This window comes from Sminthopsis crassicaudata, chromosome X (genome assembly GCF_048593235.1).
Source record: "Sminthopsis crassicaudata isolate SCR6 chromosome X, ASM4859323v1, whole genome shotgun sequence".
Lineage (NCBI taxonomy): Eukaryota > Metazoa > Chordata > Mammalia > Dasyuromorphia > Dasyuridae > Sminthopsis > Sminthopsis crassicaudata.
Genome location: NC_133623.1, coordinates 3,635,314 through 3,701,601, shown reverse-complemented (window position 1 = coordinate 3,701,601; position 66,288 = coordinate 3,635,314). Strand labels below are relative to the sequence as shown.

Sequence of the window (66,288 nt, the reverse complement as noted above, 5' to 3'; positions counted from 1 at the left end):
CTGGATGCAATCTTTTACGCCACTTCTTGCTCGAGAATCATCATTAGTAATATGCTGCAGCCTTCTTCAGAGATTGTAGTATTCCATCATTCACAGCCATATAGCATCATCACCAGAAAAATAGTGGTATTAAAAAGGCGGGGTTTTGTTTCAAGGAGAGCAAGGGATAACAGATGGACAGCCTAAGTGCTGCACTGGTACCCAGAGATTGTGCAAAGCCTTCAAGGAAGGCCTCCTGTATACTGAGTGACCCAGCTCAGCTACGGAGGGTACCATGGATTGAGGTGTGGTCGGCAGGAAGCACCTACCCTGACGAGCTCACAGGTCCATTAAAAAAAGGAACTGTTTGCTTCTTCGTGACATTCTTTATTCACTCCCTAAGGACAAAAGCCAGGTGGAGAAATGCACTGGAGTTCCTTAAGATACATGCTGCTCTATCCTCTCCTATCGGGTGGTAGCTAAGGGCAGGGTCCTTTCAAAAATGTGGGCATCTAGAGTTGGAAGGAACTTCTGAGATCATTGAATCCAACCCCTTCTTTTGACAGATGAGGAAACTGAAGCTCAGAAAAAGAAGTGCCAAAGTACAAAGGCAAAGGCAGATTAATAAGCCCAAGGCACTTGATCCCACAGCCACTCTAGCAGTTGCCTCTCACGGCATTTTGGGTATAAGAGTGGATCGATGGAAGGAAGGGCAGGTGACTGATTCCCCCCCACCAGTCCCTGACTGCAGCCCTCCGAACCCCTGCCCAACATGCTGAGAACATACCGCTGAACTCCAGTCACTCCCTGCCTTGTCACCCCTTACCTCTCAATCAGCTGCTTTCCCAAGACAATCTTGGTCCCTTCCACCTTGATAAGCTCTTCGTTATCATTAGGAATGACAGTTTTTTCCAGCTCTTCCTCCTGTTCCTCTGTCATGGCAACAGGGTTGGAAGGCGGAGCATTGGTTTGGTAATACAAAGGGCAGAATTTGTTTGTCCTCATGTGTCCGATGGCACCGCAAGCTCCACATTTTAGCTATGAAAAGAAAAGTTACACGTCACAGGGCAGCAAGTCCATGTTTGCAGGTCCTAAGTGACAGACACAAATCAAATAAGACAGATATGGCCTCAGATTCTCTGCTTTTGACCTGTGTCTATTTACCTCGTAAAAAACAGTCATGCAAAGTTGCACAGATACAACTATATCCGAATCCAAAAAGACAACCAGACAAAATATGTCCAGCTCAAGCGTGAGCTATAGAGAACTGGGAAGAAGAAATTTCAAATGAGGGCAGGAATAAACAGGGCACCAGAGTATTGATTGGTGCTGATGGCGAGCATCATTCAACAGAAGGGGTGAGAAAGGAGTGATTCCTCACTTGCACCCAAGTCTGCCCTAAATCTGCTTCACTTGCAAAATGGGGCTTGACACTGCACCTCCCTTCAGGGTACCCAATAAAATGGCATACACATATACACACACACGCTTACATGTGTATATGTATGTGTGTGGGCATACACATATAATGTACACATACACACATAGAATAGCAAATTATCCAAGGTAGAATTTGAACTCGGGTCTTTGTGACTCAAGTTCCATACACGTCCACTGTGCCATGCCACAGCCTATTGTGCCCCACATTCCTATTGTGGATGCTTGTCATTACCTTCAAGTCAGACCGTTACCTTCAAGTCAGGAGTTACCTTCAAGTCAGGCGTTACCTTCAAGTCAGGCCGTTCCTTCATCTTCTTCGGCTTTTTCTCAGGAGGACCCTTTAGCTTCTCTTTTTCCTGGTTCCGTTTCAATCGTCTCAATTGTTCCTGAATCCTCCGGCGTTCCTTCCGCATCTCTTCCCTGTGTTGCTCGTCAAATAAGGCAAATTTCCGACTGAAACAAAGATTCCCAGCAGGTTCTCTCAGCCTGTATTATCAGTGGTCCAGCAATGGGAGAATCGACCCAAGTATAATGGGAGATGGTAACATGATCTGGGGCCTGAACACAGAAAGCCTCCAGAATGCCACCATCTTCCCTTTCCTGGGAAGCCTCTTCCGTATGCTCAGAGGAGCCACTGGTACGAGGAACGAACGTTCTCTCCTTCCCCTAGGGGAAGTTTACCACATCCCCCAAGGACCAGCAAAGCAGCTGACCTTTATTTAAAAAACCAGAAACCCACAGATGAAATGAAAAATTTCACCTTCCTAAACTTATCCCCCCACAGTCAACTTTTTTTGTTGTTGTTGTTTTACTATTATTACATCTTTTTATTTACAAAACATATGCATGAGTCACTTTTCAACATTAACACTTGCAAAGCCTTCTGTTCCAAATTTTCCTCTCCTCCCCACCCCTTCTCCTAGCTGGCAGGAAGTCCACTACATGTTAAATATGTTAAAGTCTATGTTAAATGCAATATATGTATACATATTTATACATCAACTCAATCTTCTTAGGAACCTGCCAAGGAAACCTGACGTCCATCAGCTTTCCCAGGGAAATGGAGTCAACCTGAGTGAGCAGAGCTCACAGCTCCAAATGAACAGTATCTCAACACTACCACTATTGCTAAAAGTCAAGCTATGACTTCCTCTTTCTTAAGGGTCAGCCACGCTCTATAAAAAGGCTCCGAGCCCACACACTTACATGAATTCTTCATCCTTCGTGGTCCGTATGCGCACATAGGCATCGATAACAGCAGGCTTCCTCACTGTCTCACATCGGACATACTCCTTCCCATCCTCATCTCGAAAGGTACGGTAAATCTTAAGGCAGCGACCGGTGGCTGAAGAGTTAAGACTGGTCACGGAGGCCGTGTCATCATCCTTGTGAGAGCCTCCAGAGCTCACTGTTGGTGAAAGAAATGACCTTTACAAGCCTTTCCCTGTAACCACGAGGAGCTAGCATCTTCTCTGCCCTGAGTGAAGACGTGTAAGGTGACAGGACAAAACACTGGTTTGGAAGAGAAAGCGCAAGGGAACGCAAGGGAAAACAAGAAGTTCTGTTCATCACAACGTCAGTCCAACATTCTCACTGAGCTACCTTCCCTAGCCACCCTCATGTTATTGGCGCACCTAAACTAGAGAGAGCAGCTAAGTAGCTGCTCTTAAGCCATCGTCAACTATCAGAGACGGCGAGTACCCATCATTTCTGATAGGGCTCGCTCACTCCCCTCTCTCTGATTTCTCCTTCACTGAGCTTCACAGTCCAATCCGCCTTTTTACTAACCTTCTGGCTTCTCTAATCTCATCCCCCACTTTTCCTGTTGCGCCACACTCTGCCGCATATCACGTTGTGTTACGTACACAGTCCCTTTTTGTCCTTCTTCTCTTTCTTGCCCGTTTCCTTGTCATTGGCACCTTCCTCACCCAGTAGCATTCGTTGTAATTCCTTCCGCTCCTGCTCCTCCCGTTCCCTCGATAGCTGAGAACTGGTTTTCTTGTTCTGTAGCATATTCTCAATGTTCTTTCCCATTTCTTCAAAGTCGCTGTCCTCAGCTGAGCTGCTATCAGTGTCAGTTGACAAAATCTCAGTCGATGCCAAAACTCTGAAAGTGAAACCACCATGAAAACCAGCATGACAAAGGGAAAGCCCGACCCCGGCATAAACCAAAGGGCTACCATATTTTATCAGGCAAGTTAAGAAATGAACATCACTCAGGGCCACCTCCAAGGCACTAAGATGCCAGAGGGACTCAACCATAAAGACTGGAACTAGTCACAAAAAGCAAATTTGACAAAGTGCTGGAGGCCCGTGCCAGCTAGAGAAGGAAGGAAGCCAAAGGAGACCGATGGTAAATCAATCCTTCCACTAGGCTATCCCAAAGCCAAGCTAGCTCCCTTAGCACTACTCCCAGCCCCAGAGCCTGTTGCATCCAAAAGGATAAATCATCCTAGCCCATTCTGTCTCTTTGATGCCCCTTCTTGTGTCTCTCGGGACAGTGACATGACAGCCTTCCTACAGATGCCGAGTTGCTCAGCACTGGCCTCCTGCAGAACCTCAGCCTCTTGCCTATCCAGATACATTTCCGAGAGGCCCCTTCTCCCCTTTCCAACTCTGGCAGCTAACTGCATTTTAGCAACACACTTGTTCTGTAAGTCGAAGATCCGCTGACATTCTTCTTTATAACGTTCCTGATGTTCAGCCACCGAAAACCTTGACCCTCGGGCAAATTTACTCATGGGCCCCTCTCCAGAGCGAGCCTGTTCTGTTGACATGGTGCGCACAACATCGATCACTTCCCACCGAGACAGCTTCTTGATCTGTGACAACATGCACACACATATAACATGCACCTCTTTAAATCATTCTGGAAACAGGCTGAGGGATCGGAGGACCAAAGTGGCTGAAGTAGACGACTTTGGGGAAACTAAGCCTTGATACGTGTATCGTCAGCCGACCTACCTTAGGAATCCCCAGACTGCCCCTCACACCTGACTCCTGGCTTTACCCTCCACACAAAGCCCAGTCAGCCTCCTCCACACCAACCTCTTCCTCCGGCACACCAAATTTACGGAGAAGTTGCTTGGCATTTTTTAGAGAGAGGCGACGGAGATCTGCATCGGTTCCCGTGACTGTCTTCTTCACTGGCTGGGGTTCCTTATCATCCTATCTCAAAACATAAAACAGTGAGGAAACCCCAGAATATCCACTCTCACTACTAGCCTACCATTCTGAAGGTAGCCCTCTGGCCAAGCCTGCAGATAATGCCCCTCCCAGTAGTGTCACCTTGCACACGCCCTCACAGACATGGCTACAATCTCACCTTCTGTTGGGTTGGTTTGTTTGGAATCTTCACATAGGAGAAGCCTTCCCCACAACCTGTAGGATCTGCCACCCCAGTCACTTCCAGAAGACACTTGCCCTTCATGGCTGCAATAAAAGCCCTTGTAGTATTCCAGGGGGCAGTACGCACCTGGATTGGGAGGAGATTCAGAGTGCTAGTGGCACGGCCCATGGGAGAGTAGGAGAGTCTTTCAACTCCCCCCTCCCCGCAAAAAAAGAACTGCTCCTTTGAAAGGGCCCAGAACCGTTCTCCTTTCTCCTACTGTCTCAGTAGTGGGTTAACTGGCTGACCACTGAAAAGACTTGCTCTTCAACATTTAGAACTTCACCGTCGGCTTCCTCTCCTCTCCCGGTAGTCCTGGGCCACAGACTACCATCAACCTCAATAAGCAAATGAAAATGAAACGCCAAAGCATGTGTTCTTCTTGTAGTTGCTTTGACTTCCCCAAGTGAGCAGTCGGGCCAGATAGGCTGAACAGTTGTCTCTATCCCGAGACCATGGGGCCAAAGCCCACTACTTATTGACTATAAGGCTCCTCCTACTCTCTCCCCATTTACAAGACGTTTAATCACTGGCTGCTGAAATCATCTTCCTGACCACACTTGCTAGTTTAGGAGAAACTGAGGCCCAAAGAGAGAACTGCTTTGATGAAACTATGTGTCAAAGGTCCCGTGGTTAATTCCTGGTTCCAAGTTCTAGCTCAAAGACCGTTTTGTAGTTTTTCTAAATCAGCAGTTGCCTCTCTCCCCACTCCTCCCAGCCCAATTTCTCTCCTCAGTAAATGAATAGCACAGAACTACTTCCCGACCCATACCCTCGCTAACTTCCCTTTCCTGTTTCTGCTTGCAGACAACTTCCTTCTGCTCTGCGCTACAGACTGAACCAGTTTCCCAACCCTCATTTTCTTCCATGTGAGATGGCATCCCCAGGACACCAGGACACAACTGGGAAATGAGAAGGCGGATGGCAAACTGTCATGCTGGTTGCTAAGGCTGAAAACGGCAAGCAACAGTAGATGAGATGAGCTCCCAGGAATCAGCACAAAGTTTACCTCGTCATCAATTTTCATCTGAAAATCTTCTTCATTCTCTTCTTCAGGAGCAAAGAAAGATTTTTCCCCATAACCAGCATCCTGGAGAGGAAAACAAGTGTGGACAAGTCATCCAACAAGCATTCTCTGTCCTCGAGGCAGAAAGAAAGGCGGCCATGCCAGCCTAACTGTCTCAGGGGATAGAGCCAAAATGGCCTCCGTGGTTTCCCAAGCACTTATTACAGGCCAGCTAAAGTCAATAGATGCTCAAGGTCCACAGTGAAGATTGATCACTTCCTGGACATCACCATCCCAGTCTTAATTGAATTCAGTTCCTCAAAACTGAAGTCCTACTAGGCAATAAGGCAGCTCAAGACACCTGGTCCTTGCCTACTTGGGAAGGAAGAGAACTAGAAACCTATCCTGGGTTTCTTCACACTGTACCTGCAGCGCTCTGGCTTGCCTGATGGATGCTGGGAACAACCCACGAGTGACTTCACTGCTCACATAGCCGCCTTATCACCACCATCACTAAGGAGGCGCCAATCACCACCCAAATGGATAAAACAAGCCTTTTTCAGATCAAAGACACCTTCCCAATGTCTCAGAACACAGGAAGTACCTCATCCATTCAGAACCTTTTCTGGCCAAAAAAACCAGGCAGCATCCCCCATTCCAACCCTAAGTTTTCCTCAAAAGCTAAAAGAGAAGCAGAGCCCAGCGGTAGCTACAAGGAAGGAGAAGGTAGGGGAGTTACCTTCAAGCGCTGCTCTGCAGCTATCATGCTATAATAAGCACAACACTGCTCTGGAGACACCATAGCTCTGATCTCTTCTTCGGTGGGTAAACGGAAATCAGTCTTCAGCACCCACCAGTTTGAGTCCATCCCTGGAAAAAACTCAGGAGGTGAAATCTGACCTTAGATCACACATGCACAGCCTCTGGCAGGATGGCCAAGAGCCACAGAGTGCGCCTTGGACGAGGACTTCAAGGAAAGACATCACTGGCACAGATGCCGGCACCCCCCTTACCTGTGCGCTTGAAGTCGGCACAGAGTTTTAATCTCTTCCGGATGCTGCTTTCTGAGTGGGAAGGGAAAGCTTTTTTGATATCCTCCATACGGATCCGTCGGGGACGGTCTCTACTCTTCCAGAATAAGCGGTAAATGAAAACCTGCCGGTCAAAGCACAGATGAACAAACAAACCAATAAACAATCAAATGATCTTTTTGACAAATCTCCCAGGGTTCAGGAGGAAGGTGAGAAGCACCTGCCTCCTCTGGGCGCAGTCCCTTTCTGATCCATTCCCCTAAATCAGACCTGCAGAAAGTCTCGGATGTGAGTGTTGGCCCTTTTGGAGTTGGGACCAGGAACTTCAAACAAGGGGCACTGCTGGCCAACGACAAAGATATCGACCAGCTCCCGAATATAGTAACCCTGACGTGTCCGAATAATCAAGAAGTCTGTCTCTGGCATCTTATGAAGATAAATTGGAGCTCGAAAAAGGTTGTTCTCAAATGCCTATTAGAAAGAAAAAAGGAATGAGAAATGAGACCCAGAGAAGCACTAGATGAGGAGCCTGGCCAGAGAAGAAGCTAACCAAATGTCTTTGTTCTCTGGTCTCGCTGATGTCTAAACTGTCTCTAGCACCAACAAAATCCCAGAATGCCAAAAGAGAATAGAGAAGTGCACACAGTTCATGCTTAGTAGTCCATCTCAGTAAAGAAGCTCAACTATCACCTGTGTGAGAAACCTACCTCTTAGAGAGATGCACAAGGGAGCAAGCTACACTGAGATCAACTATCCCTGGAAGCCTAGGACCTTAGAAGTGGCTTTTAAGAACTACTAAAGGGGAAAGCTATTTAGCATGTCATTGTGGGGAAAAAAAGGCATGAAAGAGGAAATTAAACACAAAGCAGAAAGGGGGTGCCACAGTCCGAAAAAGGTGTTAAATGCTGGAAGTATATATACAGAGACAAAGGGAGGGATCGGCCTCGAGAGGGCGAGAAAAAGAATCAAGGACTAGCAGTGAGCCAGGAAATAGGTTGTAGTGGCAAGACAAAGTTAAGCCCACATTAGAAGGCCCAAGAAACAGAAGGAATGGCCAGTACGTTCAGGAGAGATGGTGAGACAAGGCTGGTGAGCACAGCGGGCCCCTGCAGCAGGGCGCACGAAAGGCTGCCTTAGAGAAAGCTTATACGTGCTTTGCAAAGAGCCAAAGGCAGTCCGTAGGACTGGAGAATGCAGATGGCACAGCTCAGGTGTGCTCCAAAGTGACCATGACTAACATAGCCAAGTTTCAATTTTCCACATGTAACAAATGCACAGTGGGGGAGGGGGAATGAGGATGGGGCGATTAGCCAAGACAAATTTATAACTCCAGGTTGACTTCTGTGTCACCCAGATGTTTCTGAACTCCCTCTCCTCACCTATGCTTGGGAAAAAAGAAATTCACTTTCATCTTAATTCTCAGAACATGATATTCAGGAAGAAAAATCTACAGTCTTAAAAAAAAAAAAAAAAAAAAAAAAAAAATCAAGATACTATACTCCTGATACAAACCAAAATTTGTTTCTATCATCCACTCAACTGTTGGCTACCCATGAAAATTTGAAACTTAGAGGTTCATTAGGTTGCCCTGATGACCCCATTCAGATCCTCCCATGACTGACCTTTCCTGCCCTGACTGGGAGCCATCTATTCTTTCCTTTACACAGGACTTAAAATAGAGGGGGCGGGGTGAAGAATGGGAAGGGGAGGGAATTTCTTACCTGTAAAAGCTGGCCAGGATGGAGAGAGCCCAGGAACGGAGACGTGTGGCAATAAACTGTTTCTCCATACTTACAATCAGGGGCTCCAGGATCCTTTCCAGGTTTCTAGGAAGAAAACAGACCCAGGCAGTGTGAGCAAACATAGACAGCATCCCTCCAAGTGAGCACAGAATCACACCGAGCCCCACAGGGATATGGTGAAGTATACATACACACAAAACCCACACACAGTTCTGTCCCCAAAGTAGCTCATGGGCTCAAGGAAGAGAGGAGGAACACAAATCTAGTTACCTCATCATAACATGTAAAGACAACAGGCAGATCCCCTAAACAAACTCACCCGTTTATAATAGTTTTTTATCTTGGTTGCCATGCCGACCTGCATCATTAAAGGACCATTTTCCTCACTATACTCGGCAAGAATCAGATCTCCATCTTTGCCTGTCAGGTCCTGGGGCGTGCGCATGAAAAACATCTCCCCACCACCTGAGGCCTGGCGTTCTTGTTCTCTCATCTGCCCAACACAGAGAAAACACAGGCCACATCAGAGCACAGGGCTGAGACTAGAACGCACTTCACCGCAAGCCAGAGGCACACCATCCTGGCCCCACCAATGGCTGCCTCAACCCTGCTCCTGTACACCTTCCCTCCCTCCCCCCAGAAAGGCTTTACTTTGGCTTTCTTCTTGATGTGTTTCAGCAAGGGCTGGACAGCATGGGGACCTGGCTGTGACAGGGCCCCAAAGGAGTACTTCTTCAGAGGTGGTCGGTGAAACTGCCGGAGTTTGACAGGGCCCATGTGGGTGGGAAAGAAGGGCTGCCGAAGCTCCACCGCAGGAATTGAATGCTGGAAGAGGCAACACACAGCCTCTGGCTGGAGAACTGATCCAGAGCCACGAGGCAGTCCCAAAAGACTGTCCGAGGAGCCACCTCTCCCTCCCTCCATAGAAAGTTGCTTTTACCTGGATGATGTTTCCTCCAAAGGTACCTCGAAGGCCCTGTTGCTTGGGGTAGTAAAACTCATCATTGGACAGGTTCCAAGGGTCCTTCACCTCCGGTTGGGACATATTCTGATCACACAGCAGCAAATGGCCATCACTCAGAGAGCTCCTCAAATGCCCAAAGATCCCCACGCCCAATCCCCCAAATCTCCTCACAGACCTGCTGGGGCTCTTCCTTAATAACTCCGGTTTTCCCCAAGAGAATTCGACTCTTCTTTAGAGAAGATTCTTTCTTATTCTCCTTTGAAGGGGAATTCGATGTTGTCTCTTCTTTTTCATCAGGTATTTCTGACAATCAAACAAAGATGACTCAGGAACACGGTCCAGGGAGATGGATGTAGTTCTAAGGGCCAGCCCCAGGAAAACACAGAATTCTCCCTCCCCCTCCCCCCAAACCCCACCCCACCTTCTGTTTACAGATGAGGAAACAGGTTCAGATAAGCAGAATGGCTGAATAGAAAACCACCTCTATGGTTTAAGGAAAAGCAGAAGTATTTTTCTGTGTTCCCTTACTGGGCTGATAAGCAGGCAGGGAATCCTTCCCAGATCATGGAGAGCAGCCCACTGTACGCACTGATCTTTGACTTCCCTCCAGAAAATCCCTTTCTCATTACCCTTAACCAACCAACCAGGTATTGTTCGTCCTTGTGTGTGTGTTTATGTAGACACATATTTTATGTGTGGACATATGACCTTATGTATATGTAAAAAGATTTTTCTATAACACATAAAATTATGTGAATACACATTTCACCACTACTCAAATACTTGATGTTCTCTCAAAGCTACCCTTGACAAACTAGGAACCATCAAGCAGACACAGCGGCAATTGTCGCCACTCCCCAGCTCACCTCTTTCTCTTTTTATTTTTGCGAGGCAATTGGGATTAAGTGACTTGTCCAGAGTCATACAGCTAGTAAGTGTTAAGCTGGATTTCAATTCAAGCCCCCTCCCTCCAACTCTGGGGCCAGCATTCTACCCACTGTGCCATCTAGCCATCCCTCCTCTTTCCTCCAAGTACACTCTATGGTTGCCTCGTCCAGGAAACCAGCCTGCAGCAAAGCAGGAAGGACTTCTCCCTGTACCTCTTTCTCCTCCCTTTCTCCCCTCCAGCACACCCTGGTTCTTTCCTGCCCTCAGATTCTATAAGTCAGCCACTCAGATGGGGAGAACAACACTGGTCGTGGCCACTGCCATACCCAGTATGAGATTCTCATCGTTTGGATCAAGTGTCAGGACAGGAGGCTCCAAGATCCGAGGCATGGCCAGGGCATCCCAGATTATGTTGTCCTCCCAGCGCCCATAAACCAGTTCTTCATTATCAATCGGGAAGATGGAATACCAAGGTTTGTCATCATCCAGAGTGGCAGTAAAACCTAAGATGGGAGAGGGGGGTCCTTAATAGCAGGCAAGTGAGGGATGGGCAAACGTTCATTCCAACATGACTAAGGGGAGATAGAAAAAGTCAATTGTGCCAGGAGAGTTATCTTAGCTGTCTGCCTGAGGAGAAATAAACACATCTCAGGTTGGGTGAAAACAGCATTTTTCACTTTTTATTTCCCTGCGAGCAGTTTGAAAAAAGATGAGGTGCTCATCACAAAGTGCTCAAACTCCAGACAGATTTCTCCAAGTTCAGGAACACACTTCCAGCTCAATATTTCGTGAGACAATAAAGCCTCCCCAGCACAGAAACATCCCAAGGGTCTCCAATCCCACCTTTCACTCCCCTGCCTTTGCTCCCCCCAAGCTCAGGGAGTCTGTGCCCCTCCCACCTTGCTGAGCATTGTATGCCATGGCATTCCTGGTCATGCTGGAGGGCAGCCAGCCCGCAAGGCTGGCCCGCTGAGGCTTTGTCCCCTTATGCTTGATGTCTTCCCCATCCCAGATGATGTCATCTTCCCAGTGGAGCTGGGTAACCATCAGAAAGTTCTCATCAGCCAGAAGATCCCCTGCTTCCTCCGAAGTGCCTGAATCCTGCATTAGTAGAGAAGACATCAGGACGCTGGGACCTGAGACCAATAGTGTGGACAAAGTAACCGCCCTGCCTTCAGGACCCATGCTGTGAGAGCATGCTCACAAGACACCCACGAGTTAAGGACACTCAATTTCTAAAGCTGGTTAAAAAAAAGGAAAACAGAAGTGAGCGGAGGAAGAGTGAAATTGGTAAGTGGCCAAAGATGGCCCAATGTGAGCCACATTTTCCAGCCTGTCCCTTTGCCCCCCCCTCCCCCACATCAAAGAACCTCACCTTCTCTGCCTTCTTTGGCTCTGGAGATGGCTGCTCTTCGGCATTTTTGAGTTTGAAGCCATAGTCAAACCCGCTGCCATCTTCAGGGACACCCAACATATCATACCACAAACGGGCAGGGCCATAGCGCCACTCCGCTACCTTTGGCTTGGTATCTGTAACTTTGTCTATGTCTCCAGCTGACTGAGAAAACTTAGACTCCACAGGAGCCATCATCGTGATCTACAGTAGAACAGGGAAAGAGACGGAGGCCCATCTTTTGTTGAGCTTCAAAGCACCAAGTTCTATATGGGCAATGTCTTTTATGAATTAAGACAAAGAACCCCAGACTTCTTGTTGCTGCTGAGGCAATAGTCATAATGAAATGACTTTAAAGAATCCCAAGGAGAGTTTGAGCAAAAGATATCCTTGCCTAAGGGTAAGGATGGAAGAAGCCATGGAATGATGTTGCCAAGAGCATCTCACCTACTCTTCAAGACTCATCAGACCTTGAGTCAAGGTTTGCCCTCCCCCTATCATCAGCTGGAAAAGTCCAGCTGGAGAAGTCTGTAATATCAAGCCAAGATTCTCCACTGACAACTGTCAGGAACCTTAGCCCACTGGGGATGACTGGCCTCTACTGTGCCTACCTCATCGTCTGAAAGACACTGCTCTGGAGGGGGAGGGGGAGCATATTCATAGGACCACAGTGATGATTTCCTCTCCAACTCAGAGTCCCCTGAGCATTCGCTGTCCTGGAGCTGATCATCAGGGGTTAATTCTCGATATTTTCTCTTTCTTTTCCTGCGAGCACTCCGCCAAACAGACGGTACGTTCTTCCCTGGGCCAAAGAGACGAAGGAAGCGCAACACCTAGAACAGGAGGAGGATTGCTGCCTGACTCCAGGGCCACTGTGCTACCCGCCGCACAGGCCAGTTGTCCCGACAGCAGAGTCTCAAAGTCCCAGACCGAAACAGAAGCTTGTTGGGTAGAAGATAGTACCAAGGTTTACAAAGCCATAGGGGAAGAAGTCTGGGTTACTAACTGCTAGTCTGATCTACCTACAAATGGAAGGCTAAACAATTATACCACCCACTGCTATCACTGCTTTTCACAATGAATAGCGCTTAAGTCATTTCTCCCATCAGCCTATCCAGCTTCAACCATCCAAGAAGGAATTCAAAGTGAGCCCTGCTATTCTAGAAACGCTCCCCCTCAATTCCCACAGAGCACAGGCCACATGTAGCCCAAGACACAAAAACTCTTAGATTATTGCCATTCTTGATCCAACATCACGCACAGAGCTCTGCACCAGACCACGGTTCGCCACGTACTGAGCCACCCAACAGTGTAGGACCTCCGTTCCAAAGGTTGCATTTACAACAGCTGGCTTATTTTAGTCCCTATCATCCAACGCAAATGCTACTTTCATGAAGCCTTCCTTGTTTCTCCTGGGTCAGTAACTACCCTTCCCTTTGCATTTACGCCCCACCCCCACCCCCCAGCACTGATCTATCCCCTCTCTAATGCATATACCATAGAATCTTGGGGATTCCACCTATCTATCTTTGTAGCCCTTCCAGAGCATGTGAAAGAACAGCAGTAGAGGGGTGCAGAATGAGTCTTGGGTTCGTGATCAGGAGGCCTGAGTGAGTGTGAGCGCTGGCTCCGACACTTCCTGGCTCCAACTGATTCACCAAGGTTAACCAGTTATGCTCCTTCCCACTTCAGAGCAAGGAACAATTAAAGCACCATCCAAACCGGAGCAATTATAAGTTAGGTCACGTTACATATCATGACACTTCTGATAACTTATCACAGTTTTTTTTAAATTTCCCAACACTTAAGCTTCATGGTCTACAAAGAGGTAAGCAAAGAAATGCTTGGGAGGGGATTTTTTCATTGGTTTCCATTCATTCCTTGGAAGGAAAGTACATGATCTTCTTTTCCATGGCCTATGTGCTCAACTAAGTCTGAGCTCGCCTTCCTTTCCCTTCTCTTTCCACCTTCATATCACAGGCCTCCTAAAATATAAAAACCCACCATACCTTGCCTGGTCGAAACTCAGGAAAAAGCTCCGTGACACTGGGTAATACTTTTGTGGCATCGCGCTGCATGATCCCAGCCAGAGGTAGAGTGAGTGTGCCCTCCAGCTCCGCTTGCCTCGATTCCTGCGGACCCATATCGGAATCGGAATCGGAAGAACTACTGAAGTCTATCTTCTCTGAGGTCATGGAGGAAGAGGCAATAATAGAAGGCAGAATGATGCCATCTCCATCCTCTGATATTGCTGCAACAAAACAAAGAAGCATCCTCATCATTTAAAGCAAGGTGAGGTTCAAGCCCCACTTCAGTCAAGGCACCACTCACAGACAGAATTCCCAGTACTGGGACAAATCCCCAAACTGACCTCGTACCTGGGATCCCTAAGGCTATGGCCTAGAAGAGGACAAAATCTCAGCCATATCAACACAGCCCTCTCTGTAACCCCACAGAAGCCTGGGGAAGAGGCTGGAGCGGGAGAAAAGGTCAAGCTATTGGGGGGGGGGGGTCTCACAGGCTACATTACAGCCGGTTCTGGGCACCACTACCTATAGAATGTGCAGCAAGTTGAGGATAACATTGAAAATGCCCAGAAAGCCAGGCCTACGGGGAAAGGTTAATGGAATTTAGGATCATTTAGCCAACAAACTAAAGCCAGCAAAGAGAAACCGATAGCAAGATATTTCTACCAAGAGTGGATCAAGAAGAAATGGCTGAAACTGGGGACACAAAGGGCTGAAAGTAACTGTGAACTGCAATTGTTAGTGAAGGAAGTCAGGATTCTCCCAATTGCCACAGTCAGGGAAGGGAAAACAACTTAGTGACCACAGATGGTAATTAGAATTAATAATAGTCTTCATGAAGATTAACAAAGCATTTTACTATGCTAATTTGGTACAACTCAAGAGGTAGGTGCTATGATTATCCCCATTTGGGGGAGGGAGGGAGAAGTGGGGCGGGGGAAATAAACTGAAGGATCCAACCCCTCAAGTCCAGAACTCCATCATGATGCCTCTCTTGTCAAGGGTCCTGCTGGTCTGATAAATCTCTATATAACCCTCATCCCAGGACTCCTGGCCTAGTAAACTATTTCTTTAAGACAGACAGCCATCTGCACTGTCACGTTGACTTCAGCATACTACAAAATCATATCCCAAGTGTTTGAAAAGTCAGACTCCCCATATGGTGGTTAAGCTCTGGACATTTTGTGTGAGAGCCAGCATTATGTGAATAAAGCCCAGCAGGGCAGTAAAATAGTATCTGTACGTATGTGAACGTCACCCTGGGAGTTAAGAATGACTCCGTGATCTCTGGACCATACCAAGGTGCACACAAGCTACTGCTTGTGTTCCTAACATCAGTGTGCTCCTCCCCAGCAGTTCAGTTTTGTTAACTGGTACCTTTCTGCTCCAGGCTGGGCTTCAGACCGTACTGGCCTTGTCATTTCTGGGACAATACACCAAAGGATGAATGATGGCTTTGAGGCGACACTCACCACACACAGTAAGGTCTTGGTCATCCTTTCTCATGGATCCTGATGGGGGAGGCGGGGGAGGCATCAGCTTGGAATCGATATCTTCACAATCTGCATCATAATCGTCATCGTCATCTAAGAAACAAGAGAGAGCCCAGTCAGAATATCTTCCCAGGGTTGTTCAGAGCACCCCCATCCCCATGGGGCATCCTGTAGATCCTGCAGAACATGAGAGATGCAGCCCTGGCTTTGTGGAAGAGATGGGACGTTCACACTGCCAAACAGAACACTACAAACACATGCATGTAACTTTACTGGTGAATTACTGGTCTCACACTAACCATTTTACCTTCTCCCACCGCACCCCCCCCCAATCAATTCTTAGCCTCCCCTTTCCATCCCACATCTGTGACCTTATCTTTTTCCAGCTCTGAAATGTACTTGACACACCTTGATAGTTCTTCTGACCTGGATCTCCATAGCATCATGCTCTCCTGGGTCTCTCTGCTAACTACTAGCTTTTTTTTCTCCTTTTCTCTCTTTATTAACCACAATTGTCCCTCAAAGTGTAACGCTAACCCCACTGCTCTTCTCTCTCCCTGGTCACTCCCTTCTACCTATATCAGCATGCTGTTAATTTCCAAAGCCATCTTACCAACCTTACCCGATTCTTTGCAATTATTTGGCTCCTACGATCTACCTCGCCCCCTCTACTGAGATGCCCCAACAACTAAACTTGAAGATGTGCTTATAACCTCCTCTCCCTCTCTCTATCACCTGCTATCACTGACACACTTCATGGAGCTCTTTTTTTTTAATCCCTTTTCAATTCCCTCATCATCTTCAACGGGGTCTTATTTTTGCCCTAGGTTCTCAACCTTCGCAGGCAGTCAAAAGACTTTTCTTGAGCACCCACTATGGGCCAAGTACTTAACAAACAGTATTTCATTTGACCTCTCTGGGTGCTCAAGAGCCTGCTGATAAGGTACAAGAGATTACTACCATCTTCGCTGGGCAGTTATCAAACAGCAACAGTGTATCCACAACTTAACAAAATGAAGAATTAAATGCTTCCCATCTGGTGCCATAGTGACCATCAGGCTGGCTGGAGCTAAGCTGAGGAAGGCAGACCTGTGGGCCAGGGCCCAAGGGCTATGGCGGTAACTGAGCCCAAAGGCTGGGGCAACCACTGAGCACCAAGAGTGCTGGCAGCTTCCCATGAATCACCTGTGGGACAGGATGGCTGCAAGCTGGTCATGGCTTGATGATATCTTCGGCTTTCATCTTCTGCAACCTCAGTGATATCAGAATAGTCTACAGCATCTTCAGTGCTCTTAACCCAACCTAGAGGAGGAAAAAAAAAGAGATCACTGGAAGAAGCAACCCTGATTTCCCCATCATTCCTACCACCACAGCAATCCCAAATGCCCAAGAGCTCAATTTCACCTTCTTCATCCACAAAGACACCATCCGTTCCAGGCGCTTCCTCTTCACTTGCAGTGATTTCTGTGATCAAACTGCCAAGACCCAAAGCCCCAAGACCTGCCAAATGCTTCTTAGACTCCTGAAAAATGAGACCAAGCAGAGTTACGCACCCCTAAGATACCACTCTCCTACATTTTCAGCTGCCCTTCCTACTACAGCACCAAAACATATCCATCAATCGACAAGATACTTTTGGACCTGCTAAAGGAATGAACCTCTAGGGGGGCTGGGAAATCATCTTTTAATTCTATCCTACCTTAGGCAAGCCCTCCTTAAAGGTACAGTCACCATTTCTGGCCACCATACTCTAATGAGGGGAAAAAACTGGGAAGAATTCAAAACGGAGTGAGGACCAAAATAAATACGGGGAAAGAGGTCTGCATGCTCCAAGAAAGTCTATCAGAGAAATGGGAATGATTTCTTTTAGAATGCAGCCAATGGAATGGCGCCGCAGTTTACAAATCCTGGAGGAGGCAATGGTAAGAAGTGACTTTCCCCGATAACAGAAGGTAGAGGAAAACGTTTCATTTGAGGGAGATAATTTCTCTTGGGTGTGAGAAAGGCAGGTGAGAACCCTGTTCCAGAAGCGAGCACTTTTGGGGGAGGAGGGTCTATAAAGGGTCCCAAGAGCTCTCGGCCAGGAACATTCGAGAGCGGTTTTTGTCTGGGGCAGAGGGGGGAGGTCCCGACCCAAACGCTTCCTCGGATCCCAAATGTTGGGCTAAGAGGAGGCTCGACTGCTCGCTCGGCCAGCCCAATCCCAAGCCTCATTTTGACAGCCGAGAAAAGCGAGGCCCAGAGAAGCGGAGAAGGACCGGCAGGACTGAAGCGGTGGGGGTGGGGGGCGGGGCGCGGGGGTTGGGTCTCGGCAGGTGGAGAGGCAGAGCTGCCGGCCCGCGTGCTCACCTTATCCAGTATGCTGTCCCCTTCCAGCTGCCCAGCTTCATTGATGTTGCCAAAAAGAAAGCCGGCTAAGGAAAAGGGCCCGCCGCCGCCGGCGTCCCCATTCCCGCCGTCGCCGCTGGCGCCCCCATTCCCACCGCCGTTAGAGCTGCTGCCGCCGCCGCCGCCGCCGCTACCACAGTTGCCGCCGCCGCCGCCGCCGCTGCTGCCGCCGGCAGAGTCCTCGTCACTGTCCGAGTCCGACATGATGCCTCCTCTCAGGCCGGGAAGCAGCCGGCTACCACACACGCCAGGGACACAGAGACAAGGCGCGCGCCGGTATCCCGGCGGCCCCTCCCTCCGGAAGTTCGGGAGGGCTGAGGGGCGCACCGGAAAGGCCCCAGGTAGGCCGCGGAGGGCGGAGCGAGCCTTCAGGCGGCCCGCCGCGCGATTCCAGCCTCCGCTCCACGGGCTCTCTCGGCGCCAACTGATTTGACGCGCCCGGAGTTTGGCCCCGCCCCACCCTGCCAGTTTGGCCCCGCCCAGACGCGCTTGGCGCAGCCGCTCTAGAGACCTCCAATGGGAGGGAGAAGGGGGGGGAAGGGCGTCTCCGGGTCACGTGTAGGGCGTGCCGTCACGTGGTCTCGGCTCGCCCGGCTCGGTGGGGCCGCGGCGTCCTCTGACCCCTGCGTTCCACAAGTCTCTGGGGGGGGCGTCCCGAAGCCGGGGAATAAAGGCTGGCGGAAGCGGCGGGCCTCCAGCCTCGTCGTTGCCCAGAGGAGGAGAGGGTGGAGGGTGGCTAGGAAACTGAGGCAGGAGCGGCAAGCAGCCAGCTGGCTCAGTTTTCGAGGCGGCAGCCGCAGCCGCAGCCGCAGCCACAGCCGCCCTGGCCCTCGCCCTCAGCCGGCCCGTGCCCAAGCCAAGAGTCCTTCCCCTTAGCCTGATAGGAATGGCTACATTTGTATCGAGAACCACGGGGCAGCCGGTAGCAAGCACCCTCTTCACCTCCCAGTGCCCCTGGCTGGCCCTGGCAGCCTGCCTCCCCTAAGTACCCTGAACTGGCAGGCAGGCGCCCAAGCAGCCTGGTACGGAAGCCAGAGAGCACAGCCACGGAATTAGGGGAGTGGGAGAAGCGCCGGGCTTGCGGCTTAACCGCGCAATAGCTGGGAGGAGCTTCGGAGCCCACCGTAACCGTGGCTTGGTCTAGCGTACGTAAACGTCAGTAATTGAGAGCCCTGAGCGAGCGCGTCCTTCTTGGCACAGAAGGGGGCGGATGAGCCGCGGTTTCCCGACACTGTTGAATCGAAGCGTGCCAAAGGAAATAAATGGGGTCGATTTGGATGTGGGTTCTCTGGCCCGAGTTAGCTTATAAAGCAACCACTTTTTCGTTCTGTGTAGTGGTCCCTGGGCAGTGGAAGAAAGATTGGAGGGTAAAGGGGACTCGCTAAGGTTGCCAGAGGTGAAACTGATGTCATCGATGAGCAAGAACAAAAATAGGTGTTCCCTTAAGGGAAAAGAAAGGAAAGACGTGGACAGATGAAATCCACTAGGAGGGGCTGGAAAAACTAGGGGTAGGGGGGGAACGTGCAACCAACCTGTCGATTATACTTATAGGGTATTCACAAATTGGAGGTTTGGAACTTGGGGAGCAGCAGAAATAGTAAATGCTTCCATTTCTGACCACAATGCAATGAAAATGACATTCAATAAAGGGCCAGGGGGAAAAGAGACTAAAATCCAAGTGGAAATGAAATAATCTAATTCTAAACATTGAGCCGGTCAAACAACAAATCACAGAAATAATCCATAATTTCATTGGAGAGAATGATGATGATAAGGTACCAAAACTTTAGGGGAAGTGTTATATTTTTAAATAGCTACATGAATAAAATGGAGAAAAAGGAAACTCCTAACCAGGAAGGAAGTAGGAAGAAATCTTTGCAAGGGGAGTCCTAAGGTTGAGACAATAACAAAGCAGAGGCCTGGGGAAAATCAGCAAAGCTTTACCACCATTTAATTATGAATAATTTACAAGTGACTCTAGCATATTAGTTTTCATACAAAATCCATTTAAGTATACAGATCAAGTTACCAGTGTATGTTACAGTACCACATCCCATCAGCCATGGGCACAGGTGATTCCCTGCTCTGCCAGAGATGGGCTAAATTCATTTTCAGGGGAAACCAAAGTTTGCCCAAGCAATACCCAAATTGCAAGAGTGTGAGGACAGAAAGGAAGGCACCATAGGATTAAAATCCATTCAAGAGTTGCAGTTGTCTCAGTACTCTGTTCCTATCAAATACCCCACCCCCCCCACCCCAAACAGGCCCTACCAAATAAGTCAGGACCAATCCTTTGACCTCACTGGCAAAAGAGCATTCAGCAAGTAACCTCTCAAGCCAGATATCTTCATATACAGGAGAAAGTATTTCCCTGGAAGAAAACAAACTCCTCAGGCTGAGAATGCCCCTCTGTTGGGAGAAAAAGCTGGGAAGACTTGCATGAACTCACTCGGAGACAAGTGGGCCGACCCAGTACAGTCTATAAAGTAGTCACAATGTTGTGAAGAAAATCAACTGTGAAAGGCAGGAATGCTTGGCACCACAACGACCCACAACAATTCTTGGCACTCATAATGAAACTTGCCATCCACCTCCCGACAGAGAGAGGGTAGACTCAGGAGTAGATTGAGGTATATTTTCTTTTTTCTTAGCCTTTTTTTTTTTTTTTTGGGGGGGGGGGGAGGAGAGCCTGGCTACAGTGGAAAGGTGTTTTGTATGACTAGACCTATTTGTAAGGGTTCTATTTTCCTTGCCTTCTCAATGGGGGAGTGGGGTTGTGGGGGGGGAGGAAGAGAATTTGGAACTGCAAATAAAATTGAATTGCCAACTTTTCCATTTGATGAATTTGCTGACGATCGGGCAATTTGGAGACCCTGACAAAGCCCTCAAAGGGTACCACTGAGCTTGAGCCATCAGAATAGCCATAATGCACCTCTGGGATCTCATCTGGCTGATGGTGGGCAAACATCTGAACGACTGGTACCACAGGCCCTGAAGTGGCTGGCTCTTGAGGACCACACACTCCCCTCACTAAAGCAGGGCCTTTTTTTCCCACCCCAAAGTGCTAATGTATGTTAGATAAGATCCTGCCTCTACCAAGAGAGATAGCCTTCCCCCCACCCCACAGTGGTTGACACGTGGGAAAATAGACATGGCATGAAAATGGCAGTTAAAAGCTGATACGTGGACAGCAGGATATTTTCTGGGCCTTTCTTTCCTGGGTTCAGTCCACTGGTACCAAGCTATATGGAAGCACCAGTAAGCACTTGTCTGCAGCTGGGGATAAAGCATCCAGGAAGCCTGATGAGTTTCATCTCCTGATCTTACAGCACATGATAAAGAGGAGAGAAATTAGTTTAGGGTAAAGAGGAAAGGATGGTGCAAATTCCCTACACTAAGCCCTAATATTTGTTTCTACCCAGGGTTCCTAGTCCTCTAGAAGGCTCCCTCTAAGCACACCCAGGCCAAAATCCACCATCTAGGACTGGGAATGTTGAGATCACAAAAGGCACATCTTAGTCACTGAAGGAAGAAGAAAGGAGGCACAAGAGATCCTTTTAACTCCATTTCCCAGATTCCCAACAGCCTCAATATAATTTTTAAAAATGGGGTATGTGGGGAAGTCAGTGCTACATCTGGCTGTCCCTCCCAACTCAAGGGTAGAGGGATTTTCTTTTTCCTTCTAGGGAATCACAAAATCCCATAAACTCAGATGGAGAGAATGGAGGGAACAGAATAGCTGAGTTGTTTTGGCCAATCAAATGGGGGAGTCTCTCAATCAGGGAGGGACGGGAGGGGGGAAACCGGGGGACAGACGGACACAACCCCAGCCTGGTGCTCCTAAAAAGCCCTAAGGAGGAAGCAACTGCCAAGCCTCACAGGGCAGGCATAGAGATAAGAAAAGTGTCCCAATCAAGGAGTCTCCGAGTTCAGCCCAGAAGAAGAGACAAAGAATCTGCTTAATGTTAGTGGTAAGAAGGATGCTAAAGTCTGTCTTGTGTCATGTGGTTTCCCTTTCTGGGTAGAAAAGAGCAATGAAATGCAGGGTACCACTCGGCCTGTACTGCCACCAGAGCCTATCCCCAAAGCACCATGGCCTCCAGTAATCTTTGCATTTATGAAGCATTTCCTCGGGGATATGTCACCTGAGGCCCAGGGCCAAGGAAGGCTTGGTGGGAAACCAAAGGAGATCCAAGAAACCCCGAGCTCCTTCAGCCCCACTGACCTCACCGAGAGGCTCCCCGTTTCTCACAGACCTTGCCGATGTAAGCACCTCCTCTTGGGGAGAGAGGTGGGAAGGACACAGGCAGGAGAGGGACGGGGCTAAGCGTAAGGAACATCTGGGAAACAAACAAGAAACAAACAAACTTTCCAAAATTGGTACATCCAAAGGAAGAAAAGAAAAACTTAAGGCAACAACTTCATGCAACCACACCTGCCCCACAAAGCCCAATGCTCAGCACCAAGGAGCAGGCAGTCCCGCCCAGCCCTCTTCCCCACTTCCCCATCAGGCCCAGTCCCAAGTACCCTCAGGACTGGGGGCGACAGAAGGATTCCTGGCAGAGGAGGCCCATGGCGCCTGCTGGCCACTGGTGCCCAGGCGCTGTTGCTGGAGCTACAAGAGGATGCATTTCTTTGTGTTCTTCTTGGTGACCGGGTAGAGCACGGCTCTCACAGCCTCCGCAAACACCTCACCGACTCCATCCTGCATCAGGGCCGAGCACTCGAGATACTTAACGGCGCCCACCTGCTTGGCCAGGGAGGTCCCTTGCTGAGGAGTAGTGGGCGTCAGGCTCTGCTCCTTCAGTCTCTTCAAGGTTGCGAGGTCATTTCGAAGGTCCTTTTTGGTGCCCACAAGCAGGATGGGCACATTGGGGCAGTGATGGGAGACCTCCGGATGCCACTTATGCCGCACATTGGCATAGGAGGAAGGGCTGCCAATGGAGAAGCAGATGACAAAGACATTGGTCTGAGGGTAGGACAGGGTCCGGAGCCGGTCGTACTCCTCTTGGCCAGCTGTGTCCCACAGATTCAGGCTGACCGTCCGGCCGTCCACAGACATCTGGGCACTGTAATTGTCGAAGACGGTGGGGATGTACTCCTCGGGAAAGGCGTTGGTCGTGTAGCTAATAAGAAGGCACGTCTTGCCCACAGCCCCATCCCCAACCACCACACACTTGATCGTCTGCATCCTTCCTCCTCCCTCCACGGTCCTGTGCATGAGAGAAAGGCAAGAAGGGTCAGCTGAGGCCCGGTCACCTTGGGGAGCAGGGCTTCTCCTAATACCTAGCTTTTTAAACTCTTATAACTGAACGTGGAGGTCATGAAATTATGATGTGCTATCAGTAAATGCTTTATTTTGACCAATTTTTTATACCTAATATACCCAAATCACATCAAAGTGTCTTGGGCAAAAAGGGGAGTGGAAAAATTTAAGAAACCTTCTAAGAGAGCAGCTAAGTGGCACAATGGATAGAGCACCAGCCCTGAAGTCAGGAGGACACGAGTTCAAATCTGATCTCAGACACTTAACACTTCCTAGCTGTGTGACCCTAGGCAAGTCACTTAACCCCAAAGCCTCAGCCAAAAAAAGAAAAAAAAATTGTAACGTACTCAATCATGGAAATGGGAGGAGACTGAGACTCCCTGTTCCACTGGAGTCAAGCACAGAGCAAAGCCCTATGGAGTAACAGAATGAACACTGAATGGCAACTGCCACTGTGTGACTAAGGTCACTTTGGTTCCCTGGGCCTCAGCTCCCCCCTTTAGCAAAAAACCCCTGAGGGTTCCCTCAGCTCTAAATCTTATAGTCTTTGGCTTCCTCAGGATGGAATGGAAGGAAAGACTTAACACTCACTCCGAGTCGTTTGCTACAAACTCAGCAAAAGGAACTTGCATCCCTGACAGATGACACAGAAATGTGGGGGGTCACGGAAGTCCCTCTTCCCATCCTCATCCTCACCTCCGGGCCAACTGCTATGGCACGTTTAGACAAGCTATAGAACAGACCGGCTGTTTCTTCTCCCTTCTCCCCTACCCAGAAAATCGCCAGTACACCACAGTTTAAGCCTCCCTTGCTGAGAAAGCTGATTCATGGGAAGAAGCAAGATCTCTGGCTCTCCCGTTTAGGCTCCCCCACATGTTACCCACACCTTAAGATCCATGTACTTTCCTCACATTTCTAGGATAGCGGGCCCAGATCAAGGCGCAACACACATTTAGTAAGCACCTACTCGGTGTTCAAAGCTTGGTCCCAAAACAGAGCTCAAGCAGCTTGATCCTCCAGGGAAACCCACCACCTAGGGAACAGTAAACACAAAGCTGATTGAGAAGCAGCACAGCCTGAGGCCTTTGGGAGAAGCCTCCAAGGACTAAGTTAGGACCCCTGGGGAGAATGAGCAGGGGAAAGGTGTGGCCAGACCTGGGGCAGCTGGGGGTAGGGCAGACTGGCAAAAGATGGCGACAGGCGTCTCTTCCACTAAGCTTGGCAGGAGCTCTTCAGACCGCCGGATGGGGTTGGACCTGAAATAGGGAGAAATCAGCAGTGACCAGGCTGATTGAGGCTGATTGGAGAGTTAGAGACCAAAGTGAGGCAAGGTGAGGATGTCTTGGAGATCAAGAACAGAGAGGTGCTACCCAAGAGTTTAGTGAAGGGGGAAAGAATTGTTCGGGGGGTGCTGGGCTGTGCGTGGATATGCCTGATTTGGCATGCAGGATGGAGTTCCAGAAAGTCTGGGAGAAGAGCCGGATACAGAGACTGGCAAGTTCTCCTCTTCACAGAGATGATTGGCCAAACCATGGGTGTGAACGAGATCCCCAGTCAAGAGGAGAAGGCCCAAGAGAGAACTCTGGGGGAGAGCCGATGGCTAATGAGCACTCCAGATGCTGGACCTTGGTTTCCTCATCTGTAAAATGAGGGGAGCTGGGCCTCTAGGATGATCGGAAAGTCAAGGGCTCCTGACACAGGAAAGCAGGTGGAGGAGTGGGCTGACAAGTCTATTTTTTTTTTTTTAGCAGTCTTTACTTCATCTTAGGGGGCAGATCACACTGCAGCCTTGAAAAGTTCAGGTCTATTAAACCTCATTGAAATGACAAAGCTGGTAGAGATCCCATTTACTCCCCAAAGCCAGAAGGGGACCTCCCTCTGCCCCTTTCAGATGCAACTAATGGGATAAAGTCAAACTAAAGTCATAAAGGAAATTCCCATTTGTTTCCCCTCAGAGCTTTATGGGAAAAAAACCCCGGTCCACTATGAGTCTGAATGGACAGCAGAATACTGGGGTCGGTAAACCAGATGAACGCACTAAAAAGGAGGCTCGTGTTTCAAGAGAACAGTAATTTCTCAAGTGTGTAAAGCATTCTGAAGTGGTCATAATCCCCGCTCGGCTCCCGCCTCCCTCCTCCCCTTTTCTCCAAGTGTGAGGCCAGGAAGGGGCTGGATTGGGGACTGCTGAGCCAGACAATGAGGTCCTGAGAAAGGAGGCCCCGACTGCACCAAAAGTAAGGGCAGGGAGTGAAGTGGCCAGGTGCTGAGAGGCCTTCAGTCCTGGCCTGCTAGCGGTGCCCACGTGGAGAATGCCTCTACCTCCTCTCTCAGGCTGTTCAACTTTTGCACTCCTCCTGTCCTTTCCCAGATGGCCGGTCGCTGTATTTGGAGCCTCGGGATTCTGCTCCCACCCTGCAAAGGGTTATCTTCTTTGTCCAAGAAGATAACCCAGGTGCAAAATCTAGCAACCGTACTTCTCAAGGAGAGCTCTCCACAGCAGCTCCTAGAAGTTCCATCCCAAATGCTCTCCCTATGACGGCCACCTTGGCTCACCACTACTGAAGTGCAGCAGCATAGGGGTTCATGGGCAAGGTAACCCTAAGAGTACTTAGGTCGGTGAGGGGGCACCACCTCTTGTCAAGGAGCCCTGAGTTCAAATTCAGCCTCAGATACTTCCCAGATGGGTGACCCAGGGCAAGCCACTTAACCCATCTGTGCCTTTATCTGCAACATGGGGGCCATAAAAGCACCTGCTTCCCAGGGATCAAATGAGATCACATTCATAAAATGCTTTGCAAACCCTTCAGCAATATGGCAGCGCCAGCATGGCAGCAGGCGCTTTATTCTAGAGACCCAGGACTACAGTTCACATGCACAACTAAGGCAGGCATTTCTATGAAAACATTTCTTTATTTTATAAACATATTCTTAAAATGCTTTTCAGGAGGTTTAATGGGAATCTTCTGCTCCTCTCCTGGGGGGGAGGTCCCCACAGAACACTAGCCCTGCCACTTTCCATAAATGGAGACATGTCCTTGGAATCAATCAAAGGGACTGCCTGAAGCAAAGGTCCTCAGATGAAGAGAATGGGGGGAGGGGGAAGAGGGGAGCTCTGCCATGCTGCCGTGTCCTTCAGGAAGAGCCGACCAGAAGAGACCAGCACCAGCCAAGCTCCTCTGGGGAAAAGAAGTGGGGGGGGAGGGCACCTCAAGAGTGGAGGCAGTCATTTCCAAAATATATAGAGAACTGACTCTAATTTATAAGAAATCAAGCCATTCTCCAAGTGATAAATGGTCAAAGGATATGAACAGACAATTCTCAGATGAAGACATTGAAACTATTGCTAGCCGTATGAAAAGATGCTCCAAGTCATTATTAATCAAAGAAATGCAGACTGAGACAACGCTGAGATACCACTACACACCTGTCAGATTGGCTACAATGACAGGAACAAATAATGATGAATGTTGGAGGGGCTGTGGGAAAACTGGGACACTGATGCATTGTTGGTGGAATTATGAATACATCCAGCCATTCTGAAGAGCAATCTGGAACTGTGCTCAAAAAGTTATCAAACTGTGCATCCCCTTTGATCTAGCAGTGTTACTACTTATATCCCAAAGAGATCTTAAAGGAGGGAAAGGGACCTGTATGTGCCAAAATGTTTGTGGCAGCCCACTTTGTAGTGGCTAGAAACGATGCCCATCAATTGGAGAATGGCTGAATAAATTGTGGTATATGAATGTTATGGAATATTATTGTTGTGTAAGAAATGACCAGCAGGAGGAATACAGAGAGGCCTGGAGAGACTTAAATCAACTGATGCTGAGTGAAATGAGCAGAAACAGGAGATCATTATACACTTCAACAACAATACTGTATGAGGATGTATTCTGATGGAAGTGGCTATCTTTGGCAATGAGATGAACCAAATCAGTTCCAATAGAGCAGTAATGAACTGAACCAGCTACACCCAGGGAAAGAACTCTGGGAGACGACTATGGACCACTCCATAGAATTCCCAATCCCTCTGTTTTTATCCGCCTGCATTTTGGATTTCCTTCACAGGCTAATTGTCCACTATTTCAAAGTCCGATTCTTTTTGTACAGCAAAACAACTGTCTGGACATGTATACATATATTGTGTTTAACTTATACTTCAACATATTTAACAGGTATTGGTCACCCTGCTGTCTGGGGGAAGGGGTGGGGGGGAAGAAGGGGAAAAAGTTGGAACAGAAGATTTTGCAATTGTCAATGCTAAAAAATTACCTATGCATGTATCTTGGAAATAAAAAGCTATTTAAAAAAAAAAAAAAAAGAGTGGAGGCAGGCCAATCCAGGGGTAACAGGGTAAAGGCTAAAAACAAAGTAGGCCCGAGCTGGGGCAAAGACAGAAATCAAGGCAGACCCAAGAGTCAGCCAGAGGCCCCCCCATCAGTACCTCCCTCCCCAAGGGCTGAGGGCAGCTCTTTCCCCGCCCTCCTCTCCCTGTGCCAGGCTGTGAACAGAGCCGTAGTGTATTCAGCTTCTCTCTTTGTCCAAACAGTTATCAGGCAAGAACATTTTTGCCCAAATTAAAGCAGAGGGCTCAACCGCGGCCTCAACATGTAGAATTTGCCTAACTGGACACTGAAGAATACGGATCGTACCCGAACTTTTCATTTAACATAAAGCATTAGGGGAAGGAGCCAAGCTGACTTAAGGGGCCATTATGTTGCCCCAAGGTCAAAAAAGGAACTAACTGTTGTCCTCAGATCTGGCAAAAGGGGATGGGGAAAAGGAAGCTGGGAGAAGAGTCAGGCAGCTGCCTCTGCTTCCACAGGGACCCCCACACCCACCACACTCACACTTAGGATTCCTTCATTCATTCACTTGAGCTTCTAAGATCGAAATCATAGACTTAAAACTGGGAGAGACCTCAGAGGTCAGCTAATCCACCCCCTCATTTTACAGAAGAGGAAACTGAGGCAGCCCACAGAAGCCCTAATGTCCCACAAGTGGCCAAAGTGAAATGCAAATGCATGACTGTCCTTTGTCACAAAAGCCACCTTAAAGCACAGCTGAAGCGATGTTATCTTCCCGTGACATCCTTCAATAGAACTCTGCCAACTTTAAAGGGAAAATTTTTCCCCAGCTGCTTATCCAAGGCTCCTCTGGATCACCCTGCCCATAAATGTATTATCTTGATGAAGAGCAAGTTATTAGAAGGGATCTCTCCGAGCCTCCCATTTTAGGCCCAACTGTCCTAACTGCTTTTAAAAGGGGAACTCTGGCCGGAGTCGGAAAGGAGAGATGCTCATGGGCAAGACAGGATTCTGGAGAAGCTTCAACAGCTGCCTGAAAAGGCAGTCTCCAATCAATGTCCTCCTTTCCTTTCCAACATTCTCCAGGCTGGCCTCTGACCCAGATCATTCCATTCAAACGGCTCTCTCTAAAATCACCCATGAGCTCCGGCTCAATGGCTCACCAGATCAACCTCTTCTCATCCTGCTTGACCCAACTTCGGCCGTGGGCATTGCTGCTCACCGTCTCCTGGGGTCTGAAGGATAGTAGCTCTCTCCTGCATCTGCTCCTCTCTGGAGGACTGTCCCTTCTCACTTTCTTTGGCTAGATCCAGACAGGTTGTACCAGTTGAGACTGATGGGCCCTTTTCTCCCTTTCTTTTGCTTGGTGATGTCACCAGATTCCCATAGATTTAATTATCAACTCTATGCTGATGATTAATCCAGCCTCCACCCATATCAAATGTCCAACTGCCCAAGGGTCATTATCAAAGTGAAAGTGCTGCACTTAACTCATCCCTATTACATCCTCCCCTCCAAGTCTCTCCTCTTCCCGGTCTAAGGTGGGCTCCAGACCTCAAAAGCACTGTGGATCCCTCGCTCTTCCTCCCCCATATTCCCAAATCTGTCAAGTCCCATTACTTTTACCTACAAAACATCTCTCATACATGGTCCCAATGTCTCCTCAGCCACTGCCACCCTGCTGGGGCAGGTCTGGCTCTAGACTAATGCGAAAGCTCCCTCTCCCCTCTCCAATCCATCTTCCATTCAACCTCCACAAGCTAGATCATCACCCACTCCTCCTCTCCCCCCAATAAACTCCAATGACTCCCTACAGTCTCCAGGATCAAATACAAAACCCTGAGCTTAACATGGAAAGCCCTTTACAATCTGCCTTGCCCCCGACCTTTTCAGCCTTATTCCCTAGTCATACCAACACACACTCTTGGATTTAGGGACACTGGCTTCCTGGCAGTTCCGTGAAAAAGATACTGACTTTAAGCAGTTTCTTCGGCTGTCCCTTAAGTTCTCCCTCCTCGCCTGGCTAGTTTCAAGAGGCAGCTCCAACCGTACCTTGTGCAAGAAGCCTTTCCTGCCCTCCCTTCACGCCAAGACCTCCCATGTATGCAGCCTGCAGCTGATTTGTGGAGTTATAGTTGAGTAGCTTCAAGCCTCTTCTCACTAGACTGAGATGATTTGAGGGCAGAGCCTTAATTTACTATCTCCAGTGCTTAGTAAAGGACCTGGCCTGTGACAAGCTCTTAATCAACAGCCTGAATCTGATTTTGTGGGATGAGCTCCTCCAGAACTAAATACCAAGTTACCTGAGCTGCCCAACTAAGTCTGTTCAGAGTAGCCAATGTTTACACAACACCTAGGAAGTATTCTAAAGACTGGAGCAGAACAGACCCCCTCCAAAAAAAAAAAAAAAAAGGAATGGCCACAGCAGATAAGGAGCTCAGTCCCTTGGGAGAATTCACAACTCTACTGGGCAGATGGGTGAGAAGAGATCCTTTGAGGCAAAGTGCACCCAAGGGGAGAAATGCTTTGCGAAGGAAGTAGCTCTTGAACTTTCAAGGGACACCCCCCTCATTGATTCAGTAAGAAGGCCTCCAGGACCTATGCAAACATATGGCCGAGGGAGAGCTCATGCCAAGTTCAAAGAATATGGAGTTAGGCTCATGTGGCTGACATGCAGTGGTGTCATGATGGAGAGAGCCTCAAACAAGGTCAGCAAGGGCAACTTGAACCAAGTGGTAAAGGTTTTAAATGCCAAGCTGAGGAGGCAAGAGGGAGCCCTGGAAACTTCTTGAGCAGGGGAGTGACAGGTTCAAACCTCCACTTGAGAAACTCATTTGGCAGCTAAGTGAAAGCTGGGTTGAGGTGGGAAGAGACTGGGAACAGAGAATCTGGGAGGTTCCTGCCACAGCATTCATGGGAAAGGTCACTGGTGAGGGGCTGAGCTAGGGAGGTGTGAGCACGCTAAAGGGCATAAGAGATGTTGTGGACATAGAACCCATGAGGTTCCGAGTCTCAGACGGAACTTCAGCAAAGCACTAGGACCAACAGGAAAAGTCCAGCCTTAGCTGGGGTCATTTCTCCATTTGTTTAGCCTGTTCTGTCTGCCTGCTGTTGCTCTGGATCCAACACGGGGTGGAAAGGTATCGGCCAAGTCTGGGTGTTTTGACCTCCAGAACATCTGTCCCATTCTATCCATTTTCCCAGAGTCCCTCATCAGGGATTAATGCAATAGGCCAGTACTGCCTCCCGTCTCTCCTTCCAAGGTGTCTGCCCCTCAGCTGCCAAAGCCATCTAGCTTAGACGCGGCTTGGAGCCTGACACTGGCCCTCTCGAGAAGCCTCGGGGCCTCCCTCAGGCCTCTAAAATAAGAAACAAGCTCCCCGGCTTGGCATTAAAAGCCCGTCGACCCCTTCTGGAGCTCGAGCTCTTTTCACAGCCCTTCCCTTCCGTGCTTTTCTCCACCTCGGGGCCGCCATCTCGGTCCCCGCCCCCTCTTCTCCCCTCCTCCCTCCGGGTGCCTGGCACAGTCCCACGAGGGTTTCCAGAGTCCCTCCTCACCCTATCTCCCACGCAGAAGAATGGGGGAGGGGAAGGGCATGCGCTTTCACTTTTTGCGTCCTCCCCAAAACTTTCCTGGGATGTTATTGGGAGACCTCCCCCCCCCATTCCGGACTGGCCTTCGACTCTTCGCAGCCCCAGTCCCTTCTTCCTTCCGGGCACCCTTCGCAGCAGCTTGGCCCCCTGAGGCCCACATCGGCTAGGACGGCACTCGCGCGCGCTCTCTCTGCTCCTTCCCAAGACCCAGGATCAGGTCGGGAGGGTTCGGAAGCCTCCATTTCGTAAAGCCGAGCCAGCGGCTCCGCCCCGCCCCGCCCCGGCCGCGGGCAATCACCCTTACAGCGCCCCTCCCCCGGAAAAACAAATGTCGGGATCCGGGCATCGGCCTCGGCATCCCGCGGGCGCGGCGGGCGGCTCCCAGCCGGGGTTTCGCCCGGGGCCGCCCCAGGGGAGCCCCCGCATGGCCCGGCCCGTCGCGTCCCACCCTCCAGTGCCGTCCAGGCCGGTGCCCCACGTGCGGGGTTGCACGCCCCACCCCACCTCCCGCTCCCCGGGCCGCCTCAGTCGGCGGGCCGGCCTCTCCCGCGGCCTCTCACCGTGGCCCGTGGCCCGTGGCCCGTGGCCCGCCGGCCGCCACCGCCGCCGCCTGAATCCTCGCGGCCACTTCCCAGGCTCGGCCAGCCCGCCGCCCCAGCTGCACATCCGGGAACTCCCAGAGGCTCCTCCCCGTAGCCGCGGCCCCGTGACCTCCTGGGAAAGCTCGCGGGGAGGGGGGGGCACACCCCGCCCCTCCCAGGCTGGCCCCACCCCCGCTGGGCCCCGGGGCTCGAAAGTATCCTTCTGGAATCTGACTAGCAGGCCTGGAGCCTGACCCTTTTCAACGCCCCCCCACCTCCCGCAGGCCCGCGTTAGGGGCTCCAGCTCTCGGGACCGGCTCCTGCCAGGGAAACCAGGCGTCCGGGGCACTTAGCAGCCTAGGCCTCTAGGGGAAAGGTAGTCGAGGCGGCAGCGCCCGCTCGTTGCCCGCGCCCGTCTCCTTGGGACTCGGTGCCACCTTCCCCTCCAAATGACCTCGCACTGACTGATCCCGGCCCCAAGGTGCAGGGCCACCCGAGCGCGGGCCTGCGGCTGGAGGTATGGGCGCCGGCAACTCGCTAACGAGCTGGAAGATTCCATGCAGTGGCGGGCGGGCGGGGTTGGGAAAGGGGCGGCCCCCACCGCGCCCTCCACCCCCAAAGCTCTCCCTGCCCGAAACCTTTCATTTTCTCAGCTCCTTGCGGGCTGCCCCCAGTCCTCGGAGCCTTTCCCAAGGCGGGCTGCCCGGCCAGGCCTCCCCGCCCGAGCTAGGCCCTGGCCAAGGGGCTGTTTTCAATTTGCACAACTTTCCATTTCGTGCGATGCAGCCGGCCAACTCCTTCCCTCAAAGGATCGCCTGGGGAGGTCTGGCCGGCTGAATTGGCCGAGGGAGGGAGCCCGAGCCAAGAGATGCGGCCCAAGAAATCCCGCCCAGACTGCAAACATCTTCCCAAAGGAAGCCCAGGATCCTAAGCCTGCGGCCGCCCCCCAAAATGAGCCACTCTCGGGGGCCAGGGAGCGCCCCTCCTCTTGGAGCCGCCTGTTCTCAAGCAGATCAGCAGGCTTCTTGCGGCCACTTCCCAGGATTGGGAAGCCCAGAAACCTGGCCCTCCGGGGTTTGGTCGGCGGGACTTGGGGAGACTGGGGCCCGGGCTGCCTGCTCACTTGTCCAAGGGTCACTGGAACTAAACGGCAAGACTAAGCCCTCACCTACCCCTCCAGCCCCTCCTTCTTGACAAGCAGGGGAGCCGGCCCCAGGTCTGCATGGCTGCTGGCGGGGGCAGCGGGCCAACTCCCGGGACCCGTTCCCCTCAGCAATTGCAGGGTACCTTAAGCTCCTCTCCAAGTTGGGATTTCTTTTTCTCTAGGACCAAATGGCCAGCTAGCTAAAAGCAGACTCTTTTGAAAGGAACTGAACTATATCCTGCAGACCCATCCAATCCCAGCCTGCTCTCAGGCCCTTCTCCCCCACCCCCACCCATGCACAGAAATGAAAACAGGAAGCCAGGGCCTAAAGACACCAGCAGCCAAACAGGGATCTTTCCATTGGGCCACCCGGCCCTGCCCAGGGAACTGAGGGAGCTGGGAGGTTAGGTGATGGGCCTGCCTACAGATGTGGTGAGGCAGGTAGGAAGGTGCCTTTGGGAGCTTTAAGGGCCCAGAATTTGAAGGCAGTAGTTTTCAGGGCCAGGAATGGGGCCCGGTAGGACATGCGTTCCCCAGCTGTTAGGTGACCATAGTGCAGTCCTGCCCAAGAGCCCCTCGTTCACTCGGAACCCTTTTTGAAGAGTTCGTTGCTGCACAGGCCACCCTATCTTCTCCTTGTAAAGCTGCTGGTGTGAGCCCGATCTCTCAATATGGCCACTCTGGATTGAATCCAGACCCAAAGTGAGTGGGAAAGAGAAGGGACCATCACACCCCTCTCTATTGTACTGTAGGAGTGCCCTGAGCTATTGCCCTTCCCTACTTTTCATGACACTGGAGTGACAGCATGGAGAAGGGCCAACTGGGTAACTTTGGAAGGGCCTTGAGAGATGCAGCTCCTAAGCCAAATCAGGGCAAGAAGCAGGAACAGTACCAGTCACACACCAACCAAGCCTACCCACCACCTTGGAGAGCCTACGAGGCCTCGGCCCGTTTTGCCACACCCTAGCAGCCACCCCCACTTCACACAGCCCGAACCTGGCAGGGGCCAAGCTCAACTCTCAGATCGTCAAGGAGCCTCGCTGTGCCCACCTTCCCAGGGGCGTTGGCCAGAGTGCTGAATCTATAGCTGGGAGACTCCTCCATTAACCCTGTGGCCACAGGTATGTCGCCTCACTGATTTCAGCTTGATCCATAAAACTGGGATCAAAGCTTTAGGGTTGGTCTTCAAGGGGGCCACAGGGATTAACTGACAAGGTGGTCCACAGAGCACTTTGGAACCCTTAACCATCTATCACCGCTATTCTCTCCTCCCAGTCTATAAGCCATTTCCTTGCAGCTGGAAAACAGAGGCAGCTCTGGAAGCAAGCCCCAAGCCCAGGCGCTCGGTGAAGTGCAAAGGCTGCAGGATGAGGCCCTTCCAGCACTGGGGCCAAAGCCCGGTCCCAGCTGCAGGCAAAACCAGTCTCCCCTTGCTCTTACCACCGAAGCCTTTACAGGAACATTTGGTCGTCTCTCTATATCGTGGTTTCTCTGGAATTCCCATGCTTCAAGGAGAAAATACGGCCCCAAGAGAGCTCAGAACAGACAGCAGGCTTGGATCGAGACTCTGAGCTCTATCACTCCCAGTTCAATTTACTCCAAACCACCAAGCACCCAGTTAGAGTCAGGCAACCATGCTAGGGTAAGTTCCTGAAGTTCCTCAAGGAGTAAACATGTGCTTTCTGGAAATGTCTTGTCCCAAATACTTGGTTCCAGATATCAGGCTCCACAGCCAGATCAAGACTGTTCCACCATTTCTGCCTTCTGTTCCAGGACTGCAGAAGCAGGAGAGGCCTGGATACAGAGCCCCAAATCCTCATCTGGCATTAAATTCTCTCTTCACTCAAACTGTAGCAGCTATGTTAACCCTTGTAGCTCCCCATGTTAACCCACCGCCTTTCTGGGGAATATACACTACTGTTTTGTCTTTTGACAGGGCCCTGTCTCCTGTTTCTTTTATATTTCTGATTTCCTGCCGCCACCCAGGCCAGCAGAGGTTTGGGCACATGGCCTGTATGAAATAAATTCAAGATTTATGTCAAAGACCGCGGGATATCTATGTGGATTGGTTTGGTTTTATTTGGTGGTGGAGGGTTGTTTTTCTCTAAAAAGGTGAAGAGGCAGGGAAGACTAAGATCAGGTACTGAGGGAGGGAAACAAGCCTCCAGAACTGAGGAGAGAGCGAGAAGATGATGCTGCATGATCGGAGGACCATAAAATGTGTCTGAGCAGGAGGGCCAGCACAGGAAGGATCCTTCTTATGTTTTCTTCACCGGCCCCCAGCCTGGTTCCCAAGAACAGCATGCAACTGACCACACCCTTCAAAATCCTGGAAGATCCTCAAAGATTCTATGAAAATACCTATCTAGGGGTCACTCTCCCTCAACCTCTTCCTCCTCTTCCTCTGTCCAGCTCAAATCATCATCTGAATCCTCCAGCTCCTCTGCAATCATCCCAGGCCCAACGTCCTCCCTAACCTTCCCAACGGGCATCCCTGTTCCTGGCTGCTCCAAGTGGGCCCAGGCCCCTGGGTCAGCCTTGGTCAGGGAGATCTCAGCCCGAGATGGCATGAGGGAGACAGCACTTTGTTCCACGGTTATAACCTGGGGAAGAGAGAGAAAGAAAAACTCAGAAGATGACACAGAGAGGCGAGGAAGGCCTCCCTCAATCACAGGTATCTGCCAATGTGACCTTTCCATACCACTCCTCCAAACCCTCTCCCCCACCCACACTCACCCCACACAGCTCCATTTGTTCCTGGAAAACCCGGTTGCCCTCAAAAGCTATGTGGATGTGAAGCTGAAAGGGAATGCAAACATTAGACCGACAAGGCAGGGGAAGGGTACAGGCCTCCCCGGGTGCAGGAGGCAATCCGTGGCGAATCCAAACATATTACTTTGCTCACGCACCTTGGTCCGACTGGCCTTGACCCAGCTGAGCGCAGGCAGCGGTCGCTGGCCATACACGGTCACCACTACTACAGAGGCCGTCTGGTGCCAGTCACGGCGGCAGGAGACACGTTGCTGAGGGCGACACAAGAACCCGATGAGACCTCCAAACCCACTTGGTTATCCAGTAGGTTCTGATGCTCAGAGCACCAGGTAGAATCCCAAGGAAATATACCTGTCTCCTATGGTAAAGCATCTGGACCACTGAGGAGTAGCAGGTCACCATGACAGTGCAAGGAATGGGCAAGGAAGACCTCACTAAGTCCAGAGGTCAGGCAAGATGGAAGCCCCAGGGTCAGACTCACCTGTGTCTGCCAGACATGTCTACCAAGGCTGCATCCTGGTTGTGCCAAAAATGTGCTAAAATCCACTGTTGTTACACCACAGCAGCTCCAAGACTTCATCCTGCGGTGGGAAGGCCATCAAGCCCTTCTCGTACCTCAACCTCCCCATCTCTTTTCTTGTAAACAAATATGGCTCCATGCTATCCCCTTTCCTTACCCCTCATGGAATCGAGGCCCTCCAGGATGGAAACTGCAGGGGCTGGCATCACTCTCTGGGCCTTGGAATACCTTGGGGGGGGACGGGAAGGAAACAGAAAGGCAGGGAGGGAATAAAGGGGCACACAAAAGCACCTCACGTGATCCCCAACCACTCTCCAAATCTCGCCAGGTTTTACTTACAGCACCGCATCCTGGGTTCCGGCAGACAGAGCCAGGCTGGACCACAGAATCGCTGAGTCCTAAGCAGAGGAGATGGAGGAGGTCAACAAGAACGGTTCTCCCCACCTTGAAATTGCACCCACATCTTAGGTTGGATGTCCCGGAGACATTTTAAGCTCATCAAGTGCATGACGGGAAAGCCTTCTCTTTCCTTCAAGCCACTCTTGCTCTTCCTAACTTTGCCATGACTGCCGAGGGCCCACCCACCGCCCGGTCATCCTCACTCAGCCCCTGTATCCAATTGATTAGCCATTGACATGGCCAATTATAACAGCCTAGTCTGGCCCATTCTATCTTTGCATCTGTCTCTTCTCCCTGCTGAGGCTGCGCCTGCCCTCATCACCCTAGGCCTGGCCTATTGCAGCAGCCTGCTTTGGAGGGAGGCTCTGCCTGCCTCCAAGCTCTCCTTCTGCCAGTCCATCCTCCACTCAGCCAATAAGATGCTTTCCCTAGAACACAAGTCTGACCCATCTCTCCCTGCTCAACAAAATCCACCCCCATTCAATAACCTCCAGTGGCTCCTTAATACCGACCTCCAGGATCAAAAGGAAAATCTAGCTTTTCATGCCCTTCATTACCTAGCCATCTCCCACCTTCCAAGTCTCTCCACAACTTATTACAGGTCTTTGATCCAGGGACAGTGCCCCCTTGCCATCCTTCTATCTAGGGGCTGTGCGTTTCTATTTTCAGTTCCAAACTACCTCCCCCCCACCCAATGAGAAGGAAAAAATACCCCCCTCAACCCCCTTACAAATAGAAATAACTTCCCGTATCAGCCAGGTACACAGGAAAGAAAAAGACTGCTTCGGTCGGCATGGCGTCCATCAGCTCTTTCCAAAAGAGCTTGTGCAATTATGGCTGCTTCAACTGAGCACTTTCACTGGTCCTCTCCCGTGCTCACCTCCTGGCTCCTTTCAGGTCTCGGCAGAAAGGTCGCCTTCGCCCAGAAGCCTTTCCCGGATGCTCTCAGCTAGTCCCTTCCCTGAGCTTCTCCTCCCTCTGGCCTAATTCTCTCATACACGTCCCTATGTCCGTGTGTACCTATGGCACTGTTGGTGCTTTAACTCGACCACTAGACTGGGAGCTCCTGGAGGACAGGGCTTGGCCAGCTTTCCTTTGTAAGGGGAGCACTTAGCACAGGGCCTGGCCCACGGTAGACGTTTAACAAACACCAGAGACTTATTGACCTGCTCCAGGCTCACGGGCCTCTGGTACAAGCTCCTTCTGTTCCAGGGCACTCTCCAGGGCATGAGATACACTGAGTGGCAGGAGGCACAGGTTCAGCTCTTCCCTGTGGAGCACAGTAAGTTCAGCTACTGAGGCCCAAAGCAGCCACATCCAACAGCCCCCAATCGCCAGGAGCGATGATCCGGTACCAGGCAAACTCATCCTCACCCAGCATTTAACAAAGCATGGGCCTACTTAGTTAATTCAAGTGTTGCTCTCATCCACATTTTTACAAGGAGGAGACTGCACCTCACAGAAGTTAAAGGGCTAGTCCACAGTGGGAGGACTGCTACCTGAACCTGGATCTTCTTACTCTTTTACTCCAACACATGAGTCGATTTCTCTGTGGCTGTTTCCTTAAGTGTGAAACGGGGACAAGAATAGCACCTACCTCAAGAATTTGCTGTGAGGAACACCAAGTGCTTTGCCAACTTTAAAGTGGAATATAAATGCTATTAGGATGGGACATCATTGCCCCCCCCTTCCTAGATAGACACCCACTGGCAGACTCTTACAGGCCTCCTGGAGCCATCAACTCAGCTGCCCAGCTTTATCCCACCTTTCAAAAAGCCAGCATCCAGACCCACCTCCCTATCTCTAAGGCCCCACTGTCACTCTAGACTGCGGCCATATCTCCCTTCCTTCCCACCTTCCCCCTTTACCAAATCCCAGCCTCACAATCTCATTTACCTCAGTGGTATCCCATCAAATGAGACAAAAAATGGGTACGATCCCAGCTCCAGCTCTAGCTAGTGCTGATGCCTCCCGTGCCAGATGCCAGAGATCAAGCCCCCAAGCCCGAGACCACCACCCACATCCCGCTGTCTAGCCTCTGAAACTTGTGTAGGAGGACAAAAAGAAGAACTTCTCCCCATGCCCACCCCGATGCCATCCTTCCTCATTCCCTCCCTCACTTAGGCCTTTCCCGACGAAGCGTCTCTGCTGACTTCGGAATGGCGTCCGAACGCTTGGGCCCCTGGAGGGCACTCCTAGTACTAGAGCTCTCTGGAGGCTTCTCGGCACTGTGTGGTCCCAGAGTACAACCCTAGTAGCAATGGAGTAATGAGTATCAGGGACAGATCATGCTCTAAAGGACTGAACTGGGGATCCACTCCAGGGAGAGGATGTTAATTACCTGGATACTTAAGAACTCTGAGAAATCTGTCGTTCGTTTAGGGCAACAGGACCAACCCTAAGAAGAAAGGCTCACTTCAACCAGTTCTGTTCAGGATCCACACTTTTCTCCAGCCCCCCCCCCCAATCATGCCCTAAGCCACCCTTAGCCCGCCGGCTCACCTTAAGGGCATCATGGAATATGGGCACCCCAGGGTGATGGCGACAGCCATCTGTAGAGCAGACAAGATGGAGTATGAGCAGTGAAGGTGCTGGCCAGCCATCATCCCTACACCCTCCACTGGAAGTAACTGCATGCTGACCCTAGTTTTCAGACTTATGGGTGGAGCTGGGAGGGCAGAGGCCTACAGTTCTAAGCCCACACCACTCCCTTCAGCGCAGCGAGATCACCACCTCCCTCCCCAAAAGCACCCAAGCCCCGACTCACCTGGGAGGTTGGCATCTGGGTCGAAGTGCTGCCCACAGCCTTTATTAAAGCAGAGCATGGACATGGCAATGGAGGTAGTGGTGGCAGAAGTCTTTTCCAGGATCTGGCAGCCTAACCCGGGAGCAGCTCTTACTAAAATGGGAGGTATGGCCACCCAGAAGGCCCAATGGCTATCTTTAGCTTGCAGTGAGGCGCCTCCTAACTTGGGCAAGGATCTGCAGGTGGCCTTGTCACTCAATGGAGATAGCAGAGGGAATGCGAGGGGGAGGGCTTAAGTCTAGGAAAAGAGGCTCCTGGGAGAGTTGGATGTAGGCCAGCTTGACTCCACCCCTTAGACCTCAAATTTTTGAGAGGAAGGCATTATGGGGCAGCACCAGGCCTTCTCAATGCCTCTGACTAGGGTATCTTCTCTTCCACCAGGGATTCCGATCACAGGGTTCCATTGGGTACCCCTCAGGCAAAGGCTAGATGCTTACCTGTGGGTTACTGGGGGGGGGGGGGGGGGTTCGGCAGAAGGGATTGGTTTTCAGGGTTAGGGCAGACTTAAGGCACAAAGGGCGAGGTATACTCCCTCCCCAAACCTTTCCATACACCCGCCACTCTTTGTGCCCACACCCCTGTGCTCGTATTCCCCCCTCCCAAATCCTTGTCCATATATTCCCCCTCCCCCCCAAAAAGAGACAACACAGAAGGTGGAAAAAGGCTTAAATTCAGTTTTTAATGATGCTGCTGCTGCATTCCTATCTCATTTCTCAAATCAACTGCAGGTGTGAGGGCCAAACATCAGCTACCCCAGTGAAAGTTGTACAGCGCAGCCCCAGGAAGACAGGCAAGCCTTAAGAACTATAGGCATGGATAAGAGAGCACCAGCACCCAGCAGCCCCTGGCCCTGCCTCCAAGCTCGCGAGCGGACCGACAGAGTATTAACAGATGCCAGCACCCCCCAGAGGGAGGCGAAGCTTCTCCATTTTGGGCTGCCTCCCGCCATCCAAGAAATAGAAGTTAAAAAACTAAAACCAAAACAAAACAGATAATGGAAACCTAAAAGCGGATAACAAAACCTTCTTGGGACGTAAAAAGGAACACTGGGGTGGGAAGAGGGAAGAGGCCCTTCTACTGGTATTGTTGCTGAATTTCATGGACACACCTGAGGGCCTAACCAAAAAGGAAACGGGGTTAAGGATTGTGTCTAAGTTACTGAGGGACTAGTGAGGGGAGAAAGGTGGAATGGTCAAGGGAACCAGGGATAGAGCCGGGTCTGCTTGTGCCGTGGCCTCCCCCATCCCCTTCTTAGCCTTCACATTGAAATTTTTAGGAATGCGCCACATAGAACTGCTTTGCTAATGCCCCTCCCTAACCCCTCTCTGCCCTCAGCAAATTTCCTACCTAGAGTAGTTCAAGTGGGAGGCCTAACTAGCAGGAGGAGCGGAGCCCCAACACCCCTCTAAGGTAGAATCCTGGCTAGTCCAAAAGGGGTCCAGGGAAACTTGACACTGTGACTCTATTAGTATCTGCGACGTTTGTTTGGGCCAAAGTCCCCTCCAGGAGTTCCTCGGTTGAATGCGGGAGGGTTTCCACCCATTGCCCCAAGTCCTTCCATTGTACCACCCTGGCCAAAGCGGTCACTGGGTGGTGGGGTCTTCAATGCCAAAGGAGAAAGGGAGAGAGGTGTTAAAGCACATCCCCTAACCCCGAGCTCCCCCATTACCCAAAGTCCCTCTCCCCTGAAAGGCCAGTAAGGGCCAGCTGCACACCAGGTCTCTACCAAAAAGAGAGCCGAACCAGACGGGGCCTCTCGGCTTTAGGGTGAGCGAGGCTGACGATACCAGCATCGAGAGCTGCTGCGATCACCTCTCTGATCACTCACCCCGATTTCTCACTGCTGACAAGAATCCAGACACTGGGCAATTTACTAAACTCCGAAACTGGAGCTGTCTGGAGCGAGCCCTTCGATTTGTGTTTGCTGGATTGGCATTCGGCATTCCTCTGGCCTAGACAGCTGAACTGGACCAACGTGGGCCGGTCCTTATGGACTCGGCCTACCAGACACTGACCCAGCTGGCCCCCAAGGGAAGCAGATCACACAGAGCCAAAGTCTTTGAGCTCATTACATCAACCTCTTCCTTTTCCTCATCTTCCTCAAATATAAGGAGACCTTCCCCATCCCCCACAGGAAACAGCAGAACAATCGGTCCCTAGAACAACCAAACCTCAGCTCCTCGAGCACCAGCTCGTGGAGTCTGTCTAAACACTGTCTCATAGGGAATGAAGCCAAAGTGGAGTCCAAAGTGCCAACTCTGGCGCTTACCACCCTATGAAATCTGGGGCGAGTCATTTCTTTAACCTCCAGGACTCTGTTTCCTCCTTCTTAAAAGGAGGAGGTTGGACTAGCTGCCCTAGGAGGTCCTTTTCCGGTTCTAGTTCTAGGGCCCTATGAATGCTGGAATAGGGGGCCTATGAAAGAACACCCCACAGAAAACAAGCATCGCCTCCCCCTTTGGGCCAAGGTACCCCTAAGGCCAGCCCTGCAAATATATTACCATTCCCATGGTTCCATCTGGCATCATTGGACCAGGCCCTGGAGCACTTGGGGCACCAGCTGGTACATTAGCACCTCCCAAGGATCCTCTGTTGTTTATGCCCATAGCACCTAAAAACAGCAATGTAAGGAGCTGGGGGGGGGAGGGGGACTAAGGACAAGGACATCACCACAATTATAAACACATTCATATTCCACGCACTCCCCAAGCTAGATGTGATCCAAAAGTAACCTTGTACTAGCCTTGGAGGCTAGACAAAGGGTTGATGCTGTGGCCTCTCACGCCCTCCTCTGGTTACCAGAGCCAAGTCAAACATGGGGAGAGCATGGGATAGGAAGGAGAGCAGAAGCGACCTTCGTTGCCCACAGCCAACTCTCAAGCCAGGTGGCTGGCACAACAGAATGTCACACAGGTAGCGAGCACCTTGGCCCATAGCTAATCACAGCCACCGATTGCTTTTGCATCATGCCAGTTGTTTTTGAAAGATGTTCTTCTTGTAGTCCTAGGCCCAGGGGAGTCTCGAGCCCAACACTAAACCCCAGCCAACAATGCTACCTGAACAGAGCAGCCACTGGAATCTGGGAGAGGTGAGAGGGAAGGGGGGAACTGCTGGAGCTTCCTTACCTCCTATACCCATCTGGCCCATCCGCATCTCCTGCTCTCTCTAAAACAAACAAAATGGCACAAAAGTTCACCACGGCCTGCTCACCAAAACCTTCACCTCTGTTTCTGTTCTAAGGATCACCTGCTCTGAGTTGTCCTGAAACCCCACCCCACCCCCCCACTCCCTGGGAAACAGTTCTAAGGGAGATAATCAAATCAAGAGGCCTGCCAGAAAAGGCCCCCCCCCCAGTGTACTGCGCTGAGGCCAAGGGGAAGGAGCTGCCAAGACACGAGCTAGGGGCTCTCCCATTAGAAAGGGACGCAGGCTCCCAGACCAACAACCTGTCAGAAATACTTCGAGGGCATGAACACAGGGCATCGGTGGCGCCACAGAACTTAAATCCTAACCTAAAACCACGGGGGAAGACAGTGCCCCCGATTTTCACACCAAGTTCAAAACTAGGCTACACTGTTTCTCCCTGTTTTGGGGAGTGCACCAGGTCTGGCACTACCATTACTCTGCAGCAGGCTGTATCCCTGCTCCATGTGGTTTCTGTAAGCTCTCTAAACCCAAGCCTGACTCTTAGTGCTATTTCTCTTCCAAAAGGTTCTTTCAGTGAGCAAGGGGCAGACCCTGGTGCCCTTCGGTATCCCAGGCACCAGTTCCTAGTTGGTTTGTTATGCCATGAACGGGCAGCCCATCAGGGGTGCCTGGGTCTAAGGCACTCCGTACCGCATCAGGGAAGTTTCCTTTGAAGCCCTCCTGCTGCCGTCGCATCATTTCTTCCTGCTGCCGTCTCATCTCCTCCTCACGCCGCCTGCGTTCCTCCTCCTGCCTACAGGGAACAGAGAAGGGAACACAGAGTCAGCCGCCAAGATGCCTGGGACCCACTAGAACGAGGCAAGCTAGTCTACGTGGGAGCCTACGAACCACACCAGGCCTTCTCTTCTGCCCTATTTCTTCCTGGGAAGGTCCCTCTCCTGTCCCTCAGGTGCCTCAGAGGCCAGCACTTTCTTAACAGCTTTCCTGCCCCATAGTGTGGCCAGAAAAGGGGTCTAGGAACAGCCTAGTCTCAAGCAAGCTGATGAGGAGTCAATTGGGTTTTACCTAAAGGATTTGGAAAGAGAGGGAGATGGGACTGAGAAAGTACCTGAGCTCCATTTGCTTGCGTTTCTGCACCTCCTGGTTATGCAGCTCCTCCATCCTTCGAAGCTCTTCCTGGCGTCTCATCAAATCTAGAGGAGCAGACATCAGGCAAGTGATACCCAGGGCATTTTTCACGACAATATTCCCATCCACCCAGCCGCACCCCCTCCCATTTCATTGTCAGAGGCTCACAGATTCAAGGCTGGAAGGCACCACCTCAGAAACCAACCATCCATATTTAATCCTAATAAGGGAAGGCAACTCTATAGCTAGGCCACAGCACAGGCAGGACTGGAATCCAGGCCTTTCTGACTCCCTACACTATGCTGTCTGCCATGTCTGAGGACTTCCTCCAATGTTATTCCATGAGTCAGAAAAGAAAAAAGCAGCCCTCCAAGATGAGGCCTTGAGCCTGCGCCCAGAATGCGGGAAATTACTTTCAGGCCCCACTCACCCTGTCTCATCAACATGACCTGGTGCTCATGGCGAGCAGCCTCCATCTCCATTTCCAGTTTCTCTCTGGCTTCCTTGATATTTCGGTCGACTTGGTCCTGCTGCTGTTTCTCCATCTCAATCAGTGCTTTCCAGCGCATGGCATACTCATATTCAAAGGAGCCAGGCTGGGCAAATCGAGGTGGCTGCTCTCGCTCCCTGGTAACACAAAGACCCGGGGATCAGCTTCTACCCTAGCATTCATACCCGACAACAAAAACGACGATCTCTCGGAGGGGCAGAAGGAATACCGTATATTGATCACAATGGCTAAAAAGCCCCTAACCCATTCTGGCTCAAAGTACTCCAAATCAGAAACCTGGCCTTCCTGTCTCCCTCTCACACACATAGACTGAAGATATTCATTCTCCCCCCCCCCCCTTCTTTGTTAGAAATAAATAGGCTTATTTCCTAGGTAACATACTTGTGGAATTGTTGGTTCTTGATGACCAACTTCTCCGGTAGCCCTTCTTCATCATCTAGCTGGTCCATCGGCTCCACGGTCACTGGCCGAGGAAATCTAGGAGACAGGAAATTGTCTTCGAGTCAGTGGAGAAGGAAGCACTTAGCATTAACAAAGCAAATTAACCAGAGCAGGGGCTCAGGAAAGCAACCAAAGAGTGAATTGGAGAGGCTTTCACACCTAGTCCCAGGGAGCCCAAGCCCCTGGTGAAAGCCCTCCAGAGGATCTGGAGCTGACATTCACAAAAGGATCAGCCAGCAGTTACCTGACACAGTGTAGCTACAAAGGAGTCATTTATAATAGGGCAGAGAGAATGGCCAGTTACAGTCCAAAATAAGTATTCCAAGAACACTGCAAAGCACCTTGGGACCCCCACAGGTACAAGAAATACTCCCATAGCCAACCCCAAAGAGAAATGACAAAATACTTAAGCCCATTCTTCAAAGCAAATACTGGCTCAAAGATTCAGATGGTACATGCCATGTTTTCTACAAACCAAGCCAAGGGGTTAACAATGTACCATCTTCACCCATGTTAAGCTGGCATTGCAATACTCAACTGTACTTGGAGAAAATGGCTTGGGTGTATAATGTTCAAGAAGTGTATAATGTTCAAGAACCAGACTATTTGATATTCTCTTGCTTTCACATGCAGAGAGAGGATCAAAAAAAAAAAAGAAAAAAAAAAAAAGACCAAGATCAAGGCAACAAGTTGGGCAGTGGATAGAGCACCAGCCCTGAAGTCAGGAGGACCCGAGTTCAAATCTGGTCTCAGACATTTAACACTTTCTAGCTGTGTGACCCTGGGCAAGTCACTTAACCCCAAATGCATCAACCAAAAAATAAAAAGACTAAGCTCAAGGGAGGCCAAGTTCTGCAGCTTCCAATGAGAATACCATATCAGTATAGCTTCTTGGGCAGCTCAGCCCAGCTGCTCCAGGTAGAACTGGCCTCTCCAGCTTAATCTCTTCAGGCCTAGAAAATGAAGAATCTGGCTTCTCCGGGCTCATCCTCTAGGCTCACGCCAAAGAGGGAAAGTCAACTTTTAAGAGACACAACAAGAACACGTGAAGCCTCATGCAGTGAAAGCACAGGAACCGCTCTCCTAAATCTTCCCTTCACTTACGTGGTCAGAAGGAAGGACCCTTCACTGCATCTGTCCAGAGCTTTCCGGGCAGCTGGCTTCCCTGAGAATTCCACAATGCCTTTCCCTGAAGGTCTCCCTCGATCATCCACAATCACTACAGCCCTCTCCACCTGGCCAAAGACAGAGAAAGCCTCCTCCAACAGTTCATTGGACACGAACTGAGGCAGGTTCCTAACCGTCAGGGATGCGCTATGGCAGGCAAAGCGCACTCGCAACTGCTTTCCACGCAAGGGCATGTTGTCCAGCTCCACTTTAGCGATCTCAGCTAGGGTGCGGGTTTCCTAGATGGCGGAAGAAAGGACATCACAGCCTGATACACGGACCAACACAGAAATAAACAGATCAAGAACACAAATTTTCCACAAAAAAAAAACTGGCAACCAAGGGCAAGAAAGGCCATCAGGGCTTTATGAGGCCTTTCTGATCCCAGCAACCCTCTCCTTCTGCCTGTGAAATCCCATCCCTGGTCCCAATTTATCCCTCCCCAGCCCCCCATCAGCTCAGTTTTTTTTAGAGCCGCTCACCAGGCGGATGAAACCAAAGCCTTTGTCCTTGTGAATGAACACCTCCCCTGCCTTGCCATATTTCTCAAACAGCTTCCTCATCTCTTCTTCAGTGATGTCAGGAGGGAGATTGCCCACAAAGAGGCGGCTACGCTGGGTGAAGGTCTTCTCCCCCGGCTTCCTAAAATTCTTCAGATCAATAGTCAGGCCTTCATCTGCAGAGGAACGAGATACACAGATGGTTTCTAAATTAGAGAATAAAATCCACCAAGTTCTGGCAAAAAAAAAAAAACAAACAAAAAAAAAAAACACAACACCACACACACACACACACACACACACACACACACACACACACACACACACATTGTGAGAACAGGGACAAGCCAGTGCCAATGATAACTGTTTTCTTTCCCAAGCAAACTCCCAACTGCCTTCAGTACTTTGTACCTAAATTAAAAAATGGGAGGCCAGGTCACTTTTCATTGGATTCACCTTGCTGACAAGGAAAGGCTTAAGAAGAAAGCATGAGCCCGATCCCCAACACAAGACCATATATAAAACAGGAATTTTGTATGTGTTATTGTTGAAGGCAAAGGCCCCTCTCATAGTTTAAGTCCTCAGAAGTTACTGTCCTTTTAGCAGTAGAGAGTATCTCAGAATCTGAGGGGACTGAGGTCCAACATGATGCTATGGCTCAACCACAAAGCCAACTCAAAGCGGGCCAGAACACAAGCACACTGTGATAGTAGCCCAGGCCTAATCTTATAGGTTAAGAGGGGTTTTCCTTCTGAACCAAACTACTGTTTTTATAAAACAAGATAGTAATTCCACCACATCGCAAAGATGAAGAAAATCTTAAAGCATCTGAGAAAGCAGAATGAAAGTCCGAAAGAAACTTCTGCATCTCTTCCTGATAATTGGCCAGGGTGCCAAGCAAGATGGACCTTCCCTCTCCCCAACAGACATCGAGCAGAGGCCAAATGACCATTTGTCAGGGACCTAGCAGAGGCTTCTCATCCAAATGTGGCTTGGACTCCATAGCCTTTCACCTGGAAACCCCGAATGTGCCCACATTCTCATCAAGAGTCATGCTTCTCCAGGGCTTACAGAGAGATGGCACTGACAGGAGCCTGGCACACAGGGAACAACTTTTAGAGTAGAGCTTCTCTACCTTTTCTGGGACAAGGACTCCCCCTTTTGGCAGACTGGTGAAGTCTATGGACTTCTCCAAATAATGTCTGTTAATGCAGAAAATACTTCAGATTACAAAGGAAACCAGTAATCCTGAAATACAGTTGTCAGGATATTTCAGAAACCAGCTCAAGCACCCCAGGTTAGGAACCTCTGCTTTAGCTATAAAATCCAAAAAAGAAAACAGAGCCTACAGGAGCCCAGAAACCAGTCAAGAAAAGGGCCAGCGAAGGCTGTACCACACCTACACACCACAGCAGCATTATGCCCTTTAGGAGGTGTTCTAAGGCACCTCTGAGAAGTGGGTACTACAGGGCACCAAGCGGTGTCACCCTAGAATACGTTCATTTCTGTAGCTAAGGAGCCAGCCTGCCATCCCAAGGAGAAGTTGTTTGGGAAGAGATGAGGAAAGAAATGCAAAGACAGCCACCAGGAGGCAGAAAGGCTCATTATCCAGGTACCCAGCTAAATCAAGACATTAGTGCCAAAAGAGGGATCTATTCCCCACCCAAGTGCTAGAACACTCACTCTGGCTGTTGGCCTGCTGCCCATTTGCAGGTATTGGTGGTGGTTGCTGCTGCTGCTGCTGCTGCGGCTGCGACTGCTGCTGCTGCTGCTGCTGCTGGTGCTGATGCTGGTGTTGGTGCTGGTGCTGCTTCCTTGGAGTATGATTCTGTTTATCCAGGTTAAAACCTTTGTTGCTCTGCATTTTTGCACCCTACAAAATAAAACAGAACAGGTTGGTGTATCCTTAGACACATTCGTTAAGGCAGTCACCACCTCGATATCTTTCTCACCTTAGAAAAATGAAAGCCTCTGCTAGAACCAGGTAACAGATTCCTCCCTGGAGACATGGGATGGAAAGTATGAAGGAAACAAGCATTAAATAAGCACCTACTATGGGTGTGCATCTCACAACAGCCTGAGGAGGTAGGTGGTATTATTGTCCCCATTTTAGAGGATCCTGAGGAAATGGAAACACACAGCTAGTATTCGACGCTGGGCTGGATTTGAACTCGGGCCTTTAAGGCTCCAAAGCTCTCCATCCACTGTGCCACCTAGGTGTTTCTTAATACAATCCTAGACCAACAAGTTATGTGTGGCATAAAGGATTAAACTACACACAAAACAGCATCAGATGAGCAGAACCTCTAACAAAGGAAAAGTGACAATGGGGACTCGACTTCTGAGCCAATCCAGTTACTTTTCAAGTTCAAATCTACCCCAGTTAGGGACTCCAAAAAGTATTCTGCCTGCCTCTCAGCAGGCCCAAGATTACTGATGACCTGGCTCATCCACTGATCTTGGCTTTCAATTCAGTGTCCAGGAATGAGAGCACTAGCTCTTTCAAGCAAAACATCCATTTCTCATCAGCAAACATCAGCTGAGCTTTTTTCTTTCAGCATTAGTTCTGTATGAAATAAAACAGGCAAAGTCAACCCCATACAGAGGTCCCGAGACCACGACCATCCCTAGCCAAACCTTAGACTTAACAGTATCAGAAGAGTCCACGACAACTTTTAGGAGTGACCAGGTGCCATTAAAAACCAAAACACCCCCCAATACACCAATTTTTAACTTGATGAATACTAATTACATTACATAGAGCTTGGAGGTTGGAAAAGCACTCTGCATTCTTTTGCTCCATCTTCACAGTAGAAACCGGAAGTTAAAAATCCAAAATGAATCCTAGGACCATTTATTTCATCACAGTTAAATGAACTGACTGCCCATGAGATGCCAATCAGCTCCCGTTTGGGAAGCACTCCCGTGCTGGGGACACCAAAACATCAAATCAACAGGTACTGTTACCTAGGAACTCCCAATAGAGTCACAGACAAGGGGGGGGAAAGGGGGGAGTCATGTGTGGGCAGTCTTTGAGAGAAGGCTCAAGATTAAGGAGGCCTGGAAGAGGATTCTTGCTCAAGGTGGGGCCAGAGAAGCCAGTAAGTATAGGAGGAGGGAAAGAACTGCAGGCACAGCAGGCAAGCAGCTAAGAGTGGGAAAATGGAGAGAGAAACAGCAAGGAAGCCAGTGCCAAGGGGTCATAGATGCCCAAAGATCCCAGCCGAAATGCTTCGGTGTGCACACGCCAGGCCGCCTTGGCGGCCAGGGTCTAATTCCCATTTCTTGAAGCACCAGTCCCAGGCGTTTAAATGCCAAACCGGAAACTGAATGCAGAAGGGCTTGCTCACTGGCTTCCTATGGCAACCCCAGCACAAATTATATAAAATTTACAGATTTGACAAGTTTACACCTTGTCACGTTTTCTTTTGTAATAACGTACCTCGAGAGATCTTTACCTATGGCTAGTAATATTTGGAAATTAGCGAATGCAATCACTTGGGGGAATTTTTTTCAAAGGTCCCATCTCCAGGCCCCAGCGTCTCCTGCACAAGCTTTTCCAAGAATGCCCTTTCCCAATAGCACCTCACCCTCCCTCCCAACACACCGCTCAAGGGCAGAGCCACAATACAGGAGATAAAGCAATAGCCAACTTGGACATAACTCGGGGTTCTCAGTACACGTTTAAACACCAATTGAGGCCAGATGGTCTCTGTTACTATTGCTTGTTTAAAGCTACAGGCCTCCTCTCTTGATCAGTAACCTTTAGACTAGACTTTTTTTTTTAAGCTAGCCCACTCAATTTCTATTCAAAAGATCAGCTCTTTCCTATTTAGACAAAAAGCATGCATCTACTCCGAACTGAAATGAAATCTCCCTCACCCACAAAGCTAACACGCCCCCTGGCACCATTCTCAATACCCCTGGTTTCTCCTTACCTCTCTCTGGTCTGGAACACAGGCCCAGGCAGAGGTTTGTGCCACTAGTCCTAGAGTAACATGGCAGAGCTTCCCGGACAATATCCCCATTCAGAAATCCACAATACACATTTGCATGTTAAAGGCAACCCCAAGGACTTCAAGGCCGCACACAGAAATTTCACTTAACGTTCAATTTAAAGGAAGCCATTTCAAGACAACCCCAAGCAAACGGCTCGTCCGTCTAGGAGGAATTTGGAGATGCACAAAGAAAGAGCCAGTACTTCATTTCTAAGCTCCTCTCCAAGGAGAAGACAAAGAAAGGTATTTTGGATGGATGAAGCCTGACCACATTGAACCTGGTGATGGGATATTGTTTTCTTGCGTAGACCCCTCTCCCTACCATCTCATCAAAGGTCCCCAATCTTTAGATGATTGATGGGGGAATGAATGTCTAGAATCTCTCTCCAGTTGGGGAGGGGGGTGGGTGGAGGACTATAGGCTTAAGGGAATGGAAACAAGGAAGCAGAAATAACCTTGCTTCCTACCCACCTCCCACCTTCTTTCCAGATTCCCTTGGTGGAACAATCTGCACAGGAACAAGCAGCTATTTTAGAGAAGCAACAACAGTAACAAAAATGCCTGTAAAATTTTTTCTAACAGGTGATCGCTCTATCATGGCATCAGGACACCAAGGTAACCCAGAATCCGTGATTTATATTCTTTGGCCTTCAGTTTTATCAACTGTAAATTAAACTAGGTAGCTAAGATTAAAACACAAGGTATCTTCCACTCCCCCATCAAGAATCCTACCAGCTGCACACGAAATTTTGGCCACTAAAGGAGATCAGCTTTTTCTACCAGGAAAACTTCAAACAATGGTCTACATTCCTCCTTCGGAAAGTCTATTTTTATACAAATTAAATTAGATAGCCACTCCCTCCCCCCCAAAAAAACCACATTAAGCCTTGAAAACATAGTGCAAATGATTTTGATGTTCCCAATCCTTCACTTAGCAATAAAAGCTGGCATGTAAGTAGTCTATGAATTTTATTAAGTGCTTTAGATTGCAAAATCGACGTCCTATAAATTCGATCCTATATGCCCGGCAAACTTGTAAGATACAAAAGGTTTGATTGGCCCCATTCTTTTCAGAGTATTCGTGTGTCAATGACCACGAAGCCTCCCAAATGAAGTCTAGAATACAGGCAGTCTCACCTAGTGATCAATGCCAAAGAACAATTTCACACTGGAGAGTGAGATTTTCTAACCCCGCGGCGGGACTTTTCTGAAAACTGCAAAGCATTAGCGATGGAGGAGGCAGCTGGCAGATTTCAGAAGTCAAGATCCGTTGGTGGAAAGCGTTTTGTATGCTGGGGGGGGAAGGGGGGAGGAGGCCCGGTGATCACTTGGGACACAAAAAGGCCCTAAAGGATGAATGTCAACATCTATCCCGGCGGGGTACGGGACCGATGAGCAGGAGAAGCGCGGGATCCCAAGGGCAAAACGTGGCAGGGCCCCCGGCGGCCTCCCCCCGCCGCCGCCGCCGCCGCGCCCCCGCTCCCGCTGAGCACAAAGAGAGGCCCAGGAGAGCAGGAGGCGACGCCCCGAGCAGCCCCGGCCTGCCCTGGCTCGCTCCGCTCCGAGAGCTTGCAGCAGCACGGGCCCAGGCCGCCCTGGCGCCCGCCAACGAGCGCGCGCGCCGCACACTCGGTACGAGGGCGACCGCGGATCAGGAAAGGTGGGGAGAGAGCACAGGGGAGGGGGAAGAGAGAAGGGGGAGGAGCGCGACGAGGCCGATACCAGACCGAGGCTGAGGCCGGCGCGCGGGCGAGGGCCTGCGCCCGCCCCCCCTACTGCCTACAGTTCCCCGCCCGCCCGAGCTAGCTCGCTTACTTCAGCCTCACCACCGAGCCCCCTCGCCGTCTCGTGCCGTGCCGCGCCGCTACCGCCACCGCCCAACCTAACTCCACTCCGCCCCGCCCCGAAACACTCCTCGCTCTGCCCCGCCGGAGACTCCACGTTCCGCCTCACCGGGGCCCGCTCCTAGAAAAGCTCACCTGATGCAAAGCTGAGTCTCCCCCGAGTAGCGGCAGCGTTCCGCCGCCTCTAGCGCCTCAAGAAAAGAGCGCGAGGCCGCCGGAAACCACTCAACCTAGTTCGGCACCGCCCTGGGCTCTCAGAATTGAGACCCTTACTGGATGGCTGCCCTGTCAATCCGATATCGTACTAGGGGAGGAGCCCCTCTTTGCCAGGGGCATCCCGGCAATTGGCTCTTCTGGGCTTGGGCACCGCCCACAGACCTGGCTGCTCAGCAAGTTCGCCTGAGCTGTGCACGGGGGACAAAGAGCAGGCTTGAGAGGCTCATTACGCCTGCGCGAAGTGAGGCGCGTGAGGCCTTGGACATTCCCGCCACTGGCGCACTGCGCCTGCGCTCGGGGACCTGTAACGGTTGGAGCTCTGCTGGTGGAAGCCGCGCGCTCTGGAGGCTGTCAATTTTACTTGGGCCTCGAGTTGCAGTGCGGAATTTTCACACCTTCTTCTTCTACACGCCAGCCGATCTGAGGCTTCTCACTCCCAGCAGGCTTCAAAAGTGGTGTTGCAAAACAAAAAAGATAGTATAGTTCAGTTAAGTGGGGGAACCCAAAGCCCACCGGCTCACTGCCCCTCCTAACCTGTCCTGCTGGTGGGCCCTGGCCATCAGAACCCCGGGAGCTAGGCTGGGAAGGAAGTATCCCAGGGTTGCAATGGCCAGCTGCTGGCCCAGCTGCCCCTTCGTTGTCCTGTGTGCCTCCATTTCCCATTTCCTCTGCTCCCCTGTAAAAAAGAAGCCTCTAACCCAATGATCCTCCCTTAAATCATCGGTCCCTTGGTGATGAAGATCCTTTACAGCAAAACCTTGGGCTTCGACCCAACAATCCCTGAGGTCTCTTGGAGTTTCAGTCTATACTATGTCTATACCGGCTATGAAGCCCTTTTAAAAGCTCTTGTTTGTGTGACCCAAAAGGTACCATAGAGAGCTTGAGGTCCATAAACTGTGCTGACTTCCAGGCTCCACAACTGGTTCCTCTTAATGCTGTGTTTGAAAAGGCCTGCTTAGGATTATTCTTTAGGTGTTTTTTTGGAGCACCTTAGAGTCAGTTTAGGATCCAAGCCAGCCCAAGCCTAGGCTTAGGCAAACCTGAGGTCAAATTCCACCTCAAGACACTTCCTAACCAGATGACCTTGGGAAACCTTGGTCTGCCTCAGTTTCCTCATTTGTAAAATAGGCATATGAATGGTAAGAAATTTATTGGGAAGATCAAATGAGATGTTTGCAATGTACTTTGCAAATAGTAAATGTTTGGTTTTTTCCCCTTTATACAGAAGCTTCCAGAGTTCCTAGCTAAAGGGAAGAGCTGGCTGAGGACCCATTCAGGGATGAAGGCTAGGTAGCAATTAAGGCAATCTCCTCTTTAGCTTAGCCCCCCAAATCTAAAGAAATAGAAAATCTGGGAAGGAAGGACCCTCAGAATTTCGGGCAGGGGATGCCAATTTATAACAGTGTTTCATAATTATCTAGAAGCATAATCCATACTGTCTTCTGGGTTACTCTGTTGATACTGGGCTCCCAAAGCCAATTTCGATTAGAGCTGAGTGACTGTGTATACCCCCAGGGGAGAGGTAGAGGATTTTAATATACTAATCTAATAACCTACTACCATATATGAGGTTTGCAAGTTACATACAATTTCTCTTAACTCTTAGCTACTTAGTATCTCGTTTTTATTGCTCAGTGATACATACCTTTGCCTTAGGCCTAGGATGGAGGCAAAAGTAAGTAATATACATAAAACTAGGAAAGTAACAAAGTTTGTTACCAGGGTGAATGCACATCTCATGCAGCAGAGGGCAGCTGCTGATCTGGGTTGAAATTTACTAGGACAAGTGAGGACTGAAACAATCCATACTGTCTTCTGGGTTACTTTGTTAATACTGAGCTCCCAAATTCATATTAGAGCTGAGTGACTGTATGTACCCCCCAAGTGGACTGGCAGAGGATTTTAATACATAATTGAATGCTATACTAGCATATATAAGGTTTGTAAGTTACATACAATTTCTCATAACTCTTAGCTGCTTGGTATCTCATTTTTATTGCTCAGTGATACATACCTTTGCCTTAGGCCTAGGATGGAGGCAAAAGTAATATACACAAAACTAGGAAAGTTTGTTACCAGGGTGAATGCACATCTCATGCAGCAGAGGGCAGCTGCTGATCTGGGTTGAAATTTACTAGGACAAGGGAGGACTGAAACAATCCATACTGTCTTCTGGGTTACTTTGTTAATACTGAGCTCCCAAATTCGTATTAGAGCTGAGTGACTATGTTCCCCCAAGTAGACTGGCAGAGGATTTTAATACATAATTGAATGCTATACTGGCATATAGAAGGTTTGTAAGTTACATACAATTTCTTATAACTCTTAGCTACTTAGTATCTCATTTTTATTGCTCAGTGAAACTCCCCTTTGCGCTAGGCCTAGAATGGAGGCAAAAGAAAGTAAGTGAAACACCAAGGGAGGAAAGTTTGCTACCAGGGTGAATTCACATCTCATGCAGCAGAGGGCAGCTGCTGATCTAGGTTGGAATCTTCTGGGACTAGTGAGGACTGGAAAGGCCAAACTGTCTATATTGCCACAGCTCAATTTTATTATTCCAAAAGATCTTTTTTTCCATTCTTTTGCTTTGCACTCTTCTTCAGAAAGGGGTGAGGCAGGGAAGAAGGGGAATAAGCTTTAATATAGCACATATTATATCCCAGACACTGGACTAAGAAGTTTACAAATCTTTTATTTTATAATCACGTTACTTTGTGGTAGAGGTTGTTATTAGAGTTGAGGAGACCGAGACAAACAGAAATCATCCAGCTAGTGGGTATCTGATGATGGATTGGACTTCATCTAAGTGCCTTGGAAAAGGCCAGACCTGATTGCTTCTAAGGAAGCAGCACCTTCCCATGATCAAAAACCTGTCTTTTTTTTTTTTTTTTTTTTTAATTTTTTTTTATTTCAGGCTTGCCAGAACACAAATCACCGTAGCTTATCTGAACAGAAGTGATGTTTGCTTAAATATAACCATCAAAGTCTCCAAAGCAGACCCTACCCAAACTGCTTGCTCTGAATTCAGTTCCATAACTCATTCACCAGAGTGTTGAAGAGCTTCTTTCGTTCAGAGGCCCCATTTCCCAGTTTTTTTGCATTGCTTGACCAGCCAGTCTTTGAAAATGGTTTCTGTGTGGTTTGTTGCATCTTCTTGGATGGAAGAAAACTCTTTGGAAACGAGTCTTGGGGGTAGGAGTGGGGGAAGCGTTTTGCTTTCTGTCAAGTGGAATACTTTTCATGGACTGAGATTTTAGGAGCCACCTGGTGGTGCAGTGGGAAGTTGGGAAGAGCTGAGTTCAAATGGAGCCTCTGACAATTACTAGCGGGGTAACCCGGAGGCAGCCACTTCTCTTTGCTTCCGATTTCTTATCTATCGAATGGGAATAATAATAGCACCTACCTCCCAGGGCTTGTTGTTAGGATCAAAGGAGATAATATTTGTCAAGTGCTTACAAACCTGGCACCAAGTTATAAATAACAGTTATATACATGTTAGTTATTCACTTTTCCCATAATTTTTAATGGATTCCTCTCCATCTCCAGTGAGAAGCAGTTCTTCTGGCCTCAAAATGTCCAGTCTCCAGCGCTCACTTCCTGGAGGTGTGATCAATCAAGTTCAGCTGCTTTTCCTGGCTTTGTTTTCTACGGGGCTACTTCAGTATCCTCCAGGCATATTATGGGTCCCGGGATGGCCGGCCCAAGGCAAGGACTCTGCTGTGAATTCCTGTGCCATGTGTCTAACCAGGTGCTGAGCAAGACAAGACCCAGTCCCTCCCTTTGTGGCCTTGACACTAATTGGGGGACAAACGCAAATGTGGGTGACTCTCACAGAACATTACAAATCCAAGATATTTCAGAGCTTTAAAAGCAAGTATTCTTTGGGGGTTTCCAGGGGGAAGGACATTGCTACCCCCCAAAATGGGGACGTCTTCCTGGAAGACGTTTGGATGGGACTTTCAAGAATGTTTGCTTCTGTCTTTGTCTTCCCGGCCCTGCTTGTATATCCTAAGCACTTAATAAATGCTTGTTGAGTTGAGCTATGGGTAGAAATTGCCGAGGCAGAACTGGGTTTGATGATAAAGACAACCTCTTTGACCGAGGAGAATTGTCCAAGCGTGGAATGGACCTCCTCAAAGGTAGAGAGCCCCCTCCCAGGGGCTCTGTAAGTAGAAGCCAGGACCCCCGTCAGCTTCAGGGAGCTGCCATTTGAACACTCTATCCCCTCCAGAAGATGGGGCGTTATGTGTTCCCAGGGTCGCTTCTAATTCGGAAGGGAGGAGTGGCAGGACATTTGAGGGGCAGAGAGAATCCCCAAGTGCAAGGAGCCTGGCACGTTGCAGATGGAGAGCTTGGAGCCCACCGGGAAAGGCAGGATGCCTCCCCCACAGCCATGGCTGCCAAGGGCACCCCCTCTCACCAGGGCAACACGTTTTCCTGCCGCCTTCCGTCTAATTGGGCCTGTTCGAATCCGACGGGACAACTGCCATCCTCTGGCAGCCTCAGTTTCCTCCTCTGTAAAATGAGTCCAAAATGAATCCTCACAGAGGTAGGCTGAAACGGGCGGGTAATTTCCAAAGCCTGAGGGCCAGGGGTCGGGTTTGGATTTCCACTACAATGCAGCCTCCTGTCGGGCACACGGAGCTCGCTCGCTCTCCCCTCAGAGCAGAGGAGCTCCTCCAGTCCCTTTGTGGCCCTGAATTACCACCGAAATGTAGCCCGTTAGAGTGCTAGAGCAAGGAGAGCTAAGGCAGTGGCTTTCCTTTTCTGGGTCTCAGTTTCCTCATCTGTCAAGCCAGGCGAGGCAGCAGGGTTCCTAAGTCGGGTTCTGTGGATTTGTATTTAAAATATGATGATGATTTGCAGAGCCCCGGTTTCCTTTGTAATCTCGTGGGTTTGATGGTAATCCCATCAAAGGGCGGTTGGGGGCATGACCCCCAAAAGGTTAAGAAAGACCCCTCGGACAGGGCCCCGAGGCCCCTTCCTGCCCCCGGCTCTCGTTCGGAGCCGGGTTTTGCACGAAGGCCTCACATGAGACACTGCACGGCAAGTCTCGAAGTGGGAGCTCGTCTTATCGCCGTGCTGATTATGGCTGCCAGGGGAATGGGGAGGAAACTGTGGGAAAGGAAGAGAAGGGGGTTTCATGGACGTGGGAGCAGGGAGCCGGTGGGAGGTGGGCGTGGAGAGCCGCGGGGAAGATAAAGGAGAAAACGCGATTGGGGAGACGGGGAAAGGACTCGGTGTGACCCTTTGTTCAGGGGAGACAGATAAGCCCCAAGGCCGAGCTGCGCCGGGAGGCCCGGAGGAGGGCTCCGGGGAGGAGGCCAGCTTTCCGGGGGAGAGTCCCTGCGATCCTCCGGAGGCCAAAGACAGCCTCCCACCCCACCCTCCCCCGGCGAGCGGAGCGCCGGCCGCTTAGGGCCTTTCCCATCGAGCCAAGTCGAGGGGCACCCACTCCGAGTGGCCCGCGCTGCGCCAGGCTGCTTCAGGCTCGGGTTTGAACTTGAACGGGAAGCCGGGCTCTCCTAGTGCCCCACCTCTCTAAGAAATAGGTCCCTCAGCCCCTTGCGCCCGCCCGGGGGCATTGGAATGGAAGCGCTCGCCGCGGCCGGCCCGCGCAGGAGCCTAAACGCTCGCGCACATTTAAAAAGACCCCAGTCGTACCCTATCCCGGCCCGGGCCCAGTCAGCCCCACCGCGGCGGCGGCGGCGGCGGCGGGCCAGGGCCGCCCGGTCCCGGCCCGGAACCCTTAGGGAGGGAGGGTGGGCGCGCGCGCGCGCGTGTGGTGTGTGTACGAGAGCGCGGGGGTCTGGCCGCCCCTCTAACTCGCTCCCCCAAAGATCGGGCCGGCGGGGGGGGGGCTGCCCCGAAAGCTGCGCCTGGGCCCGGGCCCGGTGCGGGGGGCCACGTGGGCCCGGGGGGCTAGGTGTCCGAGCCCCGCCCGCCCAGCAAGTGGCCGGGGTGGGGGGGGCAGGTGCGGACTCGCGGGGGCCCGAGTGCGGGGCCCTCCGGGCGGGCCTCGGCTTGTCCAGGCGCGGCGCCCGAAGCGCCCCGCCCCGCCTCCGCGCTCCGCTTGACGGGGCCCCGGGCTGGCGGGCGGGCGGGCGGGGGCTCGGGCTCCGGCTCCGGCTCCGGCCGCCGCGCGGCTCCGCTCCGCGATTTGCAGGCGGCCGCGGGGCTGGGAGTCTCGCGCCGGGGGCCGGCTCTGTCTCGCGAGCCCCCTCCTCGCGTCAGCCAATGGGCTTGGTTGCTGGCGCCGCCCGCCCGCCTGGTGCAGAGCTCTGGGCGCTGCGAGCGGCGCTGCCATTTAAAGGGGCCGCGACCCCCGTCCCGGCTGCTAGGGAGGGAGGGAGGAGGAGGAGCTCGGGGCCGTCGCCGTCTGCAGCCCCTGGCTGGTAATCGCCACCCTAGCCACACTAGCCCCGCCGCAGGTAGGGGCAGGGCCGGGCCGGGCCGGGCCGGGCCGAAGCGAGGAGGGGCCGAGAGGGGTTTTGCCGTTCGCCCCGAGGGGAGCTGGGGAGGGAGCGTAGGTCCAAAATGTCTTCCTGGAAATGCCCGGGGTCGGGGGGAAGGTGGGGGGGGCAATGGGGGGCCCGGGGGAGGGGCTGCCCGAAAGGAGAGGGGAGGGGCCAGAAAGAAGGGGGGCTGGGGGGCCCTGCAAGGGGGGGATGGGGAGGGACTAGCTGGGGCGTTTCTGGGGTGGGGGGCCCTGGGGGGGGGAGATGGGGCGGGAGGGGGAAAGCCGAGGAAAAGAGGGGGGGCGGGAGCAGGGAAGGAAGGCGGGTGGGGGGGAGGGGGGTAGGAGCCGCCCCCGTGGGGCTCCCAGCCTGGGGCGAGAGGAGGGGAACTTGGAGCCGGAGGCGTTGGAGGAAAGGGGGGGGGGGATGTTCGGGTCCGGGTTCGGGTCCGGGAGAGCAGGCAGGCGCGGGCACCGGTCCAGGGTGGGGACCTGCTTGTCCCACAGGGGGCGCTACGCGGTGGAGGAGTGGTCAGCCAGGCGAGACTTGTGGGAATGCATGTCGAGGAAGGGGGGTGTCCAGAGGCAAGCCAAGTCGAAAATGGGGTGTGTCTCCGAGGCGATCCAGGGAGGGGGCCTGGCTCAAAACCTCTCCCACTTCTGACCCGCAGCCCAAAGCCAGCCACCCATGGACCCCAGCGATTTCTCCAGTTCGTTTGACTCCCTGGCCCTGCCAGAGAAGCCCCTGGCCGGAGACCTTCCCGTGGACATGGAGTTTGGAGAAGATCTGCTAGGTTCCCAGACCGCCCCGAGTCAGGGCTGGACTCCTCCGGGGCCGCCCCCGACCACCGAGGCCCTGGACTTGCTGGACACCCAGGCTGGCCTGGAAAAAGACCCCGGCGTTCTAGATGGAGCCACTGATCTCCTGGGACTCGGGGGGCTCCTCTACAAGGCCCCCTCTCCTCCAGAGGTTGAACACAGCCCCGAGGGAACGCTGGCTTGGCCTTCAGGGGACCAGCCCCTCGAATCTGGCCCCAGAGGCCCGGCTCCTGAGGTCGCCACACCTGACCCCGGGGCTGAGGCAAGCCCTGCCTTGACTGAGGGGCTCCTGGAGCCCTTGGCTCCAGATTCGCTTATCAACCTGGAAGAAGAGACCCCTTCCACGACTGCACGAAGGAAGGGACCCTCTGGGCAAGAGGAAGAGCTGCTGCAAGGACAGCCCCCGAGCCCCAACGCCCCACCGAGCCCCTCCGTGGGGGAAGCCCAGGGGGATGGACTCAGTGGCTCCAAGACCCAGCCGAGCCCCCCAGCTCAGCCTTCCCTGCCAGGTAGGTTGCTGTGGGCTGGCTGGAAGCTACAATGTTCTTGGGGGGGGTGGGCAGTGCTTTGCTTTGGAGTCTCTTCCCCCCTCACCCCCATGGCTTCTGCGACATGGCTTTTTGTGGCCTTGGGGGGGGGAGGGAAACAAAAAAACCTAGGCTTCCTGGGCTTGAGACGGGCCTCACTGTGGCTGTGCAGGGGACCGAAGGCCAGAGGCCTCACGAGCACACAGTGGGGAGGCAGGATCAGGGCCTGGGCTTGAGTCTTTTGTCAGCCAAGAGGAGAGGGCAGGTTCGGGGGCCTCCCCCGCAGGGACAAGGGCACGGAGGAGTGACTGAGGGCCTACTCAGATGTTGAGCCTGAGGGCTTATGGCCAGCCGGGCCCTGGCTCACTGTGTGCTCCCTTCCCCCTTGTCCTTGGGCAGCTGCATACCTTCTTGTTGGGGAAATTTGGGGTTTGGTAGGAACGGGGGGGGGGAAGCATGTTTCCGCAGTCCCCAAATCTATGTGGGTGATAGGCTCTGTCGCCAGAGACTGGGGGCAGAAAGGCCAGGGAGCCCCGAGCAGGGCCCCATGTGGCCACGGACCCTGGAGTTTTCCCTTTCAGTTTTGAGGAAGTGGCCCAGTTCCAGGCTCAGGCTCTGCCTTTTCTTCCTTTGCAGGGGATGGCCAAACTGAGAAGAACATTGAGCAGCCTCCCGAGAAGGTGAGCAGCCCTGCTCCCCCACGGCCCTGGGAGGGACGGACCCTCTGCTCCCTGGAGAGCGCACGTGCTCTCCCGGCCTCCTCGGCCTCCTTCCCCTTCAGGCTGACCCGAGGGTCTTCCCCCCCTCCCGAGGGCCTGAGCTCCTGAGCCCCGCTGTGCAGCCAGCCCACCCTCGGTGTCAGCTTTCCTCCTCTCTCTCGTGTCTCCCAGGAACAGAAGAGAAGTGAGCGTGCTCGGAGGGTGGAGGCCCCCAAACCAGAGACGGTGGACTCCTCAGAGAGTAAGTTCATTCCAAGAAGATTTCAACTTGGGGGGAGGGATTGGGGAGAGGGGGGTGAGTGAGGGGAGGGGAGGGTGAGTGAGCAAGAGCAGGCTGTGAGAAAGTGGGCGGCTTCTAGGTTCTCCTGTCTCCCGCCACATGCGGCTCAGGACGCCTGTGTTCCTGCTGTAGCTTGGCATGGGGACCAAGGCTAGTAGTGGGGGATCTGGGCCAAGGGCATTCATGATGGGCATTCAGCCCTGAGAGCAAGGCAGCATGGGGGTGGCGAGCTGGGAGTCAGGAGCTCAGAGGCCAGCCCCTGCCTCTGGAGCCAGTGCCCCGTGGGGAGGGGGAGGGGAGGAGCCCTCGGATTCTATAGCACCTGCTGTGTGCCAGGCACTGGGCTAAGAGCTTTTTACAAAGATGATCTCATTGGATCCTCACAACAGCCCTGGGAGGTGGGGGCCATCACGATTCCCGTTTTACATCTGAGGAGACAGAGGCAGGCCGGGTTTGGTGACTGGCTCGGGCCCGGGCCTCCTTCCTGCCCCCAGACCCTGCTCTGTCTACCTGTAGCCGTCCCGGGGTGGGTCATTTAACCTTTCCCAGTTTCTCTTTCCTCGTCTAGGTGAGGAGGCTCTTTGGAGTGCCTCCGTGGGAGCTGTCGGCCTTCCCCGAAGGAGTTGGTGGGAGGATTGGCCAGAGGGACAGCCAAACCTTAGGGGAGGGGATAAGGGTTCAGGCCAGGCCTCCTGCGCCCCGTCAGCCGACCCCGTCTTCTCTCACCAGTTCCGGTGTCAGACGAGGACTCGGATGCCATGGTGGACGACCCCAACGACGAGGACTTCGTGCCCTTCCGGCCGAGGCGCTCTCCCCGAATGTCCCTGCGGACCAATCTGGCTCCCCGGGCCGCCCGCTCGGCAGGCACCAAGATGACCTGCGCCCACTGCCGGACCCCACTGCAGAAGGGCCAGACGGCGTACCAGCGCAAAGGGCTCCCACAGCTTTTCTGTTCCTCTACTTGCCTCACCACGTTCTCCAAGAAGCCTCTCGGCAAGAAAACCTGTACCTTCTGCAAGAAGTATGTGAAGGATGGGGGTGGGGGGCGCTGGGGTGAGGGCAGCATATAGCCTGGTCCCGATTGGGCAGGGGCATCGCGGCGGTACCCGGGAGGCAGGGGTGAGGTCAGAGAGGGGCAGGGACACCGCTGCCACCGCCCTCTCTGGGGCCTGTCCCCCCTTCAGGGAGATCTGGAACACCAAGGATTCAGTAGTGGCCCAGACCGGGTCGGGTGGCTCCTTCCACGAGTTCTGTACGTCCGTCTGCCTCTCCTTGTACGAGGCCCAGCAGCGGCCGGCGCCCCCCACGGTCGATGCCTCCGATGCCACCCGCTGCAGCATTTGTCAGAAATCTGGGGAGGTGAGGAGGGTGGGGGGGAGGGGGGGAGGCGTCCAGTGGGCGGGCCTGCGCCTGCCCGAGCTCTTCCCCATTGGAGCCGAGCTCCCTCGCGGGCCCCAGGAGGGCCCGGCTGAGGCGGGGTCTCGGTGCGCCAGGTCCTCCACGAGGTCAGCAACGGGAGCGTCGTGCACAGACTCTGCAGTGACTCGTGTTTCACCAAGTTCCGTGCCAACAAGGGACTGAAGACCAACTGTTGTGACCAATGTGGAGCCTACATCTACAGCAAGGGAGGAGGCGGGGCCCCTCCCCCCGAACTGCTCTTTCACGAGGGCCAGCAGAAGCGTTTCTGCAGCACTGCCTGCCTGGGGGGCTACAAGAAGGTGAGCCTGGCCAGGGGCCCGGAGGAGGGGGGGCAGCAGGGGGAGGGGAGGAGGGGGCGGGGGCCTAGGCCAGACCAAGAACCAAACTTTAGCCTGCCCTTCCCTGTCACCCCAGAAAAACACCCGAGTGTACCCCTGTGTCTGGTGCAAGACGCTATGTAAGAACTTCGAGATGCTATCCCATGTGGACCGGAATGGCAAGACGGGCCTCTTCTGTTCTTTGTGCTGTACCACCTCCCACAAAGTGAAGCAGGCTGGGTTGGCTGGTAAGAGGGAGAATGGGGCCTGTGCCGAGGTGTCCTGGGCCTCCCTCCCTCCTCTTTCCCTGTCCACTTCAGGCCCCGTGCCAGCCTTCTTTGCCTGCCCCGGTTGGATGACTGCACCAGACTTCTCCTTCTGCTTTGAGAAACCCCATCTGTCCCACCTCTTGCTCTCATCCTCCCTCTTCCCCTTGTCTTTCTCGTCCCAGGCCCTCCCCGCCCCTGCAGCTTCTGCCGCCGCAGTCTCTCTGAGCCCTGTTACTACAACAAGACCGATCGGACGGTCTACCAGTTCTGCAGCCCCAGCTGTTGGACCAAGTTCCAGGTACCCCGGGGCCGGGCCCGGGGCAGGGGGCGTTGTGCTCGGGGGGGAGCGCGGCGCCTCTGACCACCTGCTCCTCTCCGCAGCGCACAAACCCCGAGGGGGGCATCCATCTGAGCTGTCACTATTGTCATAGCCTGTTCAGTGGCAAGCCCGAGATCCTGGACTGGCAGGTGAGACCTCGCGGCGGCCCCTGGAAAGGGACCCGGCCTTCTGGCCGGCTCCTTCTCCCTCCCCCCGGCTTCCTGCCTCCTGCCCACTTTCCCCCGGGGGGCCCTCTCTGCCTCACTCCAGGACCAAGTGTTCCAGTTTTGTTGCCGCGATTGCTGTGAGGACTTCAAGAGGCTCAGGGGCGTGGTGTCCCAGTGCGAGCACTGTCGGCAGGAAAAACTGCTCCACGAGAAGCTCCGTTTCAGTGGGGTGGAGAAGAGCTTCTGCAGCGAAGGTCGGGCCTGAAGGCTGAGGTGGGGCAGGGGGTGGGGGGGACGAGCCTGCCCTTCCGGTCCCTTGGCCATGGGTGGCAGTTCTCAGGGGCCAGCGTCAGCTTCGGGATGGCAGGGGTTGGCGTTTCTGTGGCCCGTCAGCAGCATCTCCCACTTAGTGTGGGAGGAAACGCCTGCTGGTTGGGTTGGACGACGGGGGGCGGGGGGGCATCTGAAAGGATCTGGCCGTCTTGGGAAGTCACTGGCTTCTCTTGGTGCTGGTCCTGTCGTTGGGGGTGGAGAGTGGTTACCATGAGGCTCCCGGGTCTCGTAATTGCTTTCCTCTCTCCGAAGCCGTGTTACAAATGAGACTTGGAGAGGGGAAGCGATTTGTTCAAGGGACTTCCAGCTCCGAAGAAAGCTGGTGAATCTCAGCGGCTGGCCCTCTCTGGGCCGCCCGGCTCCCCTTGGGCCGACCCTGTCTGGGCCGCCCGGCTCCGCTTCAGCTGGCCCTCTCTGGGCCGCCCGGCTCCCCTTGGGCCGACCCTGTCTGGGCCGCCAGGCTCCGCTTCGGCTGACCCTCTCTGGGCTGCCTGGCTCCACTTTGGCTCCACTTTGGCTCCCCTTGGGCTGGCCCTCTCTGGGCCTCCCGGCTCCGCTTCGGCTGGCGCTGAGGGTACTGCCCTCGTCCCGCAGGCTGCGTGCTGCTCTACAAGCAGGACTTCACCAAGAAGCTGGGCCTGTGCTGCATCACCTGCACCTATTGCTCCCAGACGTGCCAGCGCGCAGTCACTGAGCAACTGGATGGCAGCACTTGGGACTTCTGTAGCGAGGACTGTAAGAGCAAGTACCTATTGTGGTACCGCAAGGTGAGAGGGCACCTGGGGAGGGAGGGAGAAAGGGGCATCTCGGGCAGGGCCGAGGGCTGAGAGTCCACCGGATGTCCCCAGGCTGCCCGCTGCCATGCCTGTAAGCGCCAAGGGAAGCTGCTGGAGACAATCCACTGGCGGGGGCAGATCCGGCACTTCTGCAACCAGCAGTGTCTGCTTCGCTTTTACAGCCAGCAGAATCAGCCCAACCTGGACACTCAAAGTGGGCCCGAGAGCCTTCTGAACAGTGAGTGAGAGAGCCCTCGGGGGGTGTTCCCGGCCTTTCTCTTCGGTACACTTGCCATTCCCTGGGCGGGGGGTGTCCACAATCCCTGGTGTAGCCTCACTTTCCCTCAGGGTGGCCATATCGACACCCCTCTTTCTCCACAGCGGAGGGAGAAGCCGTTTCTCCCTTAACTCCCCATTTCTGGAGGCCCCCAGATCTTAGCTTTGTGTTCTCTCAAGTATAGAAACGTCTTCTTCTTCAGGTCAGTCTCCAGAGCCCAAACCCTCGGCTCCTCCCCAGTCCAAAGCGACCAGCAGCAGCGCCTCAGCGGTGAGTGCTCGGGCCTACTCAGATCTGGGCGGTTGAAGGGGTCATTTTGGGGGCACGGGGAGGAGGCGGGTAGGCCAAACCTTGGCCGCCCCTACCTTTTCGGCTCGCTCTCCGTGCCCACAGGCTACTGCTAAAAGTCGCCCAGTCCCGACTGATCCTACGCCGCCACCACCACCACCTTCAACGCCTCGCAAGAACAAAGCTGCCATGTGTAAGCCCCTGATGCAGAACCGAGGCGTGTCCTGCAAGGTGGACATGAGATCCAAAGGGTGTCAGACAGGTGAGAAGCGAAGAGAGGCCGCGGTTCAGGCCGCTTCGGCTCTCTTGGGGGAACTTCTCAAACTCCTGTGCCTCTGCTTTTCCGAGAAGGGGGCTCGGGGGTGGGGAACTTGGCAACCCGACTACAGGAGGTCCCTCGGGTCCTGTCTCCTCAGAGCAAGACTGGAAACCGCAGGTGATCGTACTGCCTGTCCCGGTGCCCATCTTCGTCCCAGTGCCTATGCATCTGTACAGCCAGAAAGTCCCGGTGCCTTTGTCACTGCCTATCCCAGTAAGTCGCCGTGCCCCTCCAAAGCTCGAGATGCAGCGGCGCAGCCATCAGCCCTGCCCTCTCCCCAATCACGCCCCTCCTGTGCTTTGCAATGCCTTCAGGTACCTGTGCCCATGTTCCTGCCCACGACTCTGGAGAGCACAGACAAGATTGTGGAGACTATCGAGGAACTGAAAGTGAAAATCCCATCGAACCCTCTAGAGGCCGACATCCTGGCCATGGCGGAGATGATCGCAGAAGCTGAGGAGTTGGATAAGGCCTCGTCCGATCTCTGTGGTACTCCAGGGGGAGCCTCCTCCGAAGGGTGGGGGGGGGGAGCGGGCTTCTGCTCTAGAGCCCAGCTTCTGAACCCGGTTTGATCCAATGTGGGGGTCACAAAATCCAGATTTATTCTCAGTAAATGTTTGATCCATACCCTGTTGGAAGTACCTGTATGCCCAGGGTCACATAAAAATTTCTCGGGCGAAGAAGGGTCCCAGTGGGAAAAGCTTAAGAAGCTCTGGGCTGGACTAGAGCGGTGTTGAGGGGAGTAGAGCAACAGAGCCAGGCCTGGGGGCTAGGCGAGGAAGGAAAGTGCCTGTAACCAAGCCCATGGTCTTCCCTGCCCCCAGACCTGGTGAGCAACCAGAGTACGGAGGGTCTGCTGGAAGACTGTGACCTGTTTGGACCAGCGAGGGATGACGTCCTCGCCATGGCGGTGAAGATGGCC

General features: G+C 52.1%; 5 protein-coding genes across 21 annotated transcripts in view; 1 reads left to right on the top strand and 4 right to left on the bottom strand.

The window, feature by feature from the left end:
• TAF1 (TATA-box binding protein associated factor 1) overlaps positions 1 to 18,173 on the bottom strand; it is a 38,402-nt gene extending 20,229 nt beyond the window's left edge. Inside the window, exons 1-25 of one of the 3 annotated variants that reach the window (XM_074276996.1) lie at positions 17,701 to 18,173; positions 16,756 to 16,873; positions 16,537 to 16,653; positions 15,331 to 15,444; positions 13,841 to 14,082; positions 12,443 to 12,664; positions 11,814 to 12,035; positions 11,338 to 11,539; positions 10,765 to 10,941; positions 9,726 to 9,853; positions 9,527 to 9,634; positions 9,238 to 9,411; positions 8,906 to 9,079; positions 8,566 to 8,670; positions 7,115 to 7,315; positions 6,827 to 6,968; positions 6,553 to 6,683; positions 5,817 to 5,897; positions 4,745 to 4,894; positions 4,468 to 4,587; positions 4,066 to 4,241; positions 3,285 to 3,526; positions 2,626 to 2,827; positions 1,707 to 1,839; positions 806 to 1,017 (exon numbers count right to left, since the gene is read on the bottom strand). In XM_074276996.1, coding sequence (XP_074133097.1) covers positions 806 to 1,017; positions 1,707 to 1,839; positions 2,626 to 2,827; positions 3,285 to 3,526; positions 4,066 to 4,241; positions 4,468 to 4,587; positions 4,745 to 4,894; positions 5,817 to 5,897; positions 6,553 to 6,683; positions 6,827 to 6,968; positions 7,115 to 7,315; positions 8,566 to 8,670; positions 8,906 to 9,079; positions 9,238 to 9,411; positions 9,527 to 9,634; positions 9,726 to 9,853; positions 10,765 to 10,941; positions 11,338 to 11,539; positions 11,814 to 12,035; positions 12,443 to 12,664; positions 13,841 to 14,082; positions 15,331 to 15,444; positions 16,537 to 16,653; positions 16,756 to 16,873; positions 17,701 to 17,943 — 4,136 coding nt within the window. In that variant the 5' untranslated portion in view covers positions 17,944 to 18,173. Of the gene's footprint in view, positions 1 to 805; positions 1,018 to 1,706; positions 1,873 to 2,625; positions 2,828 to 3,284; positions 3,527 to 4,065; positions 4,242 to 4,467; positions 4,588 to 4,744; positions 4,895 to 5,816; positions 5,898 to 6,552; positions 6,684 to 6,826; positions 6,969 to 7,114; positions 7,316 to 8,565; positions 8,671 to 8,905; positions 9,080 to 9,237; positions 9,412 to 9,526; positions 9,635 to 9,725; positions 9,854 to 10,764; positions 10,942 to 11,337; positions 11,540 to 11,813; positions 12,036 to 12,442; positions 12,665 to 13,840; positions 14,083 to 15,330; positions 15,445 to 16,536; positions 16,654 to 16,755; positions 16,874 to 17,700 lie in introns of all 3 variants that reach the window. The other 2 variants (XM_074276997.1, XM_074276998.1) reach the window with 2 other exon arrangements.
• A 1,500-nt stretch (positions 18,174 to 19,673) lies between these two features.
• LOC141548251 (rho-related GTP-binding protein RhoG-like) lies at positions 19,674 to 32,013 on the bottom strand. 11 transcript variants are annotated; one of them, XM_074277004.1, is made up of 4 exons: positions 31,467 to 32,013; positions 24,161 to 24,261; positions 23,890 to 24,038; positions 19,674 to 22,952 (listed from the first exon to the last, which is right to left on the bottom strand). In XM_074277004.1, the coding sequence occupies exons 3-4, from the start codon at positions 23,901 to 23,903 to the stop codon at positions 22,355 to 22,357; spliced, it is 612 nt and encodes a 203-aa protein (XP_074133105.1). In that variant the 5' UTR covers positions 23,904 to 24,038; positions 24,161 to 24,261; positions 31,467 to 32,013; the 3' UTR covers positions 19,674 to 22,354. The 11 variants fall into 11 exon arrangements, with proteins under 11 accessions (XP_074133105.1, XP_074133111.1, XP_074133113.1 ...); XM_074277010.1 differs by having other exon boundaries at positions 23,917 to 24,038; positions 31,467 to 32,011; XM_074277012.1 differs by having other exon boundaries at positions 23,969 to 24,038; positions 31,467 to 32,011.
• Positions 32,014 to 34,688: 2,675 nt separating this feature from the next.
• On the bottom strand, positions 34,689 to 39,707 carry ITGB1BP2 (integrin subunit beta 1 binding protein 2). Of its 2 annotated transcripts, XM_074277003.1 has the most exons (11): positions 39,090 to 39,707; positions 38,825 to 38,874; positions 38,664 to 38,720; positions 38,443 to 38,573; positions 37,489 to 37,592; positions 36,263 to 36,321; positions 36,081 to 36,151; positions 35,885 to 35,984; positions 35,541 to 35,654; positions 35,368 to 35,430; positions 34,689 to 35,234 (listed from the first exon to the last, which is right to left on the bottom strand). In XM_074277003.1, exons 1-11 carry the CDS (start codon positions 39,151 to 39,153, stop codon positions 35,004 to 35,006), a joined length of 1,044 nt encoding a protein of 347 aa, XP_074133104.1. In that variant the 5' UTR covers positions 39,154 to 39,707; the 3' UTR covers positions 34,689 to 35,003. The 2 variants fall into 2 exon arrangements, with proteins under 2 accessions (XP_074133104.1, XP_074133103.1); XM_074277002.1 differs by having other exon boundaries at positions 36,081 to 36,321.
• Positions 39,708 to 39,788: 81 nt separating this feature from the next.
• NONO (non-POU domain containing octamer binding) lies at positions 39,789 to 52,147 on the bottom strand. Of its 2 annotated transcripts, XM_074277000.1 has the most exons (12): positions 48,780 to 48,840; positions 47,975 to 48,021; positions 47,706 to 47,895; positions 46,005 to 46,198; positions 45,460 to 45,761; positions 44,296 to 44,391; positions 43,834 to 44,030; positions 43,384 to 43,468; positions 42,966 to 43,068; positions 42,254 to 42,293; positions 41,630 to 41,739; positions 39,789 to 40,728 (listed from the first exon to the last, which is right to left on the bottom strand). In XM_074277000.1, exons 1-12 carry the CDS (start codon positions 48,823 to 48,825, stop codon positions 40,594 to 40,596), a joined length of 1,545 nt encoding a protein of 514 aa, XP_074133101.1. In that variant the 5' UTR covers positions 48,826 to 48,840; the 3' UTR covers positions 39,789 to 40,593. The 2 variants fall into 2 exon arrangements, with proteins under 2 accessions (XP_074133101.1, XP_074133102.1); XM_074277001.1 differs by lacking the exons at positions 47,975 to 48,021; positions 48,780 to 48,840 and adding an exon at positions 52,000 to 52,147.
• A 5,460-nt stretch (positions 52,148 to 57,607) lies between these two features.
• ZMYM3 (zinc finger MYM-type containing 3) overlaps positions 57,608 to 66,288 on the top strand; it is a 14,945-nt gene continuing 6,264 nt past the window's right edge. The window contains exons 1-18 of one of the 3 annotated variants that reach the window (XM_074278672.1): positions 57,608 to 57,632; positions 59,209 to 59,865; positions 60,520 to 60,563; positions 60,774 to 60,843; positions 61,612 to 61,903; positions 62,067 to 62,241; positions 62,376 to 62,600; positions 62,716 to 62,866; positions 63,070 to 63,185; positions 63,269 to 63,355; positions 63,477 to 63,627; positions 64,301 to 64,473; positions 64,555 to 64,720; positions 64,962 to 65,029; positions 65,153 to 65,309; positions 65,464 to 65,579; positions 65,681 to 65,855; positions 66,191 to 66,288. The exon at positions 66,191 to 66,288 is cut by the window's right edge and continues 49 nt beyond it. In XM_074278672.1, coding sequence (XP_074134773.1) covers positions 59,226 to 59,865; positions 60,520 to 60,563; positions 60,774 to 60,843; positions 61,612 to 61,903; positions 62,067 to 62,241; positions 62,376 to 62,600; positions 62,716 to 62,866; positions 63,070 to 63,185; positions 63,269 to 63,355; positions 63,477 to 63,627; positions 64,301 to 64,473; positions 64,555 to 64,720; positions 64,962 to 65,029; positions 65,153 to 65,309; positions 65,464 to 65,579; positions 65,681 to 65,855; positions 66,191 to 66,288 — 2,904 coding nt within the window. In that variant the 5' untranslated portion in view covers positions 57,608 to 57,632; positions 59,209 to 59,225. Of the gene's footprint in view, positions 57,633 to 58,284; positions 58,512 to 58,584; positions 58,607 to 59,208; positions 59,866 to 60,519; positions 60,564 to 60,773; positions 60,844 to 61,611; positions 61,904 to 62,066; positions 62,242 to 62,375; positions 62,601 to 62,715; positions 62,867 to 63,069; positions 63,186 to 63,268; positions 63,356 to 63,476; positions 63,628 to 64,300; positions 64,474 to 64,554; positions 64,721 to 64,961; positions 65,030 to 65,152; positions 65,310 to 65,463; positions 65,580 to 65,680; positions 65,856 to 66,190 lie in introns of those variants that run through there. The other 2 variants (XM_074278670.1, XM_074278671.1) reach the window with 2 other exon arrangements.

Bases quoted from the DNA above. Each gene is read 5' to 3' on its own strand.
- ITGB1BP2 (XM_074277002.1), bottom strand. From the start codon at position 39,153: ATGTCCATGCTCTGCTTTAATAAAGGCTGTGGGCAGCACTTCGACCCA. The intron at 36,322-37,488 runs GTCAATAAGTCT...TCCTCTGCTTAG, and splicing joins GGCCCGTGAGCCTGGAGCAG to GACTCAGCGATTCTGTGGTC. The intron at 35,655-35,884 runs GTGAGTCTGACC...TGTCGCCCTCAG, and splicing joins GACATGTCTGGCAGACACAG to CAACGTGTCTCCTGCCGCCG.
- NONO (XM_074277000.1), bottom strand. From the start codon at position 48,825: ATGGAGCAAAAGAATGCAGAGTGCTTTTCCAACCTCCAAGCTCTAT. The intron at 47,896-47,974 runs GTGAGAAAGATA...TTTATTTTGTAG, and splicing joins GAGGCTTTCATTTTTCTAAG to GGTGCAAAAATGCAGAGCAA. The intron at 46,199-47,705 runs GTGAGTGTTCTA...GTTCCTCTGCAG, and splicing joins GCAGCAGGCCAACAGCCAGA to ATGAAGGCCTGACTATTGAT.